Source organism: Lepeophtheirus salmonis, chromosome 8 (genome assembly GCF_016086655.4).
Source record: "Lepeophtheirus salmonis chromosome 8, UVic_Lsal_1.4, whole genome shotgun sequence".
NCBI classification, from domain to species: domain Eukaryota; kingdom Metazoa; phylum Arthropoda; class Copepoda; order Siphonostomatoida; family Caligidae; genus Lepeophtheirus; species Lepeophtheirus salmonis.
In genome coordinates this window covers 22,011,692-22,083,780 of record NC_052138.2, presented here as the reverse complement: position 1 = coordinate 22,083,780, position 72,089 = coordinate 22,011,692, and the positions used below count along the sequence as shown (strand labels likewise).

The 72,089-nt window shown below is 28.2% G+C and overlaps 1 protein-coding gene across 1 annotated transcript; it reads left to right on the top strand.

Moving 5' to 3' along the window:
• Positions 1-39,225: 39,225 nt before the first annotated feature.
• Positions 39,226-40,467, top strand: LOC121123177 (zinc transporter ZIP3). The gene has a single exon (XM_040718300.2). The coding sequence runs from the start codon at positions 39,227-39,229 to the stop codon at positions 40,139-40,141; it is 915 nt and encodes a 304-aa protein (XP_040574234.1). The 5' UTR covers position 39,226; the 3' UTR covers positions 40,142-40,467.
• Positions 40,468-72,089: the final 31,622 nt, after the last annotated feature.

Genomic DNA, 72,089 nt, shown 5'->3' with positions numbered 1-72,089 from the left:
AAAATGATACTTTAATTTCGTATTTTCGCTACTGTAAATATAATAAAGCAGCATTTTTTTCTTCAAGTTACAAAAAAGTTATCTAAATGCATCAAAAAACACATTTAAAGAATAAAACTTATCCTTTTATAATTTTTGAGATAATTTTTACTAAAGTAATATGGTTTTTTTTGTCCATAAGTAAAAAAAGGACGTGTTTTTTCATTATATGTATATAATTAGGGTTGTTAATTTTATTGAAGTGAGTGTGTACGTTTGCAAATGTTATTTAATTTCTCTGCTGAAATCAATCAGCTACTTTTGACTGATAATAAACAACAATGATAGAACTGATTACAGGACTGTTCCCAACTTTTTTTTCTTTCCTTCAATTCAATTATTTCCCAACATTTCCTGCAATTCTACATAAAATTAAATCTTAATAAGACGTAATTAGTGTTGAAAATCTAAGCACTGCCGGAATGTTTAAAAAGAAAAACTAAAAATTGGTGTGATAACTTTGACAACTTGAATAATGTTTTGATATGGATATTTGATCCACCTATTTAAAAATATACTATTTTGAATTTTGATATGTTACCACATTTTTCCCGTGCTTTAAGATGTGAAAAAGAGAAAATAAATTTGGACAAAAAGTATAGATAAAAAGTTAAATATAACATTAAAATATAAAAGATATATCATTCTGATTTTTAAATTGGTATTAAAAAGATTAGGTTTATAATCTTTCGAAAATATTAATATATTTTCCGCAAAAAATGGTTAAATATAAGAGACAATAACATTGATAGATGGGAGTATACAATTTTAGTACTGCAGTCCGCCGCATCTTGTTGTTTCTCTTTACCTTCATTTCATTAAATAATCGCGATACTTTAATAATAAAATATAACAAAGTATTATTCAAAAATGGTTATATTTTAGTTAATGTCATTTTTGGCATTCAATGGTGCTTTTTATCTATACTTTTTGTCCAAAAACAACGCAAAATCATCAAAAAGACATTTCGGAAATAATTTAAGGTTAATGAGGACATACTTAGATCCTTAAAAAATGATATTCGAGCTTTTCACATCTTAAAGCATGGTGAAAAAATGCAAAAACATATTAAAACTCAAAAAAGTATACTTTTGAATAGGTCTAATGGTGCAGCTTAGTTCATAATTATGTTTTTATAGATTAACTATAAATATTTATGAAGGGAAAGACAAAAGCTCAGAATCTTAAACTTATTTTAAAAAATATACATAATTTATTTTCTATATCAATCCTCAATTTAACTCTGAGATTCACAAAAACTTACTTAGGTATAACTCACTTATAAATCCTCAGTGTTATTCGTTGGCATTTAAGAGCCAACACTCATGGAGTTACTTTATAATTAGATTTATCCTATCTCAAGAATTATGGGATAATAATTACAGCTTTGGAAAATAGCTAAAAATCTTATTTAGATTACCGACTACAAAAAATTTTACACGCCAGAAAAATGTATAAAAATTTACCACTCTAGTAATAATATCTCATTGCCAAAGGAAAAAAGGGATTCAAATTACCCTTAGAAAAGTTAAAGGAATCAGCAGTGATGAGGAAGTATCTGCCAATTTAATAGTGATATATAGTTGTTGTTTTTTTCAAAATTACTCCTTCTATTAAAAAAAACATTTTTTAAAAGAAAGCTACATTTTAGTTTAAACCATTAGATAATATTCATACTAACATACATACGCACATAGATAAACTCAGAAGAAATTTCAAGAATCAAGAGAGATCTTCATTTGCAATCCTAATTTAAATATATGTATAAACATACTTTTAATATATGTACTATTATTTGAAGTGCTTAAAATACATATATATATATATATAAGATGTACGAGTAAACACTAATAAATCCTTGTCACAAAAAAGGGCCTTCTGCATAGAAAACAAAGTGATGTGTTAATGTTTAGAACAAAATAATAAAAATATAAGATAGACGAACGAACCATGTAAATATGCATAGAAGTATTTCCTTTCTTATGCTAGGCATGTAATAGTTGGAAGATTAGCTGTAGTGATTACTACAACTTACATCCACAGTCATACATTAAAACAACAAACAAATAATTCACGGCCATGAAAATTAGTGAATTCTGATGAGTTTGATGTGAAGAGGACAAAGGGAAAACGCTGTAGTGACGCATATGGAGATGATATCCTCCGTCCTAGTCTTCGAGTACAGTCTTACAGTGAACACTAATGTTTACATTGAATTCATGAACCCCCTGGGGAAGCCCTTGCTGGACCAGGTAGAAGGGGAGAGCCATGCATCTTTCTGCAAGACGGTGCCCCTAACCACACCTCAAAGAAGACTTCGCAGTTGCTCTCCAAGAACTTCCCCTACTACTGCGTCAAGGATGTTTGTCCCCTCAGCTCCTCCATCGTTAATTCATCTCATCGCATCTATCTTGTGCATGACTACGAGATAGTCTATGAGTTAAATAGTTTGAATTTCGCCAATTTTTTTAATCTGCCACTATGTGTTTGTGAATTCATAACGCCGAAACTAAATAGATCTTCCTGTGAATAACATTAAAATGATTATTAAAATAATTAGAGATGTGCTCATTTACATAAAGTCAAATCGATTTTTTCCCTTCTAATGATAGCAAATACAAAAACTGTACTTAACTTTTCAAGATCCGAATATTTATTATATGTCAAGCGAAGCAGGCAAGTAAAAATTATTCTCACCTCAATATATTTATTTCTCTTTGACTTTTCTACGTATTCCAAAATCTATTTCATTCTTAGTAAATCCATTCCCTGCAATGTCCATTCCTGGATTTTTGATCCCCATTTTTAGGAAAGATATATTGCGATGTAAATTGGTTTGTATTTTTACACGAGTTGTTTGTTATTATGCTGTTGATAAGGGCTCAATATTGGGGATAACCTTGTGATGGGAAATGGATACTATTAATGGGCAAAACAGGATGCAAAATTATTTTATTATAAGTCTTTACAAGGGTATAGGAATGGAATAATGTACATTAATTGCTTGGGAAAATCTTGTCATTGTTCCTCTGCTATCGACTATCACTACTGATAATCAATCTTAATTTTGTTCAAATATCTTGTTCCAATTCAAATCAATAAGTGTATTGAGTCGCTTTTTACCTTCTTCAGGGTCCCCTAAAACATTCAAACAATGTAACGAAATAAGTATGTTAGGCTGAGGAGATACATAGTTTTTTAATATCTTTTTACCAGGAAAGATGTTACTTTTTATGACACTAAAGTTGACGTCAGAATAATCTGTTTTTACTAATTTTTCCGTATGATATATTCAATACAATATTAATTTCGTTTGCAGAATTTGCCCTGTTAGTTCAGATATAAAAGTGAGTTCATCAAAATTGTGTAGTTTACTATGAAGCAATATTCAACGTTCGTAGCAGACAAAAAATAATTTATTTATAACCACTACCTTGCACAAATGTTAATCACGTGGTTTTTGTTTCGCTTTTTAAAATCCTTCCTTTGATTGGTCAAATGGAGTTGCATTCATTCAGTATAAGTAAACAATATGGTATAATATTTACTTGATCTGACCTAGGAATCTTCTTTGAAGTCCATATACATTAATTATATTTTCTTCTCTAGGAACGACCGAGAAGCGAACCTACACACATTGAGTTCAAGAGAATAATTTCTTCTGATCGCATTACTTTCAAGCTTTAGATACCTCATCACTAGTAATTTTCTGTTTTGTAAACACAAGAACTATATGATGTAAAAATATATATTTTCTATAAGTACCGTTTTATTAGAATTTTGTTTATACATATTGCTCTAGATAAAGTTTGAGTAATTAAAAACGAATAAATATATGTTTCATTAATTGAAAGTATCCAAAGAAAATAAATTGAACCTTTCATGACAATTTTTACTCCAAAATAAATTGTTACAAAATAAGCTCACTTTTTGTAAATTGAAAATTTACAAAAAAATTAGATTAAAAGTTGAAATCTTCAAAATTATACTTCTAAAATATTTTAAGAATCTATATATGATCCTTTTAAAAATTCCTAATTCTTGAAAACTTTTTGCTAACTATTAATGTTTTTCCAAAATTCATAAGGACATCTTTTAATTAAACGTATTATGACAATGATAATACAGAAATTGATTGACATTTTCGGTAGTACAATTTGAAAGTGGATAAAGCTATAAAAAAGAGATGAAAGAGATATATGATAGGACCTTGAGTGTTCTACTGGATGTTCAATTAAAAAGACAGAAAAATATACATAAATACATTTACTCGCAACAAAAGTTATAGTTTGATCAATACGTTTTCGATAAAACTTTCACATCAGTTATATTGGCTATCAGATAATCAATAAAATATTTATTTATTTTCAAATAAGAGTATCTTATTTTTTTGAAAAAAGTAACCATTATTTTATAGATCAAATATATACACATATCTAAATACAAGTTAATATTAACATTCGATTCTTTAAAATAAATTCTATGTACGACTATATATTGAAAATTATTTTTTTAATTTTTCGGTTGACTGAAAGGATATTTTTAATGTTCGTAAGTACTGAAATAATGTGAGATCTACTTACAGGAAACTTAATGTAGAGAAAAAATTCATCAGGAATTCATAAAAACTTAATTTAATTACTACAAGGTGTGTTTATATCATTTTTTCGTGGCTCAATGGTGGTATTCCCAAATAAGTGAAGTATTGAACACAAAATCAAGGTAATGTCACATGCAGCCATCTTCAATCAAATTATACCTAAACTGGAGTATTAACAGTGGAGCCATTTAATTTCAACAGGAGAGATCGTAGGTATGCTGCAGTTATTATTTTTATGAATAATAATTTAAATATTGAAAACTTTGCATCCCTGAGTTGAGCAAAATCCTCATACAGAACATTCCATAAATCACGAACCCCTCTTATAATCAAATGTAACATATGTAAGAAAATAGTTTTTTGTCTACTTGAATCTATTGAGTCAAGTTTAACCAAAGGAAATTTTTATGAATCAACTTAATAAAATCATAATGACTCAATGATAAATTATCAAATATATAAAAAAAAATCAGTATAAAATTTGTATATTAATAATTTACTTTATAAGTTATATTGCAACTATTTTTTTATGAGCACTAATGTAATTATATTTTTTAGTAATTCTAAGATTGTGCAAGTTAGTCATATCAGAGATTAGAAGAAACCTAATTGGTAATTTTGATTGATCAGAATATCATTTTAGCGTAGCTACCGAAAACTCAAAAAAAATAAAAAATTATGGGGCTTAATGATAAAAATCAAATTAAATCAAAAAATATCGACTCAGTTTATTTTTTTTTCAAATTTGAAAATCAATTCACCATTTGAGTGGAGTCGGTAAATATAGACTCAATCGAGTCTATCTTAGTTGATAATTATACAAGCCCACAGAAGCAGTCCCTGGTTCAGTCCCAGACACTTAGGGACAATGTATATTAGTTCTTATTTATTTCTACCACGCCATGCATTATTAACTTAAGGAAGATAAATATAATTTATCTTTAATCCTACTTTGAGTGTCCTATGTTAAATAGTATATCTATCCTTTTGAATATATTGGCAATATTTAGAATTATTAAGTTCCAACATTAAGAGTGTTTTGTAATCTTTTCTTCAAAAACCTTGAGTTATAAATATACATTGTCTCTAGGTGTCCTTAGTCAAGCAACCTTTGAACTACCACTACTGTTACAAATAATCAACCATGGTGGAAAAACAAGAACTACAAACTCAACTTAAAGAATTGATGGTTTCGTAGCTCCCCTGAGCTTAACTAAATTGGACGACATTTTTATATAAACACACTGTACATTGGAAAATCGTAAAAAGTTATTTCTATATTATTTTTTTGTTAATAAACAACAATTTGTCACTTATCGATTAATAGTTTTTATATTTGTTTGCATAAAATATACATTCCTATTCATATTTTTGTACAATATTAATCATTTGGCTTCATAAAAATAAATTAGTAAAGTTATGTCAACCTCGTAACACTTTTGATATTCTCCCACAGTAAATATGAAGTGCAAAGATAGAACACAAAATATAGTTCATTTTGTATTTACTAAAACACATGGAAAGTGTATATAGGAAATACACATACAAACTACAAAATGTATACTACTTGGAGTGCTTTTTTTATAACTTGAGGTGTCCTGCTATATAATTTATAAGGTTATATTTCATTAAATAGGTGCGATAGGTTTGTGTTCTTGATAGTCTGATAACTGTCAGCTCCCATATATTCAGGTTGGAAAGGACTTATAGACGTTTTATTTAGTAGGAATAACACATAATTTAATTATTTAGTATAGTTATCCAAATATTTCAATATGCTTTTTTACAATAATCATGTTCAGTACAGTTTATTGTAGACATCGATCAGCTACGAATAGAAAATATTACAGGCTTCTCGTTTATGAAAATGTCTGGCTTTCCAAAAGACATAAATAGAAGATAATTGTGGATCCATGTCAACCAAAATGATTGCTGATCATCATAAAATTTTCCTGCAGATTGGTTAAAATGGTATTAGCAGGCAGTTTAAGACATGACAACCTCAGAGACTTGTTGAAGAAAGGACAACTTCATAGTAACAGTGATCTTGACGACTCTGTTCTCAATCACGCAAAACAAATTTTAATTAACCTTTTTATAATCTCGCATCAGAAGCTATTTCGATACCAATTGGCGACGGGCTCTCTCTTTACGAATTCCAAACACTGCCTGGAAGATGAAAGAAAATATAATTTATTTAAAGACGAAGTGGAAACGTCTTCTGACCTCATTATGGATTGTTGGGAGTTACCAGAGCTGCGAGCTATGTTCAAGGAAAGTGTTAAGGAAGGCTACGGAGTAACACTGAAGGAGAAGGATTGGCTTTTTTTTATGTCTCCAAAATCTGACGAAGACATAAAGATCAACACTCATTATGTGTTTTCTTTTGAAAATATGAATGAATTTGTAAAAATTCCCTTTATTATAATTAAATTGTTATGAGTTTACGTGTATTTTATTATTTATATGGACTTATTTACCTATTTATTAATAATAATTATGTTCTCCTGTTTTGGTTGAGAATAAATAATAGTAAATTAAAATAATGCATTATTACACTTATGATTTCCTTATAATATTAATTATGTTAATTGTAAAAATTTATGATTTTAAAGAGTGTACTTAAGTATTTAATATATAAAGAATCAATTAAGTTATCTTTCAACTTTTTTTCAACTATTAACTTGTTATGTTAATTCTACAAATTAACATAATAAAACGAAATATTAGCAACTATTTTATTTGAAATTAATATTTTGATATCATTTGAAGAACAACAACTATTAGTGCAATGAATAGATAAGAAACATATTTCTCACTCTTTTATTGATGATGTTTTTGTTGGTTTTTGTCAGTCCGCTCTATGCCATGAATTATTTTGGAACAATTAAAGATACTTTAAAGTTAAATGCGAGATGAGGGCTGAAATTTAAATGAGACAAAATACATGTAATTTAATTACGCTGACTCATTCACAACTCGACATAAAAAAATATGGGACTTTTAAACAGTGCAAGAACAATGATAATGTATTATTTATCTACAAGATTCCATCTTGAACAAGTATGACAAGTAAAAGTCATTTCAATTTCAAACCTATTATAATTAAAAACGATAATTTTTTCCCCCACTGATATGTGTAAAAATTATGCTTGATAGAATGTCATACAAAATATAGTAGCTATGAATGACGACAGATCTGCTTACAAAAATCACCATAAACTATATACGCTAGGTTTTTTTATATAGAGATGAATAATTAATTAGAAAATTCATATTTTGTTCCTACGAACATATACTTTTGATGTTTATAACCAATCCACAAAAGTGACACGGTTGTTCCAACTTGCATAATTTATATGAGAAGTTGTATAAAAAACTATTTACATTAAAATTGATGTAAAACCTAAACTACCATTAAATTTTCTATGATATTGGTACTAAATGTTGCATATTACCATATTTTGAACTTTGCAACAACAAGTACGCAACTCAATATCCTTTCTACAAGCTCAATAATATGATCAAAAGTTAACTTTGTGCCACTAGCCTCTATTTCCCCCAATGTTCACTTTTCCCTGATTTAATCATTCTAAAAAGGGATACAACCTTCTTAACCTTAGACAAAGACACTAATGTAAAAACTATTCAACTATTATATGACTTTACATGTTGATAATTAATCGTTAGTTCTATATTTGCTTTTAAGAAGGAAAACAAAGTAATTTATGATTCACAAGTAATTTTTTGAAAAAATAAGCATGTAACTCAAAATATTTTGTACTATTTTTATATATAAAACCCTTCAAAATAAAAATAAATACATCAAACATTAATACACGTTCAAATAATCTAAACATGTTTTTTTTTTTGCAAGTGTACTGAGCAGATGACAAATTACAAGCAATAATATTTTATTAGTTGGATGTTATATAGGCAATGAGGACAAATATTATTTTCTAACCTGAGAATCAAGTCAGATTACCACATTTATCGGTCGTGTTCACGTCTAAGTGTATATATATATTAATGATATCGAAAGTAGAATTGCTTTTACAAAAATATCATTTATATATATAAAGGATTATAAAAAGTTTTTTTTTTAAGCAACTCTTCTTCCGAGATTATTAATATATACACTTAGACGTGTACACGCACGATGGATGTGGTAACCCGTCTTTACGTTGATTACAAATAGATAAAGTTATATTGCCTAGAGAAAATATACTATTGTGGACACTCTTGTGTATATATGAGTTTGTTAATATTTTCGATATAAGTATATTGAAAATTTTAGTGTGAATGACATCAACACTTAGATATATTTGTAAAATAAACCAAATATTTTGTTTTGTCACTTTCAATAGGTAAAAATTATCATGGAGCTGTGAGTGAACTATTCGTAATATATAAAACTTAATAATTAATCAATAATATAATTTTTTTACAATATTATCTCTATATAGAAATGTATCATATGTAGTTGATTTGCATAAAACTACTTTCCAAATTGTTAATAGTTTTCTGTCAAATTCATTTATACCTATTTTTTATATAATTTTACATTAAAACCATTGAATTTAAGCGTAAAGAACAAAGATTTTTCATTAAAGATTTTACTATTATTTTCATATACTCACATTCTTTTCAATTATACTGAGACGTTTGAATGGTTATTTTTATTATGTCATTGCACATTTTTTTAACAAATTGGAGAAACATTTTTTATGTATTGTAATATGTTGGGCCAAAAGTAATTTTGTATTTTTCTCTTAATTTCAATGTTTTATAGAAGTGCTACAATAATCTGATTTAGCCAATCATGCCTTGTTCTGTTGGATAACTTGTTTCTAAAAAGAATCCAACTTCATAATGCCCTTCTCAAAGAAGCCGTTGTCCCTATTTGCAAAAAAACTCAGTCAACCTATTTTTACAAGCATTTATTAAGGCCAAATTTATACTGCAGGATGGATACATAAGAACTTTTTAGCCGAGCTCCCAGAGCTTCTGGGAAATCATCAAAGATGTCTGCAGCCAAGCGTTGTCGTGATGATCTCTTGTTGTCTCATATTTACAATTTCCGGCTGCTTTTATTTAATTACTAACTTCAAACGTTCGAGTTGCTCACAGTAGAGGGCATAATTGAGCGGGGAAAAAATCCTCCAACCACTGTTGTGCAACACGAACCGAAAGAATATCGGCCCCGTATACATGACAAATTTTTTTAGTCATTTTCGACGCGTTTTTCCCTTTCTGGTTGGGAAAATTTAAAATATGACCAATCTCTTCCTTTGAGGGCTTGATACTAGACGCACGATAATTCAAGACTGAACTGGCCAGGGACAACACTGTCCATAAGGCGTTTTTAGCATACAATCACAACTTAATAACGCCTTATTGTATGATCCCATGTGACAATAATGAACAAGATATCCCTAGTTTAAAAAATACATTAGTTTCTTTTATCAAATAAAGGTTCTTAACTATACCAAAAAATCGTGCGTACCTTCGCTCATCCCACAATTGGAGTAAAGAGCCTTAAGTTGACTCAAATATTTTGATAAAGTATTGGGCTTGAAATGTATAAAATATAGGATGTAAATACATATGAAGCCATAAAAAAATTGGGATTTTCTGTGTTCTGATTTTTTAATTAAAATACATCAAATTAACAGGTCAACCTAAAAATTGGACCCCCTAGTACAAACGCTAAAATAAATTTTTTGAAGAAGCTGACCTTTTTGTTACCTATGAACTTTTATATGATCCTAAAATGTACTTTATAAACTTAAAATGTCATATTTCTATTGCCTTTAGCCTTAAAAAGGCTTCAATGAGCACGATATCGCCTATTTATCTTATTACTTTGATAATAGATTTTAAAAAATACGTATTCATGGGTGAAAAAGTAATTTTTGGAGTGAGGAGAGGATTTGGCTGGATTTTTTTATAGAGTGCTTAAAAAATCATCTTTGCATCCGAAAAGTTGGGCTAAAATTGAATTTGATGTTACCCCTCCCCCTCCAATTATACCTTGATACAAAATAGAAGAAGTGTACAAAATTGTAAAAGTTTAAGATTATTCATACATGCATTAATAAATTATATGTTTGTGAATTTATAGTGTATATTTGCAAATACAGAACATTACGAATTTAGAATTATAAATTGTTTCTTTCACATGCATACTGCTAATGTCATTAGATTTATACTTACAAAATATATGTTAGGTAATTTTAAAACAAAGTGGTTATATGCACTTTTTTTCAAGACATAAAAAACCCATTGGAAACAGCTGTCATATCCGAAACATTTATTCAAGTATTTTGTACTATAATTATATGTATAATTTATAATCAAGAATCGTTCTTCAACAGATACTGAAACAAAATATTTTACTCATTTAATTAGTAAGCAATTAGGTATATATATACATTGCATAGAGATGGGTATATTCTTAAATTAATTAAATATATTAAGAACTTGACTTGAATTTAAAAAAGAATAAAGAGTTATCTATACATTTGTATTGGGTCGACTCGAATTTGGTTTAAAGCCTGAACAGAATATTAGGGGGATTTTTTCCTATCCAAAAATCTAACTTCAATCATTTTATGCCCCCTTTCTCTCTTTAATTTTCATGAATGAATCTTTAAGAACAATATTATAAAATAAAGATTTATCTGTATATATTTTTTTTGTAAATACCTTTACTCAGCTCATCACCTCTTTAACGTCCTCACCAAGATATAACCATAGGAAAAAAAAATTATTTGCAGTTTTTATTTCACTTGGGCAATAACAACAATAAGCAATGTGTTTTTTTTTTTGGTTTTTTTTACAGACCCTACAGTTTTTTTACCAAATGTTGAGATATCGTTTCACTGTAAAAGTACATATGTAGAACAAACATAGAATTGTATGCATAAAACTAAAAAAAGACAAACATATTTCAGTACATATATAACTCTCCGTGAACATGACTGAATGTACAAAAATTTAAAATATACTGGTCAAAATTGTAAAAAAATATAATAGCCTATTTATGAAAGTACATTTGTATATCCAAAAAAAAAGTAAAAAATCAAATTAATTGCAAACTATTGCATAAATTAACTTGCTAGACTTGTTCAACTGTCAGATGGTCTACCTCACAATTTTTATGGGCCACTAAATCCACTTCACTTCTAGTGGTATGATACAATGCATTACATTTCCACCCTTTGGATATAGGTTGCATTGTCCCCGCTTGTCACAGTGAAGTAGCAAATGCCCATAGTCATCATACCCCACATCTGATTGACTGTGATGGCTTTGGGGGATATTGTTTCTTCTAAGGTACATTTGATGGGGAGGAGGTTGACGGTCGTCCAACTTTGGAGACTGGTTTGTTGGCTTACTTTAAGCTGTGGGTGACTGCAAGTTTATGCAAATTTGCAGGTGTGTACAGGAAACGTATTTGAATGTATCCATTTTGAAATTACCACATTTATAGTGAACAATTTATTTGAATTGTATGTTGATTTTACCTTTACCTTAAAATGACAAATCGACCGTTAGGTAGAAACATGTTATCCAAAAATTATAAGACATAGCAAATCTTTGAAAATTTTACCAGAAAGTAATCGGAGGAGTGATCTCTATTTTGATGACTTCTTGTAAATAATATAACTTCAATACATGCTAATTAATAAATGACTGAGAACAAATAGATCTTTTTTGCATTACATAAATACATCAACCAAATGTTTGAGATTATTGAAACACGTGGAATTTAATAAAACTACATTTTTCAATAGATTTAGTTACTCAAAATGTGCTCCAACAAACGGTTGAGCAGGGATTAAATGAAGTTATTTTGCATCAGTAAAAAACTAAAACGACATTTTGAGAATGGAACATTCAACATACCGCGTGGGGATCCAAAAATTGCAATTGCATAAAACTACAATCATAACAGCAATATTTCAATAACAAGGTTTCATTAAGCTACCTAACGAAAGCTCTAAAAATAATTGATTACATAACTTTCCTCTTACTACGAAAATGTCGGAGTAACGGCAAAAAAGGCAATGCTTGTTCGATAGTGCCGAGAAGGCTGAAGAGACCGTTGGTATCTCCATATGGACTACCTAAACCATCAATAACTCAATTACACCCCTATCCAGCGAAGAAGAACCAAAATTTATTGAGCAAAAATATTGCTGACTTCTGGCCTTCCTTCAGTCCTGATATCAACTCCCTTGACATTGCAGCTTGAGAATTATTGGAGAAAAATGTCTGATGCCTCTCTCTTCCAAATTTTGATTCGCCTTGAGCTGTTATCACAGCATTGTGGCCGAAGACAAAGTTTTCATTGTCAAGAGCTGCCAATATGTTTGCTACCATGTCGATGGGAGGCATATTATATTAAAAACATTACCTAAATATAGTATTTAAACATATTATAAATTGATTTTGAGTAGTATTTTCTTGATTCAATACAAATCGTATTTTTTAATTTAGTCTTGCACCTCAAGTTTTAGGTCCTCAATCTGTATTTTAAAACATTATAATATACATGTTTGCTTTCTAATTTATCAACTTGACTAGGTTCGACTTAAATCGACACAATACTATTACAATATGCAACTATACATTTAGTATTTTGGGGTCTTCCACTATCTCTAACTGTTATTACCTACATATATTCTGTATGCTATATATTTAGTTACATACCCACCCATGGGAGGTAACTAAATTTATTTTACTCCTTGCCTTTTACACATAATTCCTCTCTAAATAATAATTTACGTGTAGATAAAAGAAACATTTTGTATTTTTCTGCAGGATTTCCTCACTAGAAACAGTGTAACACTGACAGTTTTGGGAATTAGTTAAATGTATATCCAAATTAAGATACTTAATGTATGATGACTTCTTACACTTTACCAGATCATAGGAATTCGAGGAATTGTTTTAAGATTTATAGTTATATTAGGAAAATTAATTTGAATATAAATAAATATAAACTATATATATGTTATTTAAAATCAATAAACAAAATTGTTAAAAGAGCGGATATTTTTTTATTCATTCATCTTTTGATTTGCCATGTGCAAAATAAATCTTATTAAACATCTTATTTCATTTCAAATTGTATCCCATAATGAATATCAAATTATTATACATATTATGTTTAGAGACAAATTAATTAGTGAAATTTTGTGATTAAAGAATGGTTGGATAAATTAACTGGTTCAGGACAACAGTAGTTCATTTTTTTAAACTCATAATTAGATAATTGGAGTTTAAATTATTTCTTGTATATCTCAAAAAATTAATTTCATATTATAAGTGCTAAAAACTTATTATTAGGTTTTAAAAAATGATTATAGTTAATTGTTAAATGATGAATTACCTCTTTTTGGTATACTACTTAACTTATAAATGTGAAATGAAGAACTGATCTCAAGTTTAGTCACGTTCAAAACAATATACAACTTTCAAAAGATAATTAATTGTACTTAAGCTCTTATGTCAATTCTAATATTGGTAATTTTTTTAATCAACTTGTCCCATTTATGATGCAAGTTCGTACAGTTGGGATTAATTTTCTGTTAATTATTATTGAATTTACTGATATTACTGAACCAGAAATATAATAGGTGTAGCAAAAAGAAATCCATTATTTTTCCACTAGATGGCTTTAGTAATGTGTATCTCGCTTTGTATAAGTGCAATCGGTTGACAACATAATTTTTAACAGATTTGTGATTGTTTAATTTAGTATTGTTTTGAACACGTGTCAAATAAAAATAAAAAATATTTTTTTTTTTCTTGAATAAATGCCAAATCTTAAGCCAAGTGGCTAAAAATATGCCTAGTGTTTATGGTCTTGATACTGTAACTGTCATCATATATGCTCAATTTCGGTTAGTCGATTACGTTCCATTAATTTTGATATTAAAGATGTATATCATAATTCAGATATTTATTAGACCAATGAAAAATTATATTAACGTTTCCTATAAATACAAGGTACAAATTTTTTCCTGATGTAAGGAATACTCCACATGGAGCACACACTTTTGTTATTATTTCCATTTTTCGACCAAATAAGGGCTTTAGTGGTTATACAATGAAAGAAGAAATTGAATTAAAACAATTTTTTAGTGACTGTTTTAAAGAATCAAATATTTTTTTTGGTTTGGTCTATTTATACTATGTCCCTTGAATTGAAATTAATAAAAATTATTATAATAATTATCAATAAAACGATTTTTTAAATTCAATAACGCAATTAGAAAACAGTAGATGGTCAAAAAAAGGAAGTGAAAAATAGAGCTCACGTTCTATATAGAGAGTATTTATTTACTTATCTAAAACGAACATGGAATCTTCTTTTACTTGTTGGAAGATCAAACAAGAGAGGGACACATAATATCTGAATATGGATTAGGATGATATTCGTGGAAGTTCAATAAAAGTATATATACATTTATAAGCATATACCTACTTTTATTATGCTTATAAAATTCCCCTGAGTCATGCATATAGCTTACCGAAACTAATTAATGATAAAGGTAAACCACTACGTGCATAGTGCCTAATCTCTGGGATAAAAAAAAACATAAATATATAGTCATTCTGTAGAAACAATTAGAATCCAAATGAATCAAAGAATGGATAAAGGGGATTAGATACGATGTACTCCGTTTTTATTTATTTGCTCGTATGAAAAAGAGGGAAAAAACATTTTCATTTCCTTTATTGATCCCACTATATAAAAATCTCTGAATATTTATTTATGTACATTGGAAAATCTCTTAATCAATAATGCTGTCACGGTCCTTTGATTTGTAGCCCATATACGATGCGCATATTAGACTGTCCAATTTTTAGCTAAGTATTTTTTTTATTTTCACAAAGACCTTTCTCCTGGAGAAAATCAAAAAACTAACTTTGGTGAGTTTGAGGCATCACAGGCTATTTGTGTTATGAAAGTTTTTTTATATATATATATATAATTTAATATTTTCAGTTTGGAGTTGGCCATGTTCGACCTCATTTACTGTACCAAAAATTGTACAATTTATAAATTTAAAAAAAATAAAGATTTTATTTTTTGTAATTTAAGGGTCTAAGATGCAATTTCCCTTTCTATCAATGATAATGTTACTTTTTTTCAACAACGACCAAATCAACTAGTGTTAAATTTTTGTATATTAGTTTTCTTCGATTTTAATAAAACAAAGAAAACATACATCATTGAGCAAATTTTAGGAGCCTTAAATTATTAGAAAGAAGGTATTTAATGTTTGTTATTTATACAACAAAAAAAATAAAAAACACAATTTTTGACTTTTAACATTATATTTGTGATAGTAGAGGAAGCTTAAAAATAACTAATTGTAATACAAATAATCCCACTTTTACAGATAAAAATGGATGTACCTCAAATAAATGCACCGAGTGGCCTAAAACATTGACAAAGTTAGTCTTTATTGTCTCTAGAAAAAAAGGTCTTTGTGAAGTGTGAAAAAATAGAATAATTTAATGTTCCTATATAATAAATTTATAGAAATGAATAGTCTTCATTTGCAAAAAAAAAGAAAGCTCTAAAATTATTATTTCCTCTTAAATAGATTATACAGCAACCACTAAGGTATTGCTTCCTTCAAACATTTTGCAAATTGAAATGCATATAAATATTAAAGGTTCATTATTTTTCATTAATCATTGATTAGTTTACCTATATTTGCTCATTAGTAAATTATTTTGTTCCTCCTTTACTTCAGCTATTGTACATTTGTTTTGATTAATCCGAAAAATTAACAATTCATTAGTTTGATAGCCTCATCTTTTTTCTTCTAATAAATAGTTTTTTTTGTATCGCTAATTAATTTTAAAGAGATCAAATTAAAAGTTTGTTTTAAATCTTTAGATCTGCTTATTTTAAAGTGTCTCATCTGAACTGAATAGCAACAATTTGTATTGTTTAGTAACCATAAAAATATTTCCTTGCAATTACTTGTATGTATATAGAAACTTTTTTTTTTGCAATTTTTTTACCACACCAATAAATATTTTTTCTTTATTCTTTTGTTTTGTATAATATACGAGGGTAAGGTTTAATGTTCTCTGCCTGACTATGAATGACTGCAAATTTTAGTTAAAAATTGATTTTATTATCTATATAATCTCTCTTGACTTCCTAACATTTGATCCAGTGCCTCTCCAACATCAGTATTCCTATCTGGAAGTGAAAGTCTGGAAGATTTTTAAAAGATTAATCTACTACCCTCTTAACATCCCGAAAACTAATTTATTTAAATGAGTGAAAAGATGGCAGTCTGAGAGTGAAAAATCAGAACGTGGAATGTGAGGAAAAATATCCTTGTAAACTTTTGTTAATTTCAAATGAATTTCATTATGGGGTTATCCACCCAAAACGAAGAATATTATAACGGCACGATATTCAATTTTATTATTTTTAACAAAACAATCGAAAGTTGTTAAACTATCCAAAAAAAGGTACTACCATTGTTAACGAGTTAAATTGATACTTATTATTGAATGCAGCTAAATCTCTATGTCAGATTAAGAAATTTACACCTTTCCCTTCTATACCCATATTACAATCTAAAGAGATTTTTATGGAAGAGACAAAACACATATCTATGGACTAAAAATATATCAACATGAATTTTGATAGGTTTAAAATTGTCTAAATGCGCTATTTTAAGCATTTGACTCATTTCATGGTTAGGAATAGGATATTTCTAGAGAAACATTTTCTACGAATTCGTCAATTTTTTTTAGTTCCTTTATTCATAAATTTTTCACTTACTTAAAAAAACTATAGATTTTTTGTTAACAATTTTTATGAGGACATTGATGTTAAAAATTAAAAATTATTAATTGCAGAATTTTATATCAGTAATAATACCACAAGTCAACATTTTGTGTATGCTACATCCTTTTTGATGTTGATTCCAAATCTTTCTTTATTTCTTCTAGTATGAAGTCTTTTTAAGGTAAAGTTAATTTAGTTTTTTATAAGTTTGCTTATTTATATGTAGTAAGTCAATAAATTTGATAAAGCCTCCTTATATTAAAAGCTATTTTTTAATTAAAAAATAGATTTATGAGTCTAAAAACCTGGATAATTATGCTCAAGTCTGTCAACGTGCAACGCCATTTTAAAAGTCATCCCGACAAGTCTTGTTCCGTTTGCAGCCCGTTCACAACGAAAATTCGGGGATGGAGTATAACATCCAATATAAAGAAAATATAGTTCATATATGTTCAAGTTGTTTAAATGGATTAGCTTAACAAAAATAAATCTTCCATGCAATTGGCTGTACCTATGATATAGAAATGAAAAAAACAAAAAAACAATGACTATTATTTCTGAAGTATGAACTTAATTAGATTTTCTACCCAGAAAAAACACCTTATTGAATATCTAAACATGGAGTCAGCACGTTCACCATTAAAACCATTAAAGGACTTATGGGACGTCTGACTGAATCGATACCAAGAATTTTTGGAATGAAAACATGATGGTGGACAATTGTTGGATATTGTATCGTGACAATCCTGGCAAAATATACTAAGGGAAGACATATTCACAATACTTGTAATATATAATCTATATGAATATTGTTGTTTTGTGTTCCCAATATTGGACTTTTTGCATAAAGTTTGATCTATGTCATATAACAATCTAAAAAAAAGGATAAAATTTCAAAACTCTGTATTTTGAATAATCTACGTGCTCCAAAATAAAATAAATCAGAGTTGAAATCAAAGCAAACAAATGCGTTAAGAAAAATATTATGAAATTCGTGATGTGAAAAAATGTTTAACTTTGTTGACTTATGTAATTAGTGTTTTTGTTTTTCAAAATAGGTCTATTGGACCAATATTGTGTCGTAAGATACTTGAATGAAAAAGCGTTAAATAGGTAAAAATTATCTTATAAAAAAAATAATAATATGCATAGGAAAAATTTGAAAAAAACTTATGGTTTCTAGTATTCTGTATTTTCCTTGTTGCCAACTGTTAATTATTATTTCGAGAATAGTTATTATTTATTATATTATCAACATTGGATTGATAATTTTAACAATATAATTTTAAATGATATGAATTCTATACGAAAACTATGAATTGATATTAATTAAAATAAAATCTAAACTTCTTGAGTTCATAATAGTATAGTCAGCTACTTTAAATAATATAAGAGTAAACTTATGAAAACAGCTGAAACTAAAATACACTACATCATTGTTTACTTCAAGAAATGAGTGTTGATATAAAGTGTTACCACTGACGTCCAAAACTGAATTGTCATTTAAAGACATGCAATCTTTAAGGTCTAAGTAGATATGTTTATAACAAAAAAATTAGCCAATGGCAAAATTATTGAACAAACTAAATTTATTAGCTTGTAACTTCAAAAGATTGAACAACTGTAAAAATACTACTCCTTGCAAAGGAAAAATATCGATTTTTGAATTAAATCAATTATCTGAGTAATAAAATCTCGGTAAAATTTCATATTTTTTACAATTAATTTCTTTTAGATCGATTTGCAAATAAAAAAGTAATATAATCGGAAAAAAATATATGATCCTTGTTAATGTAATATCTAGTTTATTCTCTACATTTTGTAAATAAGAATATTTTATGATTTAATAACATATTTATAAAACATTTTACTGACAGATATACAGGTTTACGAATTAATAACTTGGCTTTTATTATGTGTGGCAATCAAGGTGTAGAATTAGTAGCGGGATGGGAGTTGTTTCATTCTATAGGCGAGATTCATCAGTTTTCTAAGAAATATATATAGTTGTTTGTTATAATGTGTTGGAGTAGTGAGGAATGTGTGTTGAAACCAGATTTATACTAGAGAACCAAAATTTTCAATAACTTTACAGAATCCCTAATTACTAATTACTTAATCATCCACAATTTAACAAAAAAATGTTGCTCAAATCATGTTGCATCTTTTCGTATAAAAAATTATCCCTTTAATACTTCTAAAAGAAAGGTTATTAAAAAAGAGATACAGAATTGAAGAAAAGTAGAAAGTATTAAAATACCAAAGTTCCGTTTATTCAGTGTATGTGCCACAGGGCACGTCATTTATCAGATATGATTTACAAAACTTTAGCTTGAATGTGTACTTTCACTATAAAATAAAAACGAAATAATGGTGGAAGGAAATTCAGTTGGTTCCATTAAATAAGAGAATCGAGTCTCTCTAGCTTTAGGAACAGATTCCGTAGAATTTTTGGAATGAAAATTAATTTAGTGAAACTGTCTATTTTATTACAGTGAGGACTGTGGTCTCCTTTGATTCCTTCAAGTTAAATAAACAGAACTATCGTCGTAGAGAGGATAAATATATTGGACATTGAGTGGTAGAGTAATGGAGCTTCATATACAAATTGGAATATTTTGTTCCGGCAAACACAAAAAATTGTGTAAAACGAGGTAAACGCTTGTGGCTTCAGAAAAAGGTAGACCCATACAATACTAAACTAATATCTAAAATGATATAAGTCACAGGTGGACCCCTATCGATCGGGGAGAGAGCTATCGAGGAACTAGAAAACTGACTTAACACTTTATTTACTCATAAATATCTTATAGCGCTGAAAGTACCTCATTGGTGGTTAGGTGGAGGCTTGTCCTTTTTGGAAAATATTATACCTAGAATTTAGAGAAAAGTTTTTATTAATATAACTACTAGTCCTAGTGTGGAAATAGAGGATTTTTATTTATGAATCGTATGTTTGTAAGTTTCTTATGTTTCATACAGATCTCTCGAATGAGGTGGTAGGGGGGTCCAGAGGATCGAAACGAATAATATCGTCGATATAGTGCATAAGAACTCAAAAAAGAGACCCTTTTTTAAAAATCTTATATTGCCAAAATTTTTGTAAAAGGCAGGCATCGAAAATCATAATATTTATGACACTCATCAAGATTCTATTTTTAATACTGAAAAACTTATTTTCCCTCTGAAGTGATCAGCTCTAAAACACATGCCTCTCACTCCATTGTATATAAAATTAAAATCAAGGAGTAAATAATACCACAAGGTTAAATAATCAATGAAGATCTTATAAAAATGTTATACCTACCTACATTTTGGGGTAAGGCGATTGCGCATTCTCTATTGGGGATTAATTATAGCTGAAAATTCATGAAACAATTTCTAATATGTAATAATCTAATCCCATTTTATCGTCCCAGCATGGATTGTCGGATAACTTTAAATAGTATAATTCATGCTTTTAGCGATTGTCCTGTTTTAAATATTGTCAAGTATTTTATGATTATTTAACGAAAATTTCATCGGAATTTTAGCCTAAATTTGGTAAAGAAATACATATTAATGTCATAACATTTATAATATTTTATTATACAGAAGTAAAAGTGATCATTGCTTGTATTTCAAATGGCAAAGCCTATATTGGCCAACGTTACATAAAGTCCTTTTTTAATAATATAATGATAATTAAAAAAAAAAAGTAGTTGGAGGTGCATTGAGATTGCAAATATAGGCTATATCAACGTACTTTTATTAAAGAAATGTGCACGAAATGCAAGGTCTTCCAAGACCGTACGTGTAGTGGTCCGAGCACATTACTATATGCTGCCTTTCTGGCATTTACTTTTTGGCTTGGCACACTTGTTGGCACTCTATTAAGAAGAAGATGATAGGAAAGAAAAATAAATGAAAATAAAAAAAGGAAAAAAATATGATGAAGAAAGAGATGCGAGACTGACAGAAAGAGATAGAGAGATAAACAGTTACTTGCTATTTGAGAGACACTCAATTAACAACTGACAGGGAACCACAGTAAATGAAATGGCTTAGTTCATTTTGGTGACAAGATAGAGAGAATGAGAAAAGACCTCCTGTCCTGATAACTCGGCTATCCAGCAACTGATAAATGATTACAAAGATCAAGCTCAAATTTTGCCTTTAATTTTGATCATATTTTCATACTTTTAACCATTCATCCTTTTTATTTCCAAGCATAAAAAGAACAAGAGTTCGCTATGATGCATACAGCTAATTGAACCACATAGTCATGCCGGATTGAGCTGAAAAACAGCCGGTAAAAGCCCATCCCAGATTGGATGCTTGGTTGAAATCAAACTAAGTACCGGAATTTATTAACCTAATACAAACTAGTGTGTAGAGGGAACATTATAAAATTAAAAAACTTGCGTAAATACTCTCTATTTGGCCTCTTTTGATATTTAAGTTACAATGTATGTAACAGAAATAGTTAGAAACTTTGCAGTCAAAGAAAATTATATATATAAATGTAGATCTACTGAGCCGATAACAAAATTCATTTTTAAATAAGCTGTCAGAAATATCAATACATATACATACATACATATATTGTAAATATAAGATAAATAATTCTTCACAAGCATTACATTAATTAAAATAGGTACTTTTATCTATTGTGTATATAGTTCAACAACCATCTTAATTAATTAAAAATACAACTATGAAATGAAAAGTTAATACAAAGATAAAATATGTGCATTGGAATTATTCTTCTATGCAATGTCTATATTATCTAAAAGCACATCAAATTAATATATTTATAAATTAGAGTATTACAGTAATACATTCTATTACAAGTGCCCATTTTCAATTTGAACAACTTAAAATATAGCCCTCATTCTAATATGAGCCACACAAAGTCATTCACTTAAAACTACTGATGAAATATAATCGTATATATATTTTTTAGTTGCTATCTAAATAAATATTGTTTTTTTCAAGCTGTTAATTGTCTTACATTTTTGAAGAAAGTCACATTTGTTGATAAATATACAGTTTTTGATAGTTTTGATTTATAATCACTCCCCTTATACGTAGGTTGCTCATAATCTAAATTATTACTGCTTTCCTAATGAGTAAAAATATATACATTTACGAAGCAATTATCCAACTTTATAAATACTTTTTAAAACTGCATTTTTAGCTTTTTTATATGTAATTTTGGTACAAACAATAAACCATGTATGTGCAAACATAAAGGAAGTGTAGTATGAAAAGTTATCGACCTCAACGTGAAGATGGCAGCACTAGTAAATAAAAGCTAGTCACATCTATTTATAAATTTTTGACCGTTATTCACCAAAGTTTCAGGCATTTTGGACACACAGTTGTTATGGAACAGTCGTTTAAGTGAGTTGATATGTGTGCTTTTTGTGAAAATAGACAAAAACGTTTTTTTGGGTATAGTCACTGTGTTATTTTAATTGGTTATCTTTAAAAAGGAAAAATTATTATTACGGCATACTTTTCTTGCATCATTACTTTGTAAACTATAGGCAGATTCATCCCAAATGATGCCCTTGTGAACAATTGTGGGGCAGAGAAAAAAGTCAAGTATTATTTTGAAAGGTTACAGAGATGCAATCATTGCTGGGAGAGGCTTAATTAAAATATGCAATCGCATATATCAAAATATATTAAATATTATTTTTTAACTAAATGTTCCAGATGATCATTTTGCCAAATATTCTTGGGCAATTTTTTCACTATATCAACATAATGAAAAAAGTTGAGAATTAAATTTGGAATGAGAAAATAACGGTTAATTTTTGATCAGACCTCGTATAAACATAAATAGATATTTGGTTATGTACATACATTCACGGCTAAGCACGTAGTTATAAAAATAGAATTGACATGTTTATGAGGTGTTAAATACACATATAGATGCTTACATATTCCATCTGTATAGATGTATATAACATTATTATTCGAATCAAAGAACATTTCTTAATATATATGTATGTACATGAACATTGGAAACTGTTGGTTCATTGGTTGTGTGTGTATCTTATCCATACTTACATACATAACAGTCAAAATAAGTAAATCCTTTATATATCTGTCTAAATGTGAGGAGGGAGAAAAGAGGGAGAGGTGTGTGTGTGGGGGGGGGTAATAGAATTTTTTGAGGATATCATAGGGTATTTCTAAATAAAAGTCGTTTCTTTTTGTTTTTTTATTTTGGTGTAAATGGTTATCTCAACAGTGAAGATGCTAAACATTAAGAAAATTATATTTTACAACTATAACTTCTACTTTTGTCGTTTGAAACTAAAACTTTATTATTCGTACAAATGTGGTGCGTCCACATAAAGATAGCTTTGAACAAAAATAGTGAACAAGAGAAACCTTCCATTTATACCTTAAATTCATATATACATACACCCCAATATTTCAATAACATATTTTAGTCAATTGTAGGGCCTTTTTATTCATATTGGTGGGATGAGTTAAGATACGCATAGCTGTAATCTAAGTTTAGAATCTTTATTTTATTTGAGAGACTTATATTGGCCTGGGCAGGGTCTTTCAAATAAAATATATCAATTTCTTATTCTTTTTATTGTAATTATCAATTTTGTCTACTTTAATATTAATTAAAAAATATATAAGAAAATCATGCTTATATTAATGGAGAATAATGATGAAAAAATACTCTATTTTGAGAAAAATAACTACATCTTACTAACCTATAGCATATATACTTTACATAATATATGTTATCTTCTAAAGTGTTTATTTTTTGTCTAATAAATACTTAAACAATAGTATGATTTGGTTACAGTTTGATCTATTTTCTTCTATTAAACGACTTACAATCTCCCTAAAATTTCAAATAAGATATTAAAAAGATATGTCAACCTCTGGGATGGATGAACACCCCGCAAAAAAAGGCGGAATAAATCCTATATACACCTGATAAAGCATAGAAACACTTTCAGTTTTTAAAAATCCCCCAGGATCATAGTTATAAGCCCAATACTATCACAATGTATGTGTTCATTGCCTTCTATAACTATCTTTAATTTAAGTATGTTCCTAAGACATAATTGTATTATATAATTACGTTGCAAAAGCGCATAATATTTTTATTTTTTTCATCTTAATCCTTAATTAACATTCACTATGTAGAAAAAATACAACTGAACTTTACCTTATAAATATTTAATTCAAATAAAGTTAATTTAACATTTAGTTAAAATTTTGCACTTTCCTATTATATTGAGTTAGATATTTATTTATCATTAACTAGATCCTGTTGCTATAGGCCAAAACTTAAAATATATTTCACATGTTCTTGATCAATATTTTGTCAACTAATAAAACTTCGAATCAATTATAGTCCAAACTGTAACCTCCATTTTTTTATTTAAATAATTGTGTATTTATTATAAGCTAAACTAGATATAAAGAGGTATTTTATTCAAAAATTATGTCAATCGTAGCAATACGTCTCTTTACACCTTTCCTTAGCTGTCACAACAACTCATTAGATTAGTTCCAAGTAGCAATGAGAGGAAGTAAATAAACGAAAATACCACTCCATATCAAGCAAAGAGATAGGCAGGGTTCATTCTGTTTTCAATCTTCTGAGTCCAACTGGGACTTACACTTATAACTTCCCAACAAATGCTCTGTGTTACTCTTCAATTGTCAGGCACTAGTGGAAACTTTGTACTCAGATGTTCTCTCTTTAAGAATAAAAAGGTATAATGATAACAGATTAGTAAAATAAAAAAGACTGGTCAAATTGCCAACCAAATAAAATTGTACAAGTGAAGGTTTCCTACAAATCTAATAACACTTTTTTTTTGTTATAATTGAAGCCACATCATCATCTTGCATAAATCTAAAATATGTAAACTTTGTTGTACATATATTTATGGATATTGTTATTTACCTATATTCTACATACAAGAGTATATCCATTCATATTGTACATAGTAATGCACCAACTCCTCCTTATTTCTAATAAATCTCTTTTAAACATGATCGTGTACCATGGTTATAATACTCCTAGAACGTATAACATACATAACCATGTTTGATAATATGATACATAGTTATTGTTCGATCATATTATGTACATACTATGAAAGAAGGGGGTCTTAGAATTCCTTTCTTATTGTGTTGTTAACAAACACAAAACTACATAGGTAGATAGGTATGACTTTAAGAATGAATTAGAAATGACTACGTATATAAATGTTCATTTAATCCTTTTTTTATGTTATAAGATATCACCAGAGCTCTTTGAACACATGGATTTGAATGACATTGAGATTTTTCTCTTGTTTAGTGGGGGAGAGAGAGAAGGATTTCTGTACTAGGATGATAAAGTAAGGTTTAACCACATTATACATGGTATTTTAAGTAAAGTAATGACCCATGTTCTATGTACATATGTATAAATTTATTAAAATACGTATTACTACATTCAGTAATACCTTGGTTTGAGAGGAACTTGTTTACCAACAAGTGTACTATGTGCTGTCTATATTTCTGATACTGATGTACCAAAATCCACAAAAGTAGTTAAAAGAACCTAATTAAATAAATCTATACGAATAAAGCCATATTTGTCTGTCTGTCTTTTCCTTTATTCATTTTTCGGTGGAGGACTCATATGTAACAACCAGCCATTATAAAAAAGAAAAGAAAAAAGGAATTACATACATTGATAAAGCATAAAATGTGACTTTGGAGGAGGTTTAGCAATAAAAGTGTGTGTGGTTTGCGTCAAATATTAAATAAGAAAATAAATAGAGAATACATATATATTTGGTTGTAAATGTGAAGCAACTTTTGGCGTGCGAATTTTGTTGTCTTTTACAGACTGAACAATGTAATAACAAGCTGTTGTTATTAATATTTCATTCATGAGGACAACACATTTAAGTATAAAGTGAAAATGTGAGTGTTGCCATGAAAAAAAGTCAAAAATTAAAGCATTGTGAATCAAGTTATATTCTAAAAGAAATATATATTATTAAACCAAAGTTTGTCTGTTGTAGGCACCAAAAGTATGTACGCTCAGCGTCTCACATTAAATAAGAAAATAAAAAGGAGAGTAAATATATATTTGGTTGAAAATCCTAAGCATTTTTTATCCTGCGAGTTTATTTGTTATTTTTTATTTTCTGAAGCTGTTGTCATTATTATTTCATTTTTGATTTTGAGCATCTAAGTATAAAGTGAATACGTGCGAGTGTGCTCATGAAAAATGGAGATTAAAACTGATTATTTGTGGGTAAGTTATAGTTTATTTGATTAAAGCAAGTTTTTTCTGTTGGGATGCACCTGATAACTCTTGGGACTGCCGCTAACTAGTAATCAAAAATAAAGTTTTAGTTCTTTCTTGTCTAGAATGCAGCTCATTCTCGTTTTTATATTACTCCGTAGAGAACCAATGTTCATTCGTGTATTTATTATCAATCTGAGATCGATTTTTACCTCCGGTTTATTCTTATGTTATTTTTTCAACACAGATTTGGAACTATATTTCGATAGAGACCACTGTATCAAACTATGAACAATTATTTAATGTATTTCAAATAATGGAACAACCCTTATGGAATAAATCTAAGAAGGATTTGTTTTTCGATCATATACAGTAGCCCATTTTTTTTTTTTTTTTATATAGATGCGCCGTTGTTGAAATTTACCCTAAATAGTACTCCTACAAATAGTAGAATTGAGTAATGTGGCGCAAATTAATTGTATAAGTCAAATGTGACCTTATCAGTAATCCATATATAAAATCGGTCTGGACCGAGTTTTAAACCAGACACATTACATTTTTTTCTTGACCGATAAAGAACCGAATAAGTTCGATCCAACAAAAAGTATAACGGTCTCAGAAACTCAACAAAAGAAAGAACATACTCCATTCAAAGGTTTCGTTCTGGAAATATACATATAAATACTGGCTTTCAATTTGAACAATAAGGTATGGATTAAATTGCTTTTGTTTAAATTTGCTAAAGTCAGTCAATAAAATATAGGCCACAAAGCTACAAGAAAAATGGTGCAGACTATATTTGGCTTTTTCAAAAGACAGTGATACAAATTATCATTGTAGTTTACATCAGAAAATTTTCAATCTTTTTATCTTTTTTTGGAAAAATAAGTATTTTGGGATAGTGAACATAAATATGGCTTGCAAAACAAAAAGTTATTGTTCTATATAGACATAATTCGTTGCTTTATATGTATTATGTTGCCCTCTATAAACAAATGGCTAAGTTGCGTTATATATATTCTGCAGTAGTTGGATACGAATTCAATTCACTATAAAAATCTTCATTTTAAAAGTTGTGATACTATATTTTTTCTGATATGATTAAGTATGGGGGGAAAATAATGCATAAAAACGTATTTCACCATTTAATAATATATGTAACTGATAGATAAAATATATGTTTTTTTATTCTAGCTTTTCTAATTATCAACTGTGCTTACCCTAAGCGCACAAAGTATAATTGACAATAAGTTATAATAACAATAAACTTGTCAGGTAAAGTCTGCCCCAATTATTAGATCTTCGCTAAATTGAAAATGACACCAGATTTTTTTTTTACTCTGAGAAAATAGTATATTTCATATCTATATATAAAAATATACAAAACTGCATTGATTTTTATGTTTTATGTGTATTTATTAGGGTTCTTTAACTCTAGAACGACAACACTATAGCACTTCCATTCGTAAACTGCATGTATTTCAAAATGATTCAACCTGTTTTTTACGAAATGCAAATTAGTAAACAAGTCTAACAAATTAATTCAAAAAGGTTTAATGAACATTCTTAATTTATTTTGAACAAATAATAGTAAATACACACTAGACGACCGGTGGTAGCGCACTTAGTCCCTGAGCTCACTGTTCATGTAATAAATGGTACCGCCAATGTTTCAAAAGATTCTTGGATTATTGGCCGAAGGAAAATTTGCCGATTGAATATTTCACAGAAAGACAATATGCCAAACTGACATTTCACCGAAGAACCAATTGGGATATTTGGCCAAAAATAATATTTATTATACTGATATATGTTATGAATACCTTGATACAGTTTATAACGATAATAGGATAAATAGGTATTGGCTATGGATGTCATACAGGTAAATTAATTGGAGTTATTTTGAAAAAAAAAATTATTTTTTTTATACCTTCTTTAATGTTATTATACAGACACAACACATTAGTATTTGGTTCGAATGTAGTTTGAATACATAACTGCTTTAGTACTTTAACAAAATTAAATAATGCACAAGCACGACAGCAACTCGAATGGAAGAAGCAATTTTGTTTTTTTCGTCCGTCCATGTGTTTTTTCTAATATAAGTAATCTATCATGTCGAATGATAATTAATTGATAAAAAAAAGTGACTCATTATTTATTATTTAAAATTTACTTAAAGTACTACAAAACTAAAGATTAGAACAGCATACTTCTGCGTTTTGTTTATATAATGATCATTAAAGTATATAATCATTTCTTTTTAAATTGAAATAAAATATAGAATCGTATTCATACATTAATATATTATATATTATTTTGGGTTAAATGTCCTAAATGACCCTGTAGCGAAATGTCCGTTAGGAATATTGTCCTTCAGCAAAATGTACGTTCGGAAAATTGACTTCGCTAAAAAATCCATTTGGCAAATTTTCTTTCGAGAAAAATGTTTTCAGCCTATAATCCCCTCACGGTTTAAAAACTATACTGGACAATTTTTTTATTTTTTTTTGAGTTTGTTCTGATTAATTTAGTTACAAAATTACTATTAAGTTACTACAATGTATTAACAAAATTAATTTTGATACATCTGAGCACATATTTGAACAACTAAAAGTCGATACTTGAAAAATGATTGTCTCTGAGGTAGCAGAAACTGTGTAAGGATCTTTAAAAAGACTTTGGCTCCAAACCTTCGTCCAGACGTAAGTTTATATGCTGAATAAAATATTCATACTATTTTGGAAAGCTAGGGCTTGAAGATTATGTAGAAAATATTTTAAGGCATAGGCAACATGATATCAAAAATGATTTCATCGTCGTTCTAGTTTTAAATGGAATTACGTGCATAAGAATTTTTGATACAAAAAAAAAAAAAAAAAAGAATGTAGATGAGTGTATTTTTGAAGAAAACAAAAGTTGAAACAAATTCATAATATTATGTTATTTTGTACCCGAACATCAATTATCCCTCGGCTAGATAAAAAAATGTTGATTATAACTTTTAACAAGAGATACTTTAAATTCCACAAAAAAAAGAATTGATTAATTTGTTGATTTTTTCCCTTCACAAAAGAAATAAAGCATTGTTTTATGACTAAAAGGCCTTAAAGGCATTTTTTTCTCCTAGCATGTGATGCAATTAATTAATTGTTTTTTAAATGTGTTGAGACAGTTAGCTAATGATTGATTAATAGTTAATATCTTTCACTCTTTATTATATTTCTACTGCTTTTAAATATATTATATAGTTAGTTTACAAAACTAGTAACTCATTCACAAAAAAAAAAAAAAAATGTTTTATCTATTGCTTAAAAAAAAAAACATCTGTTGACTTTTCTTCATTTGTCAGTAAAACTATGTGCAAGCTTATTTAATAATATATTAGTAAACGTTAGGCTCGACTCAAACAAACTTTATATTGCAATAAATATATGAATTAAAATGAAATGAATAATAGGACTATAAAAAATCTTTATTTAAAATGTTTCATTCATAAGTGTTCTTCGTATTTTTTATAGCTGGATTAAAAGCTTACACTGCCATAAATATAAGTATATATGTTGTATATAAGAAGTTACTTTATAACGTGAGAATGTGAATTATATATTTATATGATTTATCTGTGAAAATTGAGGGGTGAATCGTATAAAATTAATATCAGGGATAAAAATTGTATGTATTTTGGGCTCGTTAAAAAAAAAGAAACCTGGTCACCTTGACAATTTGAAAAAGGTTTTGTATGAGAGTAACTTAGTTTTCATGACGTTTCATTAGATTTGGTACAATCAGCTGTGACGAGGGAGGAGGGGAAGATGAAAATAAACAAGGACATTGGTAAGAGTTACTCCGATGTTGATCCTCAATTCTACTCAGAGACCAATCAGAATATACAATCATAATTTCTCAACAATTCCTCAGGTTATTCTCTGTTTTTTATGAGCAAACACTAAAGTTCAATAGGTTTTGAATATAATTGAATGTAGTAGAAAATAAAGTTCACTACACCAGACCGAAATTATAACAGCTGAGAAAAAGAAAATTAATTCATTAGATTATCAATTCCAAAAAAGCAAACTGGCTAAAAAATACTCACGATTTACATCACTATATATTACAAATGTAGGTATATAAAAAAAGGCCGTGTACATTTTCTCGATCTTTAGTAAATATTTTATTCGTGCCCGTTCATTTAGGTGCACTTTTTTTTGGGGGCGAATCTTTTTAGCATAGCATTTTTCATCGCAATATAATTTTGACGTATTTTAAATATATTTGCTTCTTGAATACTTGTTAACTTCGTTGAGATGTTTACCTCGTAACAAATCTATATTTTAGAAAGACTTTCACACTGACTCGGACATTTTATGTTTATTTTTCTATTGATGCTAGGAACACGTCGGAATTTTAAATATAAATGGATCGGATTTACTTTAATCTATAATATGAATTATTCCAAATCAAACATATTCTGGGGAACTCGTAAAACGAATATAAAATACACTTTTTTAGTCCAAAATGATAACTAGATATGATAGTATTTCTTATTAAGCATAAATAAACTCTGAAAATATATATAATAATAGTATATTTGAAACTTTGTTATCAAAAAATCAGAGTTGATTAGTAAAAATGGATAAATAAATCAAAATATATGAGCGTAATACGCGGTACCTAAAGAATAATTTTTATTTAATTGCAGCGTATTTTGGAATAAAATATTCATAGCACAAGGTCAATTAGAGTAATATTATTTTAGCATTGTTGTAATATATACCTTTAACTTATAATGCGTAACTTAATGCAAATACTTTATTTCGATTGAACTTAATAATTAAAATGGAACAACATGAAATAAATATTTTTTTTCCGATTTTTTACTGATTTTTAATTCCTCAAGCTTCCATGAAGCACCTTTTTTTTACGATTGAAGATTGTTTCTTATTTTAATGAATAATAACCATAATAAAAAATATCTTGCGCTACTAAATTCGTAACTTTTGTCATTACAGTAGAGTCTAATGTACATACATTGGTTTTTAAAATGTTTTTTTTTTGCCTTTCCATTATCTAGACCAGGGATATTTGGAACATTATCATTATTTTATCGATTTAATTTATCTTAATCTGTTTTACTTTATTTTTTATATTTTCCCGTATTATTAAGGATGTTAAAACATCCTATAATCAATTTATTTTATTTTGGGGCTGTATCTGAACAAAATGTTTAACAAAAAAATACAAATCTCAACGTATAGAAATAAAACTAATTTACTCCATATATGACTCAACAAATGAAAAACTACAATACCTACCTAAAAGTAAGATGCAGTAAATCTTTTTAACAATAGAGTAGAATGACGAGGCATATTCTGATTTTCATAGTTCACATAGTACTTGTATCTACATTGATCATTTATTTGGGATCTCATAAGAAGAACAACGTATACTCCACCTACCAATGTAAGCACACATAATTTCTATTTTTTTATATTCCTTTAGGCCCTTTTACTTAACCATAATGAAAAGTTTGATTAAATTATTCGAGATTGGATTTATTTAAAAGTTTATTTCAAATGAATTAAATGACTTTGATACAAACTATTCGTCAAAGTAATCAGATGCAATTCGAAAATTTATCATTGTGGCTGTCAATAAAAATAGACTTCTCTTTTTTAATAAAAATTTAAACAAAAAGTGTACGTGCTAATATAATTTTTTTTTTTACTTCTTGAATGTCAAACTTTTGTTTCTAATTTTAAAAATATTGGTACACAACTAATCGATTTTTGAAGATTTTAACCAATAAATGAAGTAATTACCTTTGGACTAATAAAAAAAAGTGTACTATTATACAATTTGTTTATCCATCTTAAGACATATTTTAATTTTGAAGTAATGATTACCATTTGACAATTACATTGTTTGCCAAAAATGGCAGAAGTTTAAAATTTTGAATTTAATTTGTTAAATATATCTTAATGATTTTTATCTACCCGAAAAACATTTTAATGTTCAACGCTAGCATATAGCTAGTGAAAATATGCCCAAAGATATTTTATTGAAAGTAATGCATAAAAAATGTCCAGTTGGTATGTTAAAATAAAAGAAACAGAAGATTAGCGTTGTAATTCTGACTATTGGAAGAATGCTTGGAAGGAGAGCAGCTTACCTGTCATGACGTTTAGTTGTATGGAATTGGCTCTGAGAAGAAAGATATAAACCCAAATCTCACTCCGAATTAAGCAGAAATATATTTCTGCTCGTATGTAACTAGGCTGTAATTACTCCAATGTCAATTCTCTACTCTACTCTAACTTCAAAAAAGAACTTACATTTATATTTATAACTCCCTATCCACCTCTCATTGTTACTCTCTGTTTTTCGTGAGCACAATCAATAGTTACTACTTTATACTTAGATATTCCCTTTTCAAGAATTAAATTATAATGATAAAAACCTAACAAAAAAAATAAATAAACATATTTAGATTGCCAACGAGAAAAACATGTCTACTTACTATTGTTAAAACGATGAGTAAAAATCTACTAGGTATATGACTTGAACAATTATATGCAAACCTTATACTAGTGTAATTTAATTGGTAAAAAACGCTGTAAAAATGTTGTGCAACTATGTTAGACAATTACTCTTCTTACTAATTGCAAATAGGTCGGTATTACTTATATTTGAAGAAATATAAAGTCAACTATTGAGAATATGTTCAAGTTCAGCTAAAAAAAGATGTAACTTGTGAGAATATTTTCTAACAATTCGATAAAGACCAGGCATATCGAGATATCTGGCTTCTTTTGATATTTTAATTAAAACTATTATATAATTCATTGAAAATTAGTACACCATGTGAATGACTTCATAACTATAGCAACATATTTGTTTTTAGCCTGTTATTATAAAATAATTAAATTTTATATTTGAATAAAGGAACTTTGTTACCAGAGATGATTTGTTTTCAATACTTTTATCAAAAAAAAATAATGATTTTAAACAATTAAGCAAATTTAAATAAAGGTGAGTCGAATGTGGTTTATAAATAATAGTAAAACCCTTTTGAACAAAACAAAAGAGTTTTTTCTTTTCTCTCATAAATATAAGGATGATAGAAATACTAATTTTGCATTGCAATTATTACACACTATCATCTTTTATTATAAAAAATAAACCGTGTTAATAAGAGTTAATATTTTAAATGAGCAAATAATTTTGATGAATTAACATTTAAGTTATTTTAAGTATCATAACTTATACGTTTATATTTAATAAAAGAGTTATAACTATATATTTAGAATATAAAAGTGAGTTTTTTTTCACATATTCATGGCTCAATTAATCTTTAATAACAATATGAAAATACTAATTATAAATTGATATAATGTAGTCAAATAAAAAAATGATACTAGTTGGATAATATTTTTACAAATTGCAATTTGTTTGTCTTCTAACTTTTATTTAATTACCAACTTTTAATTGATGCTAACATTTGATTTTGATTTGTAAAAATTACTACTAATTATATAGTTGCATTTTTGTCAAAATTGATTTGAATTACACTTGTATTGATTTATATATAATTAATTGTCTAGATATAAGCAAATGATTTCAAATAATCTGAATGACATTTGTAATAATTCATAATCAATTATTTATTTATATAAACTAATTATTTCAATTAATCTTTTCAATCAATTAAATATTTATATATATATTGGACATTTTTTATTTTTGTTCAATACTGTTTTTGTGTTTATCCAGCACACTTAAACTATCTAATGTGGCACAAAATTTTTGGTTATTTTGTTTTTTATTATAACTGTTATATTTTGATACATCATGGACTATCCAGACTTTCACATGTTCACACTTTTCCATTCATGTGGGTTGTTTTTTTCTTTGATTTTTTTTTTTTTCGCCATCTAGGGTAACTTTATTCCCCACAAATAAAATAATATTACAACATAATCTGAAGCAAAAAGCTTCTTAACTCAAATTACAAAGATGTTCAATACAAAGGAAACATGAAAAAATAAATGTAACTGAGTAATTATTCAATTCCTTCAGCAAGTTTGATGTAGAAATATATAATGTGGATGATGACTTTCATTATCCTTTTTTGTCGACTTTTAGTAATAACTTTCCGTTCTTCCATTTATTTCTGAAAAATATCAGTTCAGGCTTTCATATATTCCCGTTTTTTCGTTCATATTTTTAAACACAACCAAGGCATTAACTTTAATTCAAATTTAGTATCTTACAAAAAGCTATTTCCCTCGGGAGATGTACATTTTGTAGTACAACAGAGGGAACACATTTTTTCCCTCTTGCAGTATTCTCTTTGTGATGTTGCATAGTTTGTTGCAGATTAATTCATGATGCCCTCAAAGCTCCTAACGGGCCAAAAATTATTCCTGTAGCCAATAAAATGAGGAGAAAAAATTATCATATGATCATCGTTTCGCTGCTTGACTTTAGCTTTGGTCCTAGGATCAAATATATCTTTGGAAAACAATAGAGACGAAAGTTAATAAACGTACGAAAAGCATAAACGGCGCTCATTTTCTGCTCATTATTTAACCTTGAGATTATTTAAGGAAAAATAAATTAATGGAATATTATAATCACAGAATCTAATGTATAATCTTCATCCTATTTTAACTTATACAATTTGTATACAAAATATTCATAAAATTGGATTTTATCAAATCCTTAGTGTGAATCCTTGAGGTAAAATTTACTTATAGCTTTTTTCTGGAAAGGATGTTTTTTTGAATATCATGTAACCATCTATGTATGTAACACAGAGGTTCGTTTAATTTTTTATATACATATAATTTCGTAATTAGCATTTATTGTTCTTCCTATTTTTTATAAACTTCGTTCAAACATATATTTATTATTTGAATATGAAGAGATCTATCTCCTAGACATCATTCAATGTCAGATTTGAAAGTAGTGAGAATATTATATTTATGTTTGAGTGTATGTTTTGCTGCGTTATATTACATTATATTTAAACTTTAATAACATAGGAATCATGACTATGAGTACATCTTCTATACTCTCATTATATTTTGGGGTAAAATGCGTTCATGCAAGTTAGACAACTAGAAGCTATTTCAACAATAACGCTACTCAAAAAAAAAAAATTATAAAAAATGATCCATAAGTCACAAAAATTCTGACTATTTGGATTATTGTAGGTAATATAAAAATATACGACCTGTCATTATAAAAGCAAGCTTGAATAATTTTTCTCCAAATTAAGTGTGGATTATATTTTGTGCTCAATGACAAATTATCGACAATTTCTAACAATATTTTATTTTTAACCCTTTAGAGTCACTGCAACTTGAACTTAAAATAGCCAAAATTGATAGTCACAATAAAAGAATGATAAATTGATGGATTTTGTTTGAAAGTCCAAATCAGATTTTTATTAAGAAAATAAAAAAATGAAGATGAGGTTTAGGAATAATCGTGTATAGGTAAAGCACAACCTTGAGCGCTCAAGATTCTAATGTAATCCAGGCCTCATGATATCAAATTGAAAAAAAAATCAAACCACTATTTTTAGTCTTCTTCCTTTAGGAGAAAATATCCAAGTGTTGAGTTACTACGTGTGAGTGTGCTCATGAAAATGGGGGAGTCACATCCATGATTTCTTGTAGAGTTATCACTTATATCATTAAAACAAGGTTTATCTGTTTTTCGACGCCTAATAACACTGGAAAATCTATATACTACCACTAATATAAAATATAATAATATAAAAACAAATTAAAACAAACTGAAAAAGTACCTTTATGTATTTATACGACATTTTTTGAAGTAATTCACATAATTGAAAGCTACAAATATCAATTTCAAAAATTAATTATATAACTCAATTTTAAAGATATAAAAAAATCAAAATTTAACCTTCAATGTTACTAATTTCCAATATTGACCCTCTCCTCACTAAAACCGGCACTCATAGTGCACATGTCATTTTTTGGAAATCAAATTATGGACATTTTCAATTTAAGATAACATTAAATTATTTGAATAGTGGGGTGGCTATGCCTCATATTGCACACCAGCTGAATAAGGAAGCCATATTCTGTATTCCCATGATAGTTGCAAGTGCAATGCGTTTGCGCAAGTCAAAGTTCAAAGCGTAACTTCTGCTTGAATAATAATTAAAAGTGTTAAAAATTAATACATTACTTATTATATTTATAATAAGTTCAAATTCAATCTGTTTGAGTTTTGCTAAAGTACAATCTTTTGTATAACTGTGATAAAAAAATAAGGTTGTTGCACTTAGTCTCCTTTTTTATTTCGAATAGTACGGATTCTAAACATCCACAAAAATAATTATCTAAATTGTTTCAGGTATTACTGTTGTTCCCAATGCTATATATTTATATTTTATTCTTCCTGTTTATCAGAGATCACAACTTAGTTGTTCAAGACCGAGATGAGGGTAATGCCTTCAAAAAACTGTGGAGAAACTGTTCTAGAGACATAAGCTAAACACAAAAACTACATCAATACGACATATTATTGTTATTTTTTTTCAAACTTGAACAAAAAACTAGCTTTCAGAACTTGTGTTTGAAACAATTTTAAATCAAGTAATTTTTACATTATGTCTGGAGTTTAACAACTATATTCTTTTTATTAGTTATATCTAGCTAACATACAAATATCTTGTATTTTTTTGTCACATGTGAATTGTTAAAATTATGTTTTCTTCATCAGGGATGAGGATGTTGATTGGTAAAGTTTGAAATAGATTTGGTTAAGTTCTGAATCATTTTGAAGAATTGTAAAATAATAGTTTTATAGGGTTTTCACTATATTTTCACTTTGGTAAAACATGCATTCACAGGGTTGTCTGCATATTTTTTTGTTTTGGGTTACGGGGTTGTTTGTTTAGAAATTTGAAGACTTTATCTATAAAATACCATTTTTATTATTATTATTTATTTAAAAAAATCTTTTTTTTAGAGAGGGGGGGGTATAGTTCAGAAATTTGGGGATTTAGCTATTGGTGGTTCAAAATTATTATTATATAATGATACTAACAGTACTATTTATTTTATGCTCAATTATGCCTTCTACCTTGAAAAACTCAAACGTTTGAAGCTGGGGATCAAAGAAAACCAGCGTGAATTGGCGAATAAGGGACAACAAGACATCATCAAGACAAATCCAGGCCCTAAACATATTTTCTGTCGAGCCATGAGCTCCAGGAGCTTGAATGGGAAGTTCTTATGTTTCACCTTACAGTCAAAAACCTGGAACTAAATAGCTACCACCTGTCCTTGTTTATAGACAAAGTGATTGGGGGTAAAATTTTTGCATTAATAGAGGCCTATGAAAATTGGTTGTCCAAATTTATGCCAATGGGACAAGGGCTTCTACAAAAATGGCATAATGAAGTTGGATTTTCCCTAGCAAAAAGTTATCAAACAGAACAAAGCATACTTGGCTTAAATTGGATGATTGTGACGCTTCTATAAAGCATGGAAGTATAAAGAGAAATAAGAAATTACTTTTTCCCCAACCTATTATAAACTTTTTGTTATACATAATAGTCGATATTAAATGCGATTAATGCAGACAATGACTTCTGACTACATAATTAAGGAGTACTTAGATAAGATATTGTATTTCAATTTTTATCCAATATCCCCATATCATATTCATTCATTTTTGCTATAAAGAGTATGAGGTATTGATTTTTGCATAGATATGTAGGATTATGTAGGTCTGCATATTCATTCATACGTATTTAAAAAAAGTAATTAATGATATTTAACTCTAAAAATAATAGTGAACATATTCAATGAAGACATTACTTTATAGACGAATGAATGATCACATTATGACTATAGAAAATGTATATGTATGTAGGGTTAAAGAAAAGATACTTTGAATAAAGACATCTGTTAGTAAAACATTTATTTGAGTTACTATTCTTAAGCAAATTATGGAAGTAAATGAGGCTGCAATATATGTATGTATGTGGAACACTCTGTTCAATTAGATGAACACGGAAAAAAATTGAGGGGAACACATTCTAACGGACCATTTAATGCTTTATCGAGGAATGATTAAAGTTAAAATGTCACTGAAGCGAACCGTGTCACAAGGAAAAGAAAATGATGTTATTTAAAATTTATAGCCAAATTAAATAATAAAATGACAGTTATTTTTGGAAAAAAATTGTTTGCTTATGTACAATACAAGAATTTTTTTTAATGCTCTATGCGTCTATATTTGGTAAATTATTCCTATCATGTCATGAATTTAAAATTAGAAGTAATCAACAAACTGGAATATTATTTCACATATTTGTATACATATATAAGTAAGCTTCACTGATAAAGTTTATCTTTTAGTAAAAATAAAATAAACCATAGACGACGAGACTCATTTTATTTAAAAAAATATCTAAGAAGCAATGGAGCTGCTCAGTTTAAAAGTATCTATATTAATCATAACTTTTTTAACAACTTTAGTTTTTGCTTTTCTTCCATGGAAAATTGTTAAAAATGTAACTCCTTTCCGGGAGACGAGAACGAATGATTTTATCAGCCTTGGAAATTGTTTCTGTGGAGGAGTTTTTCTCAGTGTCACCTTTCTTTATTTATTACCTCACATACGGCAAGAATTTACGGATGTATTTCATCTAATCGCAGAGCCTGACTTTTTGAAAGATTATCCCGTAGCTGAACTTGTTTTTGTTTTCGGTTTCTTGGGAGTGTTCTTTATGGAGCAGATGATGTTATTTTACAAGGAACATCGAGGTAATCGTTCAATATCTAGGGCAGATTATGTAAGAACCAGTCCGAGGTTAGAGGATGAAACATTGCAAAGTGATAATTTGGAAGAAGATAATCATGAAGAAACTGTTTCCGTTCTTCGATCTTTCACACTTATGCTAGCCCTTTCTCTTCATTCCATTTTTGAGGGTCTAGCTATTGGTTTACAACAATCTGAGAAGGAACTATGGCATATATTTACTGCTATTGTGAGTCATAAGTTAATTATGTCCTTTAGCTTTGGTATGAATGTGTGCCAATCGAAAATCCGACTACGTACTTACATCGCATACATCATTATCTTTTCAATATCAAGTCCCCTCGGAATAGGAATTGGATCTGGACTTAATGAACTTCCACCTTCTCCCACGTTGGATTTGATCAAAGTTTTTTTAACTGGCTTCACTGGGGGTACATTTTTATTCCTGACATTTTTCGAAATTATATCCACAGAGTTTACAAAAACTAAAGTTAATCGAGCTCTAAAATTCTTCTTTTTAATAGTTGGGTTCATTGGAATGAGCAGACTCTTAGTGCTACATTCACATGAATGAAATGACCCGTTTACATTCTTCTTGTAAAATATATTCAGCTTTAAATACAAACATATGTACTTCAAAAAATTATTTTACTTCTTAAGTTCTTTCTGTCAGGTTAGACAATATCAAATGAGAAGATTTTATATTCATAAAAGAAACAAATAGAAAGTGTAACTTGATACTCAAATGGTTATAAGTATCTCCAAGTTACATGTAATCAAATTGAAATAATAATCAGAGTACCATTTTTCTTTCCTCTTTTCATACGAAATATATACATATGATTTAATTGCCTATTAATATCTTGAATAAAAATCTTTGACATCTTTACATAATTGTTACCTACCTTTTTTGTTTAAAAACCTTTTAAGAATCATTAAATATATGCATAATCTTAAATTGTCTATGAATACTTAATGATAGCTGTAATTTAATATTAGCGCTGATTTTTGGAGGACTTTGGAACCACTTACCATGGGCACCGAAATTTAATGTTAGAAATATGGGTACTTGTTGTAAATAAAAATGACCAGACACGTGCATACGGAGGTAAGGAGCAGACCTGTGACAACGAATGTATGTGTCGAAGGGGTATTATAAACCTCCTTGACTAAAACTGTGTTACAAATTTGTTAAAAGAAAACGGTTCTTGTCAATTATTTTGTTTCTTACAAATTTGTCTGAAAAAATGGTTTTTTGTCAATTTTTTTGTCTGTTACAATTTTGAAATTATAAAGTATATTGCAGTATTTTTATTTGTAATACAATCAAAAAGATTTCATTGATTTTTTTTTAATCTAAAAGAAGGAAATATTTATATTGCAAACAATTATGTCAAATTTTCTTTTAAACCAAGAAAAAGTCAGTTAATTGATTCGAATGTTGCTAAGATTTTATGAGGACTGTTAGAGTCTTTTGAAAGAAAAAACGCGGCCAAATAAATATGTTTTCCTCTGAATATTTATTTAGAAGGATTTTTTATGCACATTATCTACCTGATAATAATAAATTTCAAATAAAAATATTTTGGTTTGTAATCAGGAACTCTATGCTAAATATAATCAGCTATAATAAATAAAATACTTAGTCATTTATATATTAGATGAAATTATTTTCATTTCTTCTGTTGAAAAGAGGTTGAGACTTCTTCTTATATATTTTATTATAGTCACAAAGTTATTCTGGTAATAGAAATGGTAGAGAGTTTAATAATAAGATAATACGGAAAAACTCTTTCTTGCTCCGATTAAATCATCACTACATCCTTAAGATATGAGGAGTAAGGCAATATTGAGGCCCTCATAATCGAATTGCTGGAGATGTTTTGTTTTATATTGTAGCATATACTTATTTACTTTAGGTCCAGTTTTACAAAAACAACTTATTACGGACTGGTAAATAACTTGGTGATCATGGATCATAGGGGTTTTGTGTGTTTTAATGAAAAGAGGAGAGGGCCGGACATGAGAGTGTGAGTGATGCACTGTTCGCCTTTGTATGAGAGTTTTACTCGTTTGGATAAAATTGTATTAATAAAAATGATTACATTTAAATTATAATGTACTTTTCTAAAAAAAAATGTTTTAGAACTTTATCGAAAACTGTTACTAATAATGTGTTGCTTGTTCCTCAATAAATAATAAAACAATTTTAGACAAAAATTAAAAAACTGTCTTAATAGTCCATTATATTTTTTTATATCTTCAAATATTGATTTAGTTGTAATAAACATATTATTAAAAAATAATAACTAGAATTGACACTCCGTAGAGCGCAAAACCTCCTCCTCAAATCAAATTCAGTTAAGTATCTCACTTTGTTAAGGTTGATTATGCATTTTTAACGTTTTGTGCTTCCTTGACATTGGCTTTTGATGTTGACCACACAAAAATTTATGGGTTCTTAATGTCACTATGTATGATCTTCTTACCGAGTTTGATAAAAATCGATCTGTTACTCTTGGCGTTATTCTGGGGAATCATTAACAGACAAACAGAGGCAAAACGACAAACTTTAAGTTTGTTGCAGATGTAAAAATGTCATATAGATAAAAAAAAATTATGAGCTAGTTAACCCCTTTCCCCTCCCCCCTCAAAGAAAATGATAGTTACCGATGATAATTTATTTTGTCCTACAATACCCAACACATAGTGAAACTGACCTTTATAATATACGTATGTAAAGTTTGCATAAGACAATAATGATCTAACATATAAGAGAGGGAAAATGTTACATCCCCATATTGATAAGAGCAGATGGAAATTGAATTCTAGCAAGAAACAAACGCGTGTCAGAAATACGATATGAACTTGATTGCTATTCTTCTTCTTCTTTTTTATGAAAAATTCGATGGGAGCATCAAGGAATGGACGGTTTTTTTCCTTCATACATATAATTATAGACTATCCCTCGAAAAAGAAGAAAATTAGACTGATCCCAGTGTAACTTGAGATATCCCTTAAATGTTATTTGTAAAGAAAATAATTGAAATCCTCTTGAGAGAGAAGTGAAGGCGTTATCTATCCCCTTGAATATTCTATTGTGAAAATAAAATGTACATATAAAACATTTAAGAGGATTTGTGTCATTTTGGACAATTTATGGAATATGTAAAAAAAAAAATAATCAAGATTATCTTTCAATGGACGACAATTTTAAAATATTTTATTTTTAGAACTGTTACCAATGCGAATAAATTGATGAGCAGAAAAAATACATCTCATGTTATTGCATTTCTAGTCCCCTAGTTAGTTTTTCTGACTCTTTTTGTAACCCACACATGCATTTTAACTTTATAGTACGTAGAGTAGAACCCCATTACTCTACCAGTACTCAGTACATAACACATTTGAGTTCGATGCTAAATTACAAGAAATCTTTGCCTCAGAGAATGAACAAAAATTTAGAATTCTAACTTTAATTTTGTAAATAAAATACAGTTCATGCCTCGCTCACACTGTCAATAGTTTGGTTTTTACTTAAGGGGATTTAAAAAATTTTGCTAGGCATTGCTTCAAACTTTTAATGCATGTTGATTGTTTTATTGTGGCTTTAAGTATTGTTTTAGATATGGGTACTGACCATAATATACATGTCAAATATTTTAACTTAATGAAGTGGTTATTATTTAATTCCCCGATTGATTGTCGAAATTTTTGGATTAAAAGGCAAAGAAAGAAACTCTCTCTTTTACGTTTAAAAATTTACAAAATTTTACATTGTTTAAATAAGTATAACTTTTTATTTTAATAAAGTTTAATTAATGGTTTCGTCATATATGTAGTCTATTTACGTATGTAAATAATGATTTTATCATTGTAAAACTGGTAATTTCATATCAGTGTCTCCCTATGCCTAATTGTATGATTTTCATGACCTGACTTTAAAACTTAAAAATAAGTATTGTTTTGTTTATTTTAATTTCAACTCCTATTTTCGTGTTATAAACGTTGATTAATTGGATTTAAATTAAATCTTATTAAGCTGTGAGCAATTCACAACAAATATTGAATGTTAATTTCATAGTTGAAACGTATTGGCTAATACTCTTAACCACTTTCATTCCAGGCTTTGTTTCTGTTTCTTATTGGATGAAAGGTTGTGAGCTATAATAAATATAAAGACGTGTAAACTTTCAAATAATAAAAAAATCTGTTTCCATGAATTTATTATATGATCCATTTGAGAGTGGCGATAAAATGTACATGATAGGTTAAAGAACAAGTGTTAAAAAAAAGAGTGAGAATTGACATTTCCGATGGTTTTTTCTCTTTGTATATATATTTTTACTCTTTTCCTGACCCCTCCCCCCTACTTTTCTACCTACATAAATAATCGAATGAATTTCGTATGATAAGGAAAGATTTAATATGTGCCTAGGGTCATTTTTTTTACTCATACTTTTTTGTTTCTCAAGGGGTTTTGTACAGATTAAATATTATAGAAAACGATTTATATCTTATTTTGTTATATTTAGTTATAAGATAAAGGGTGATCTTTCAATGTTAACACTCCAACGTACAAAGAAGAATATTCGTCATCAACTCCTTGTCTTGAGCGATAAATAATAAATAGCTTCATTGCACGCATTGAATATGTAATCAATGTGCAGGTATACATATAATGTTTGATTATCAAGAAATGAACAGGTATGATAAGTGTTGGAAAATCAGGTCGGTTAAACCGTTGATAGTATTGGGGAGAAACATGTAGTTGATTATTTAATATTTTATCTAAAACATCTCAAGATGTTTTCAAAAAGTAGAAAAAACAGGGACATATTCAACACGGGACGGATGTAACAGACACATTTTTCAAATATAAAAAAGATGTAGCCACATAAAATTACTTCACAATTGGAATATACACTGCATAATTATTATAAATAATAGTAATTTGTCAACTTGTATACAAAATAAAAATGACTTTTAAGAGTAAAAGTAAATTTTGTATGATAATTATTTCTTAAATAGTAAAGTATGTTTTTAATTGTTTTGCTGTAAATTATATCTTTTAAAGTGGACCTTTAAGATAATATGCAATTTTTTTCCTAATATTTATTATACTTTATTATTAAAACCTAAATCTTAGCAGATCAGGCTCCTGAAGAGGTTTGCCAGAGTAAATTTGTTCTAATCTATATTAAAAAATTAACATATATTATTCTCTTAAAAAAGGCCGATTCTTAGGATTTATAAATTGCTAAAAATCGGCCTTTTTTTAAGTTTCTGAATCGGCTACGAACGATTCCACCGATACCTATACATAATTATATATATGAATAACATGAACTATTTGAGCTCATTTTAGAAGACCAAATTAAGGTTACAAATCAATAAATAGCTAGTCTAGACAACGTTGTTCAGAAAAATTCAAAAAATAAAAAAGGGGGTGGGAAGTATATATTGAAAGATTATACAAAGTTGTAGGTTTGTATAGGAAATTTACTTGAGAGTAACCATTTATAAGTATCCACATTTTTAGTATCCCATATATTTTAATTGTATCATGAGTCGTTCAAGAAGTCCGTAACGGTAGAAGTTGAGTTGAGTAGTTTAGTCTGAAAACATGAAGTAATTTTTTCATAAAATATTTATTTTTTGTATGTTTTTTAAACAATCCTGTTTATAATAGAAATGAAGTCGAGTACATATTTTCTGAGTGGAGTTCAAGTCATCAATAAAAAAGTCCCGAGTTCATTAAACACTGGTTTATACATATTTCAATTCCTAGGACAAGCATATAAAACTCAGATAGAAACCAGTGAGGCAGTTGAAATTAGATCAGAGACCGAGGTGAAACGGCTTACTTTTAATATATAGCAAGGAAGGGGGGGGGGGCGTCTAACTGCTTTCCATAAGGGAACCATAAATTAAGACTCCTGAGCACGGCGATTAACTAACTTTTTAAAATTTAAATTTATTAACACTAATTATGATTGATACATTTAGGTTTTTTTTCCTATCCATAATGAATTAAAAGTTGAACATCAAAAAAATTAAACAATTTTGTTATTTGTATATGAAATTCCTTTGAACATAATAAGGAATCGGTATTGAAATCGTCCATAAAGATGGTATCAGAATCAGCTGAAAATCAGGTATTGGTACATCCTTATTTTAAGTACATACAACGTTAGTTCATAATTGAATACCTTAAAAGTATAGCTGTTATTTTTTTTTTTTTCTAATTTTCTTAATTTATAAGTTATTTTGGAGGGACAGTTGCAATATTTATCAAGTCGTATTCAAATTCATTTTGTAGAAAAAGTTGCAAAATCTTTCAAACAGTTTTAGATTAGGATCATTTTGAGAAGTTTTAGTTAAAGTGTATTTATAGTATGTATGGAATTAAGTAATATTTAGCAATAACACTATATATAGTCCTTTATTTGTGTTGACTCATCTTCTTGAAACATATAAGTGCTTTAGACAGTTTTACAATGCCTTCAAAAAGGAATTTTAAAAGAAAAACAGTCTTTTTTCTGTATAGGTTAGTTTAATGTAATATGAATAAATATTATTTCCTATTCAGTTTTTGTTATAAAATAACAGTTGTTCAATTTTAGTTAATGTTTTGAATTGATTTGATCTTTATTAATCTGTTAGCAATTAGATAAAGTATAAATTGTTCAGAAACACTTTTATCTTTTCTTCATATTTTACAATCCTGAAATCTTTCAGCACAATGTCTAAATCTAGACATTATGTCTTTATCTAAACTATTTTAAATGCTGTCTTTCATATAAAATGAAATTGTTACTTCATTGTAAAACAGTATAATATATATAAAATATTTTGATAAATTATAGAATATCTGTAAAATTTGTAAATTGTTAAGTACATTTTATTTTTCATTGACTGATAGAGAAAGGTACAAACTTTCCCAATTAGAATGGCTATTGATTAGGGCCTACTTTAGATACAATAAAAAGATGAATTCATTGATTAACACTACAACGACTAAATATGTCAAAAGGACATCCTTTGTTTTCTTTAATCTATATAAATGAAGCAAATTTATCTTGGTTTACTGTCTGTCAGTGTTCCAAACAGTCACGGGTTAATTGTATATAGTGCCCCCTTGACTTATATTATATTAAATATTTTAGTCGAAGAAATAACAATGTAATCGTATCAATGAACTATTGTAGGCGTGTGTATATAACATCGAGCGTGTATGTAGGGTGCACTGTATATAGTGATCCCAAATGTATCTCATTTACATATTTTTGAACCAAGAAATAACAATATAGTAGTATTAATGAAATATTGCATTGTATTTTTTTGTCATAGCTCTCTTACGTAGTTCATCAGTTATATGCATTAACAGTAGTATATGTTCAGATTGGAATAAAATATAAACGCTTCTATGTTAAAAATGAATTAACACTCGTTGGCGTTTTGTAGTTGGAATACGGAGAACATTGGTTTGCTGGTATTTGTTAGTGAGTGCTCAAAAAACTACGTAGTTAAAATCAGTCATCCCATTATATCACATAACACAAATGAATTGATATAAGTATTGATTAGTTATATGTGATTGTGCTCATGAAAAACAGAGAATAACACTGAGGATTTCTTGTGGAGTTATCTTCTATATCATTAAAGTGCGACCCCTAATGGCTTTAGGCAATATCAGATACAACCACTAGTAATAGTTTTAAAAAAACTATATTTTCGATTTAGTTATAATTTTATGACTTTTCATATTTTAGCATTTACTATAATTTTACCAAATATAAAAATAACGTAGGGTTACAAATAATGACAGAATACACGTTACTACATACAACAACCAAGGATGTCTTGTTAAACATCCTTTATATTATCGATTTTTTGACAGATTATATGAACAGCATAGGTGATTTACCGTGGCCGTTCTAGTATTAAACGTCATGTAAAACAACTTTTAAATAGATATTGCTTGAAGATCATTTACGTATATATCTATGAAAATCAGTTTTCAAAGATTTAATATTCCTTGAATCGACATACCAGCCTTATCTACATAATATGTAAAAAGTAAATAAAAATCAATTGGGTAGACTTTTGGTTATACAAAAGAAGTTTTGGTGAATATCATACTATTATTATAAATAAAAAGCTCAGATTTTTTGAATTGTTCCTATATTGTAATAACATTATTATGAATAAATAAAGGATATATTTCGGCAAACCTTGACTAACGAAGAATAAACACATCTATATTAAAAAAGTGCTACAATAAGAATTTATTGTTAAATCTTATATATGTTGAGTGTATGTAGTATTCAGAGACCAATCTCCTCCCTCCCCACCAACGCCTCGAATAAATGATTTATTTTCTTACTCATATAAATATATATTTTTTATAGTTATTTATACCCTGAAGAAACTCTATTGATGACATTTTTTTAGTGATCCTCTGGCTCAACTTCTATTTACTGAGCTCATCTCATAAATATGTGTATATAGGGTATCGTCAGATAAGCTATCACTACAAAACCTATTTTTAAATATTAATATAGATATTTATGTCTTGCTCTAGGGGAAATTAATACTCATATCTTCTAAATTCTATGAGGTGTATTCATATACAGGGAAAATACATAGAATTGGTTGCTCCCGGTTGGTTCAATTGTTTATCAGGAACCTCATATATGCAAAATAAAACTCACTTATAAAATTTATAAAGTTATAAACTATAAACTCGTACCCGTGGACATCAATGTAAGAAAATACTCACATATTACCTGCAAAAACAAATACTCTATGGGGTTTCAAATTAATAAAAGTATTCGGATATTTATTTATTGCCAAATATCTCTTTATAAGGTTTTTTTTGACGTCATCACCAGTCTTGAACATTTCACAAGTAATAAATAGTTTTTGTAAGGTGGTGTCACCATTAGTATTTCGACTATTCCCCAATGGACAATTTGGAACATTTGGCTGGAATATGATGATTAATATATTGTTGCTTGCGATTGTGTATTTAAATTCAATCTAAAATTATATTATGATAAATAGGTATTTTACATATGTCATATATATATTAAAAAAGCAAAGTTTGTATGTCTGAATTTATGAAAATGAGTCACCGGGTGCACTGTATAGTGTATATAATTAATATATTTTGATCTAATAAATAACAATGTAGTCGTATAAATTAAATTTTGCAGGTGCGTTTATATAGCATTGAATGTTTATACAGGGTGCACCTTGATCTTAATCATTTAAATATTTTTGATAAAAAAAATTATAATGTACATATTCCTATTAATGAAATATTACAGGCGTGTGCATCAATAAAAAGAGCACCGTTTCAGTTCGTTTTGTTATGGATCTTGGATGTTTACCATTATGATTCATAATTCATATTCATTTACAGTACATGTTAATATTTGAATAAAATATGAACTCTAGTTTCTTAAAATGTTTTTTTTGTCTATAAGCACCCTAAAGACTAAAATACTCATGAGTCATCCCAAGATACTCTTTTTTTTTTTCTCAAACCCTTACCATTATTCTTTCCTTCTTGAGGACAAAACACAAATGAAGTGCTATTAGTATTGAGTGAGTAACTACGTGTGATTGTGCTCATGAAAAACAGAGAGTAACATTGATAATTTATTGAGGATCTTTTATATTAATGAAGCAAAAATTGTATTTTTGCCTACGTCTAATTACTCCGGGCACTACAGGGTACTACGGCTAGTAAATCATATATATAAATTAATTTGCCAGATTTTTTTCCAAGAGTGCTTTCAAGATTTTCTTCCTTACGAAAAGTAAAATTGTCTCATTTTCATGAATTAGCAGCCCTCCTCCTAATATAAAATAACCGACCCTCATTGCATAACTACTAAAATATGTTAATATCTCATTATAAATTCCAATTTTTCATAGCTTTGACAATAAATTAAGAATAAAATTTACAAGGATCACATATTTTTCTCATATTATCTTACTTTTATCGTCCTTAATCGACCCAAAACAAAGTTATTGTACAAAAATAACCGTTTCATGGGATTTTTCGTATTACTTTGTTTTACTTTTCATATCACTGTTCATCATTTTTCATTTGGTCGTAATCAATACAGATCCTTATTTTGTATTTATTTTTAAAGACATTAGACGAAGTTAAAAAAAAATATTTATTAGAAATTTGTGCACTTTATGTTGTAAAATTATCAACTATATGCCTCTGCTATGAAGTCGATTTCAAATATGATTCTGTTTCTGATGTATAAATTGTATGGTTCACTCATTACTCATCGCCAGCGCCACTGGACCCACTTCAAAGAGGGGAGGGGGAAGTTTTTTGTCTGATTTATTCACATTTATTTTTTCAGTAGGAATGTAAAAATGTATTTTAAGTTTTTCAAGCTAATTATTGTACAAGTTAAGACTGGAGTTGAATTACTTCTAAAAGAAAATTATAAAATTGTTTCCGTGCACTTTTAAAATTTGCTCATTTTAACACCTCTAATCAATAGTGAATTGGGCGCTTATTATTATTTTTTATATAATTGTAGTTAAGGTAATTCTTGACAAACTACCTATTTATATACTAGACCAAGTTTCAATAACTCCGGTCTAAATGGTTTCAAAAAAATTAATACCCATCTTTAATTTTTTTAAATAATACATTTTAATATGTACCAACATAGGCATGTCGCCATTTTGAGGTAATTTGCCACACAGTAGGTGTTTAGTAAGTAAAAAAACTGATAATTAAATTATGTTTCTTGGAATTTTTAATTAGTTATAGACAAACTTTCATGTAAGAATATGATTAAATAGAGGTATTAATTATATAATTTATGTATAATACAACTTTTTTTTTTAAAAACAAAGAAAGTCTATATTGTGTTAGTAGGCATAAGAAAATGAAAAAAAACAACACAGGTGTTTATTATATGGACATTTATCCCTATCTTTAGTAATTAATCTGTTTTGTACAAATAGCATTACACTTGCCGGATATATATCAATTTTTTGGGCTTAGGTTGAGATGCTGTGTTATTGTATGCTTACATGTATTCGAGAAACATGAAAATGAACTTTATACCCTAAAATTAATGGTTTTGTGGCCTACAATGTGTTATATTTTTTAGAAAAATACATTTTTACAAAATTTACATGATTGAGTAATATTTTTTGTCTTGAAAAATCTAAATAAAAGAAAAAAAAAAAAAATGAAGTTTTTAGGTACAGGTTTCAAATTAAAATAATAATTTAATGATTATTTTAATTTTCCTTTCATTGATGAGACAGAGTTGGATTGATTAAGTATACGCAAACATTATAGTATTATTATTACTCCATCTGACCTAAGAATCTTCTTTGAAATCTATATACATAATGTATATTTCCTTCCCTAGCAATGATCGAGTATCGAATCTATTGGCATAATGATCTAGAGAATAATTTCTCACGAGTGCGTTGTCCATAGAGCTATATGGTTCCATAAATATTTATATATCTATTAATAAATCGGAGAAAATGCATTGTATATATTTTTGTATCACACCTTATTTAAGACTGAAGACTGCAATTCCATCCAGTTCAGTCGCGACTCAGTCAGTTCAGTCTCAGTCTTTTATATCAGTCCTAAAACTTATAATTTTCGATTTTTGATGACAAAACTCAGCTTTATTTTTTTCTCTTTTTAATCATTTTTTTAAGAAAGTCCCAAGGACAAATAGTCTTAAGGACTGATTGGACAGGTCCTAAGACTGGACCTTACCGAATAAATAAGGACTGACACAACACTAACATATTTGTAAATACAAAATATGGACCATTGTTTTGAAATCTAATAAATCCCTCGTTTTTGATCTCATTGGTGAAAATAATATTTTGTCGTAAGGTGAAGACATACAACTTTATAATTATTAAAAAGTAAATATGTTAAACATCATTCAAGATTTGTTGCTAGAAAAATTTTAAAATATCTGGAATACACTATTTCCATCGAGGAGCAAAAGTTTATTGACTAAGGTTTAGTTTACAGCTTTTAAAGACATGTACCAGTTACAAAGTGTCAGTATCTTGTTATGCGTCATAAATGGTCCTATATGTACATAATTATGGCTCAGTCTAAATTTAAATGTAATAAAATGAATTACATCATAAGCCGTTTAGTAAAAAATCCTCTTCTGGACAAGCTCCCTGGGGGGTAGGAGACTTAGAGGGAGAAAGATTTACCCTCCGAACATTAATGTACGTAGCAAATTGGATATATGAAATCGATTATACAAAACATAATTGTTTCGACAAATAAATTAGAGGGGTTAAAATATCTTTTGTATATGATGCTGTTACATCAATAGCTGAATGTTATTTCAATGTTTTAATTAGCCATTTAATTTTCACTTTAATACTCTGTCTAATGCAAATATTTATCTCTTTTACAAAAACTCATTTTACTTATTTAGATTAGCTCAAACTCAAAATTACTTGTAAGTAGCTCTTAACTATAATAAGAATGTTTAATGTTTGAGTAAAGTCTTAAAAGAACTTTTATGTAATGGGGAAATTATTGTTATGAAAATTTCTTTTGATCTGACGTAAACCGAAAGTAACACCATGTTAGAAATATAGTCATTTATACATATATAATTATAAAACAAATTGGACAAATTTCACAAAACTCTAAAAAAACTTTATGCAATTATTTGAAAATGAAAAAAAAACATCCTAGTTGTGGATATTTTTTTATTAAAAATTGCTTGTTTATATTCTTAAAGAGTTTGACGTTACGTAAAACAGATAAAAAGAAAAATCGCTTAAAAAACAGTTTTGGATATCTAGTTGTCTATTTAAATAATGACTTATATACAATTTCTAATATTTTGAAACTAAATTAACGTACCTTTTACACCTTTTTTAGCCATCATATCTCAAGACAGATCAAGATCAGGATCGACCTTAGCCCTATGCTTCCAGTGGCCATTGAATAACGTAACAAAGACGTTTTTGAGTATACCTTAAGGGATTTTATATATTAATATTTGGCTGTGCTAGGGAAAAACTCCATAAACCTGTCGGGGAGAGGAAGGAAAGGGTTTTTACGATATTAACCGGTATTATTCATTTAATTATCAACTAAGACTAATATTTTGTACTGGGACGAATAATATTTCGTTAAAATATAATATAAATATAAAATCGCACATTTTATGTTTTTTTTCTCTCCATAATCTTTGAAAATGAATTATCAGTACTGGATCGAAAGAAGGGGATCATGGAAACCCTCTTTCAGTATAACGATCTCCTTCAGGATAGTTATTTCTATTACAGCAATGTTTTGATTGAATTGCTGTTGCTACAGGAATGACTTAAATTTTACATGTTCTGGTTTATTTTATTGCTATTACCAAGATTCGGCATATTATTGCAAAACAAATAATAGAATAAACAAGATACATAATATATATTGTATAAATTCGCCATACCTCTTTACTATAATAGGAGTTCCATTTTCCATAATAATAGGAGCTCGACCTCTGCAACGATCTCGCTCGCATTTCCAATAAGTCTTGGGAGATGTTTTATCAGGTACTCTATAGATGTGGTTGCAGTCACCCACAAGCTTTAGACCGCCTCTTCTCGTTTTTATAAGGTATACCATATCTCTTACTCCACTTGTAAACATGAACTAACCAGATTGTTCGGTTATCATTAATAATGTATTTGAAATGTACTCCACTTTAGGGTGGTTCCTGTACAACATAAGTCTAACTTATAGTCAATAACAATACATAGCAAATATTGAATTTGTTACCTCTGAAGCAATTAATTGACTACCTTAAATTGAAGTACTTAACACAGTTATAATTTTACCATAACAATTAAATAATTGGCTAGATATTGGAAGAGGATCCCCAAATAGCTGAATCCATTAATACTGATAATATAAAAGTAAAGAAAAACCATGTTTTGATTGCAGATTTCAAAAATATTTTAATACCATCAGACGTAAACGTCAGTTATACAATAAGCAAGTCAAAACGCTCCAAAAATTCATGAATGAAGATGATGATGAAAATGAAGAAACTTTAATAATAGTTGATGTATGAAAAGATAATAACTATACCTGCATACGTATTACTTTTGCAATTGTAGAGCAATGAAAATGAAAGCAAGGTTTATTACGATTTCAACAAAAGAATCCATCTTATTCATTAAGACTCTTAGAGCAACAATTTTAAACTCCGTGTCTCCAGCTATTGATAATTGAATCACTCCGACTTGGCGAAGTTAAACATCTTTGATCAGAAATATTCGAATCCAACTCCACACCTCTGACTAAGTCATCCAGCTTTTTTGACTTTTTTTTCATAACCCCAGTCCTATTTAAACGATTTTATAACTGGATTGTACAAACTAATAAAAACAACCATTTAAAAACAAATCATTTTATTAATAAACAAAACTGTATTCGAGTAGAAAGAGTAAATAAAAATAAATACATTTTCTTAATAGGAGTCCAATGGAAACGATGCAATTACATTTCCAGACCTAACGATGCAATGACAAGATATGTTTGGATTTAAAGCCTACATGGCACATTTTATGAAAATTGTTTGTTCTGGGCCAATTTTTAAACTATAATGATTCTCCAAAATAGGTGAAGAAAGAGGAGAGGAAGATTGATTGGGTTGTCTCAGGGAACCATGTTGAGGTGAGCACTCTTGTTGGGACCTTTTATTCAATCCACAGATGTAGGAGTTGAGAGGCTCTACAATCCTCCTGGATGAAGACGAACAGGACGTGCACAATGTATATCAAGTGTATCAGGATCAAAAGGGCATTAATTAATTATTTATTAGTTAAAATCTACACATAACATATATTTGTCCTCAATTAAGTTAAAATCTATCTATTTTCATTAAAATCAGTTACCTTTTTAACTCTTGACACTTCTTGTCATAAATATGTCAGTTAATTAAATTTAGATGATATATATTTATGCAAATGACACTTCAATTCATTTCTTTAGTTTCATAGGGAAACTACTCGAGTCAAGAGAAATAGGGAGTGACTCCCTACAAATCTAGTCTATTTATACATGAATAAAAAAAGTGAACGTTAATTATTATATCAATATACAAGGGGATCAAGTTTCATGATTCTATTAAAAATATATAAATATAACACAAAGTGTACAATAGCTGATTCATCCCTTTATGTAGATGTTGATAAGTAATATTCCAAAAATTAATTAAGGAAAAACAAAGAGTTTATTATTTTATAAAATTAAGTTCCCTAAAGTTATTTTACTTTAATTATATAATTCAAAAAAATGTACTTATATTAATTTTTATTTCCTTAAAATAATAATCTTAGAAATATTTTTTTTTCTTCCCTTAGTCATATATATTAGTCATATATTATATATAGGATGTATGGAATATGCGACCATACAAGGATTATAATTTAAATTTCAGACTCACGCATTCGATTTGATAATAACAAAATTCATTTTATTTCATTTCCAATTATTTACGCTCTCATTCATGAATACATAAACTTATATGGTTACCAGGGTTGTACTAAACTAATCAACAACTACAGTATGTCTGAATATTGCTCAAAAACTTTTTAAAGCAGCAATAACTTCCATATTCTTTCATTTATTTACAATAAAACATTTAATGATGTCTTGTTGACTCAAGAGCTTTATTAATTTGCATTACTTGTTATTTTTGTCAATAAACGTTAAAGTTATTTTAAAATGTTTGAGTTATGATAAAAAGTGTAAGCAGCGATTATTTACTGTTTGTAGATGTGTTAGATATATGGTAAGATGAAATTATTCGCAATTAGCAATAATGTTAGTAGTATTGCTAATTATTAATGATTAAAAATAGTCTAATGTCAATAACAAAATGGACAAAAGTATTTAACCCAGAAGGTTTTTCTTATTCTCTACATATACTATGGGGTTTAGAATTGGCTATGGACCCAAGATACGCTCCATACCATTAATTCATTTAATCCTACTTTATCCAAAAGTTAGGATGAAAATAATTATGGTCAACGCAACACTGGCCTCTATTACCTCAATCTTTTATTCATCCTGACTTCCACAGAGTAAGGACCCAAAAATTGAAATTGCATTACTAAATAACGAATGAAGTAATTCCTATAGATTTAAGAAAAGATAACTCAAACCCAATTTGTAATGTATTCGAATACAAAAGCAATAAAGCCTCGATACACTGGCGAAGAGATTGTCAGTTCTTGACGATGAAGGCTCGTTTCCATGACATACCATGTTGACATGATGGCTGCTCGGTATAAACCCAAATCTGGATGAGAGGTGTGGCAGATATTCTACTGCAATACACTCCATTATCTTAAGTCCAGAAGGTAGAGTTCAGGGCAAGGATAGAGCCCTGTAAAGGCTGTCCAGAAGTAAACCCTATTATTGCTAAAGAAGTTATGGTTTTCTTGGCTGTAAGAGAGGGGACCCCATCTTATTGGACTTCTTGATGTTTTAAAGAGCCTCGATAGAGATAATAACGGTCTCTGCACCCTTTTCGGCATTGACAATGGCGCGCAAGAAATCTCAGACGCGTTGCCCTTTTTGATGTTGCCCCGACATTTTTACAATTGAGACATGAAACTTAAACTAAACTTGTTTAATTTGTTTTTAGCTATCTCTTAATTGCGCAATGAATCCACGTAATAAAAAATAACACGGATAGAATTGTAATTAAATAGTAGTAACATTGAGAAAAAGACCAAATGCTACCTACCACAAAATATTAGCAGCCTGAAGACCTGTCTATGTGTGGAAGAAATATAGATCTAAAAGTCAGCGTAAGTTGTAAAGTTAGTGTGTTAAGGGTTTAGGTGGAAATATGTGTTGCTACACAGTGGGAAATTTTTGAAAAAGTAATACTCCAACTTTTATACATTAAGTTTAACTTATATGTATAAAAAAAGTGTAAAATTAGTACTTCAAAAGCTATTAGATTATGTAAATGTCCGAGGAATAATGAAAAATATTGTAAAGTATTACATTTAAAAAATTCTGATTTTTATGTGATTAACCTACTTTTCTCTTTTCCAATCGATCCCAAAACAAAGTTACCGGAATAAATTTAACCTTTTTGAAAGATATTTTCAGTAGCTACTATTTTAATTTTTCACTCCAACTCAAAACTAGACAATATTTGTGTATAATATATTAAATAGAGAAGTTAAGATTCCCATTTCATCAGTAAAAGGATTGAATTGAACTATTTCCTTGTTTCTGAATCTCTCTATAAAGCGTTTTCATATTACATCATCATTGTGGAAGTTGGCCATCTTGAAATGAGTATAAAAAACCGAATTTTATCTAGCTAAATAAAAATGTTCATTTACAATTGTTATTTTAATTTTTGTAAGCTTTTGGAAGATAATTATATAAAAAAAATTTTAATGTCTGTTATGTAAAACGTTTAATGGAAATACATAATTCAAAATGATAAAATTTGATTTTGATTTTATTCAATTAAAATCCAAATTATTTAAACCTTATGAGTATTTTTGTAATTGCATTGTTCAATTATAATTCAGTACAACTCTTTAGTACAAGGGATCTCTTAAGCCAGGTCTACTATTTAGGAAAAGTTCTAAAGCTGAGAATAGTGGATAAAATAAAATAATTTTGTATGGGTAGTAAGGAGATAACATTCATTCTCTAATAGAGAGGGAGAGAAAGACGTGAAATATTGGGAAAATATTGATTCATATCCATGCATTCATGTTACTTATCAAATCGTCAAGAGAGGAACTTGTATTGTACTCAAAAGTCTAAGAAAGTTTTAAAATGTAACTATAAAAATCAAGTTCATCTATTAATCTATGTAGTAGCAAAAAAATAATTTTTATGACCACTAGCCAGGGATTATACAGACATACTTAATACAGGCTTTTCTGTTATGAATTTTCTGCGTTTGAAAATGATTTGGCCGCTTAATGCAGTGACACACTTAAATCAGCTGACTGTTAGACCAGGTTTGACTATACAGGATGAGGAACCAAAAATTAGAATTGTCTTCAAGCCTGTCTAGCCTCAGTTATAAAACTCTGACAATTTTGTGCTTGGTATTATTCGAAAGAACTGACCAAAAGCTACAATTAAATGTCTGTTTTGTTTTTCTACAATCAAAAATGTCTGAACATTAAGCAAAACAGCAGAAGGAACTATTCTGAACAGAAGAAATGATCACTTCTTGGCTGAATCAAGAGCTCAGATCGAGGGAACAATCAGGACCAAACATCCTGCCCAGGTTATGGTTATCGGCATCGTGGCTTCTAACGGTAGCACGAAACTTCTCTACTTCTGTAAGTCCAAATAAAAAGTCAACACGGACGTCTAATACATTGTCCTCTGGTACCATATATATTTGCCATGGTTGAATAAAACCTTCCCCAAAAGGAACTATGTGTTTACCTAAGACGGCACACCGGCTCACATGTCAAAGAAGGTGCAGCATTTATACAAGGAGTAGATGGCTGTCTTTTTGAAGTCAGACTTCTGTACTTTGTTTTCACCTTACTATAAACCCTGCACTTTGTTATTTTGTGCGTCTTGGAGGAAAAGACGAAATTTTTTTTTAGTCGAATTTGGATAGCCTGAAGGTTGTGATCAAGGAGGAGTGGAACAACTTGTTCTCGTACTTCATCAAGGCCAGCTGTGCTGCTATTTGTCCCTGTATTGAAGCCATCATTCAGAATAGAGGGGGACATATTGAATAAAAAGTGTAGAAAATTGTTGAATAATCAACTTTTGCTTCAAAAGCTTGCTATAAAAATGGCACAAAATAATAATACCTAGAAGTGAAAACAGCTTTTAAAATTTTCTAATTTTTGAGTCCGCACCCTGTATATCTATTATTTATTGTATTTAATTTTATTGTAATGATATATACAGAATGTTTTTTATGAACAAAGATATGTAATTATTGTTGCATCATTCTGTATAAAAAAGAAAATTGAAGTAATAAAAAATCAAAAAACCGCTAATAAAGCACGGAGCTATTTTCCATTTTTAGTCCTAATATAGAAATATTAGGGAATATTTTAAGTGTTTTTTTTTTTATGTTAAAACGAAGCAATATTTCTTTTTATAAATTTAAAATGTTTGTATATTTTTATAATTTTTCCTTTCTCAAATTAAAAGCTTTTAGTTGTAAAGCTTAAATATTATTTTTTTAAATCGATCTAATTGGAAGCGAGTAGAAAATTATGAAATGTCTTGTAATTACATAAAACCTTTTTTATTTGCAGCTAATACAGATCAGTGGATGCCACAAATGGGTGACACCATTTAGAGTAAAAATAAATAAATAAGCTTTAATGTTTGTTAGAAAACAATAAAATAATGAGAAATTGATGGATTTTATTTGAAAGACCAATAAGTTATTTGAATCAAATAAAGTTGCTAACCTGTTGTTATAATTCTGGGGTATCTTAATTCATTCCACAAATTTGATCACAAAGTATATTATTGTCTGAAGTTTGTCTTTGAAATACTTGATTTTATGTATATATGAAATAAAATAATATATTTGGATTTTCTCCTTTTCTGGATTTTGATTCTTGACTTTATTTTATATTGAAGCAACACATATATATGCAAAGAAAACTATCGCAAATGAGTTAATCTTCCACGAATAATGAGCGTTTTTCCCCCTAAAATAAAACCGCAAATAATTGAATGTGTGAGGTCTCTCTGTACTGTTATATATTCTGTTTGACTTTGGCATACTGTTAAAAATAAGGGAAAAACCTACCTAATGATTATTATAAAGCTATATTTAATTAAGATATTTTTGTAAAATGTAGCATTTAATTGTTGCTCTAATCCGTCAACCTGTCTTTTTTTTAAAGCAAAAAACTCTGCAATTAACGATTCTACAAAAATAAAGTCATTATAAATTAATGCACTACTTAGTCATTTTTTTTAGTCCTTTCACCATACTGAATGTATAAAAAGCATTTTTTAATATATTTATATAAATAAGTACTTAAGTGAATAAATTGGTGGTGAAATTTGAATTTAAAATATTATTTTGCAATGATTGAAGTGATCATACAATGTAAATGTTTTTCCAATGTTTGTATGTTAAAAAAACATCATCAGTATTAATTGTTAAACGTTTTCGTGTAAAGCAATATTTGATTTCTTTTGTCGTCACATATACGAGATTGTAATATAAATAAATATCATAATATTTTATAGGTCCAAAGTTAATTTTCTGCCTCAAATCGTTCCTTAAAAAAGTCTCAAATTTTGCAATACCTACAAATAGCATCTCTTTCACTAATATTATAATAAAATTCCTCAGTTTACCAATTCAACTAGTTTAGTAAAGCTGTAATTACAGGGTTATGAAGTAAATATAAAATATTAAGAACGACATATATATAGGTAAAATGATGAGATTTGTAAATGTTCGCAGTTATATATAAATCAGTTACAAGTTACTAATGATTTTATAACATGATTAAATTCTTCTATAAGAACAAAATTGAAATTGAGTATGAGTGTTAATTTTGATTGCAACCGACTTAAAATCGATTCAAAAATTGAGGAACAATAATTTATTATTTGAAGTTTCAACAATTAGTTGTGTTTAATACAGAAAATCTTTAGGAAGAAGTTCTTTAGCCTATAATGTAAAATTTACATTTTTCATTATTTTTTTTTAAACTCAGTGATTATTTAGTAATAAAGAAGAAATACATTTTTAATTTACACAAACATTTCTCAAACTTTCAGTATTTGTCGACTTATTGCAGCCCAAACTATTTTTTGAGTCTATTAAAAAATGGAAAGTTATTGTAACATATAATGTTGATTTTCTCAAACAAGGCCAAGTATTTTTTTTAGATTACAAAATAGATAAATATTGACATCATACCATTTTAAACAATTTACAAAAGTATTGGAAACGATTTTGACAAAAAAAAATTTGTTTTCACAACCATGTAAAATTATATAAAGTACAAATGAAGAAGATGAGAGTTTATAAGAATAAGTGTCCCAATCCATTAGAACTAATCAAGTCTGAGCCAATAGGAGTATGCCAAGTCCATATGTTTTTAAGCTCCAGTAAATTCATCCTCATCGTGTACCGAGTCCAAGTCAATTCCGATTCGAAATTATTTCAAATTCGAGTTAAAAAATAACGCCTTAATTATGAACTCGAATATGTTGTGGATTGTAGACTTTTGTATATTCAAAACAGTCATAAGAAATGGCAATGATTGAATATTAAACGCTATGTACCTACATTGTACACATAATTGATTCCCCCATCTCTTATTTTAAAAAAAAGCTTCTGTACACCCCTGCAAAACCAGCAATTTAAATATATAATCCATAATTTCTATATTTCTAAACCATTATTCTATTGAGATATAAAATGGCGTACATTGAATGGAGTTAAGTTGAATAGAGAAACACCATCTAAATAGAACTAGTGATGCTTCAACATGACACACTCCTAGCCAACAAATTACTTTTGTATTATTTGATTTAGTAGGCAAATTATTTACGGGTATTTAATTTTGACAGGAATTGTTCATAGTTAGTTTAGCTATTATTATCATTATTATTATAAGAGACTTTTTTTCATAAAAAAAGTTTTAGCAGCTGCTGAATTCAGTTATTATACTCGTACATAAAGAAATAAATTATTATTATTATTATTTATTGAATTTTCATGAGAGGAGTCTTTTGTTGCTGTTATTCGCTAGGAGGAGGAAAGGCCCCCTAATGTGCTGAAGAGGGGAAAATTATTCCATGAGGGAAAATTAGTTTGGAAATTAGATATTATATATGTATTTTCCCCTCTCTTTTGAACGGTTAATGAGCAATGCAATTATGTTAAATTTATCATTGTTCTACAAACATTTAATGATATTTATTTAGGGGGTTTCCATATATAAATGCTTAGGGTGAATTTTACAGAGCAACTCAAGCTGCTTTTATCCCTGTTTTATCTACTTTTTTAATAAACAAAAACAAAATTATACATAATGTATACAGAGAAAATAATTGAAAGCAATTAATCATGGATGTATTATATATTATACTTAATTTATATCTAAGCTCTTTTTAGTGGAATAAACTACTTAATACATAACTAATATCAGCGATTATAAATTGTACATACGTATATTGTGTATATATATATACTGAATACTCTCCCGGGATTCCGGGATTTTTTGGGCGTTTTTTACCCACGATAAATCCTACATTTTACAATTTTTATATATAAGTTTCATTTAATTATATAGTTCCTTTAATTAAACTTTAAGTATGTATTAACAGAATCATTACTGGGTGTAAAGCTTGCTGGACTTATACTTTCGTGACCGTGGATTCTAATTATAATTTTAATGCATTTCTAGCCCACAGCTATGTAATTCATAAGTATATAATCTCCAGCTTGACCAAAAATTAGCTTCGTATTAACCTTCTATTAATGCTTTTATGGTTCGGATCGAATCAGTTTTTGGAATTCAAAAAAGCGGGACAAAAAACAGCCAAGCATTATTAGTAGTGTTGTGTGAGTTCTTGTTTATAACTAACGACTGAAATCCCGTCCAGTTCCGTCTCGGTTGGATACAGTTCAGTCCTGCATATCAGTTTTCAAACTGATAAAGTTTGGTCCTTGATGACGCCAATAAATTCTATTTATTCCTTTTGTTTACTCAGTTCTAGTACTGACTGAAAGAAGTACCGGTCCCAAGGACTGGCCGGACTAGTCCTTAGACTAAACTGAACCGAACCAAATAAATAAGTACTGTCACAACAATAACTATTACGGGATAAAATATATTATGGGTTAAATTTATTTTTTTCTACATTAAAATATATATAAATAAATATTTTATTCACTTTTCTTTCCCGGGATCTTCCTCAAATACTATTTCCCGGTAAATGAGAAACTATTATGAATACTCGTATCTCATTTCATATTCTCTCATATGTTTATCTTTATTCACTTGGGAGTTGAGGTTATTTATTTTTAGACGATAATACTTGTTGAAACTATAAACTGTCTAGAGGGTAAAATAAACTTAGGTGAACGCCGTCCCAATATGTCCATTAGTTGTAGAGGAAGGGTAATTACAAACGAAAGAGGGCTTTTTCATATGCAGATAATTGTTAAAAAGAATCACTTATCTTAACTTTTTTCTACAGGATATTTTACCTCAAATTGATTTTGTGGGGTATAAGTTCTTTTAAAGATAAGCATATTTTTATAATTATTAATTTTTCATTATTTTGTTTGTGTAAGATATTTTAACACTCAGTACTAAAAAATCATGCACCGGAAGAGACTATAAAAATGAAATCATCCTATCAAGAATATCGATTAATAATAAATATAATCTTAGTCTTCTATAATCAATTGAAAGTTAATAATTCAACACCCTCAAAAATATCATATAATCTAATTTTCCCCTTTTATAAATTTAATTCTACTATTCTAAGCTATTTCAAACGTTCCCAGTTACAGTGACAGTTGCACCCTTTAATGTGGTGCATTCAAAAATATAATTTTTGGGAAATACACAAAGGATTCGTATAATCTCTAAATAGATTTAAAAGTAAAGTAATTTTTTATTTGAACAATATTTATATAATAATGTAGTCATTTTTTTATATTGTTTTTCTGTAACTTGTATTATATGTATTATGTAATATTTTACTATCAGCTGATATAATTACATTTCAGTTCAAAACTAAGCCATTGCTAATACATTTGAGATATACTAATGCTCACTAAAAAAAAATCAGCTGGACAAAGTAGTACAATTTTCCTTATAATATTTATTCTTTGTTTGAATATTGCAGCTTCACAGCATAAATATATGTTAGACAGTGGAGGACTATGAAGAGCATTTAGAGAGTAAATTTATTGGATCTTTATTACTGATCAGTAGTGTTGTATCAGTCCTTATTTATTCGGTTTAGTCCAGTCTAGTCAGAGGAATTGGTCCTTAAAACCATCAGTCCGTTGGAATGTCACTACTAGAACTGATGAAATATAAATAATGTTTAGTGACGTCATGAAGGGCCTTACTTTATAAGTTGTAGGACTTATATGCAGGACTAAACTGGAATGGACCGAGACTGACCTAGACAGACCTGCAGTATTCAATCCTATATAAGAACCAACACAACCCTATTGATCAAAGATCTATAATAGATAAATTATTTGCTATTAATCTGCTATAAGAGATTGAAAATTCGACACTTTCAAAAGTATAGTAGCTTATTACTTTTAAATATTCTTTTTACTAAGTTTACCAAATTACTTACTCTAACTCATTTTTTTGAAGTGTTACAACAGTACAGGAACGCTTGAAACACTAAACAGGGTAGTATTCATATGTAATTTGTGGGGAAAACTACTGATTGGTAGTTTTAATATGTACTTACAACAAAAGAGGTATGTTGTGTTGTGTGACTGAGTCGATCCATCTCCAAATAATTGAGCCAAAAAGAAACTACTCTTGGTGAACTCTACATTCAAAGAATCAAAATTATATTTAATCAGGATTTGACCCCCTAGCCCATGGTTAGTAAAAAAAACCTGTCGGGCTACTGCAAGGTGTCATGTTTGGCTACGTAATTCAATGCCGTACCTTAACAGTTAATGAGGATAAGGTGTTGAATCATCTCATTTTCAAACTAGTTTAATCATTAAATATGTTTATGAATATTTATTTATTTTTCTTGCTAACGACGCTCAAAGTAATCTAGATTCTAGATAATATTGTATTTTTATTCTTCTTAAGATATGAATTTGTAGCTTTATTCATAGGATTTAATTTAGAAATGACACGCCTAAAAGTTGAAGGATTTTCTTTTCTTTTTACATTTTATATAAGAGTAATCACGAAACTTGTTCACAAAATTTTTTTTTAAAAAATATCATTTCAATGGAATGAAGTGCTGAAATATGTTATATCTTTTAAAGCCTCAACAGTAACAGGGTATATATTGCAAATATACAGGCAATTTAAAGTTCAAATCATTAGTATAACTTGGGGTGAAAATGGTATGTATTTTGGGCATGTTAAAAGCAAGATATGAAATGACGTAGATCAATGCAAAATGCACATGTGAGCAATTATTCTCTTGAACTAATTACTCTAAAAAAAAGGAACTATACATTATGTTTATGGACAATTCCTTTGTCAGATGGAGTAATTATAACACTATAATGTTTACACTTATACTTAATCTGTGCAACTCCATCTGACTATTTTTAAGGAAACATTAAAAAACTGATAATCAAAATAATAGCCCTGATAATCGGATGAATTTTTTGGAGGAGAGAAGCTTAACTATCATACCATTTCATTAGATCAGCTACAATCATCAATGACAAGGTAATTAGTGGAGAACAGAATAAACAAGGGCATTGGCAAGAATTACTCCAATGTCGATCTTCAATTCTATTTTGAGTCCAACAAGGACTTAGAATTATAACTCACCAAAGAAATCCTCAATGATGCTCTCTATCTCTTATGTAGACACACAAATGTTCAATCAGGTTTCCCATATAGTAAAATAAGAATTTCACTACTCAGGAGTTAAATAAAATAGACAACGGATGAGTAATAAACAAATCATTCTTGGGATTATCAATTCCGAAAAAAAGGCCGAGCCAAAAAATTAACGTGGTTTTCATCACTAATTATTACCTTGAGTCAACGTCTCATATGACAAATAGACTTTAAAAACCAATATTATAAGTGATTTTTAAGTGAAACCCATTTTTAAACGACAAATTTTGCAATATTTCATTTCCTGTGTAGTTATTGGCTAGTAAATATTTCACAAGACTAGTAAAAAAATGAACTAAGGTTGTAGGCTATTGGCTAACTTGAACGACCGTTGAACTTTGCATATAATCAGTAATATCTCATTTATTTGGTCATGGTATGTAAAATATATATTTAGACGAAAGTATCCATTAGTTTTAAAAAAAATGCACATACCTTGTACTTACCAAAAGGCCTTAATTTTAATTTGCACAATATGCTTTTATTTAGTAGTTTCTTGTCTGATAAAATCTTTACACTGCAATTAGTAAGTGTTGGTCTGATATTAGTATAAAAATCATTAATGAATCCGGTTATTATTATTTTGTTTTCCTTTAATAAAAACACTTCCAATTAATTGTGCGACAAAAATACATTGTAAATTAATATTATTTTTATAATAATAATAATATTAGAATGAGGGGAAATTATCCATAAATTTGGAATATTGAGGATATTTGTAAGGCATATAACAATATAATATACACACAATAAGTACTGACATAGTCAGTTACCAACATCATTTGTCATTCCTTGTCGATTAAATGCAGACACAATATTTTTTTTAAGAGGTTCAATTTCATTTTCTCACATATTGTTAAAAAAATAAGGCATGGAACAGTTCAAATGAGAACGAATAGAAACCCCTTTGAGTTATTATTAAATGATTAATGGAAATCTGGTTTAGTAAATATATGTATGTACATACATTAGGGTGAAGCTTATTCACTTAATTTGCTCAAACAAGGCTTATTTTTTAATTATTATTTTTGGTACGGGATATAAATCTAATAAACGTATCTGTGGAACTTCGTTGAAAATATATTAATAAATGATAACATTGTGGAAAAAGTGACAAAAATTATAAAAATCTCCTTTTTGGGATTTTATTCGTAAATATATATTTATTTTTTTTGCAAAATTTATATTTTAGATTAAAATACAATAGTTCAAAAATATTAATACCTTTTTTAACAAAAAAACTACCCTGTAATATACAAAAATACTAATAGTTACTTTATTGACTGTGTGCAATATATATATTTTAATTTATAAAATAATTTTTTTATGGAGAATTTTAAATTTTAAGCATATACACACTACAAAAATAATTAAGATATGAACCTCCAAATTTAAGAATTTGTGGAAAATCCGCCTCACCCTAATCTAACTACATATATTAATTTACAATACCTAATCATGTTTGAAATTGACCAACATTCATGTGTACGCATACATATGCTCAAAATTAGTCATTATATGAGGATACATATATTTATTTTGAACAGATTTCATCTAAAAAAAACCATTGAAGCCTTAAATTATATATTATATACATTTAAATATATTATTTCTCTCTCAATTTGAAATAACATAATTATATGTTCATATATATATGTATTTTTTTTTCTTTTTGGTAGTGTGACTTTAATTGGTTTTTCCCTTCCTCTCTCCTTTACAAAACCATTTATTGGTGTTAATCCTAAATCCCTTTTTTCATGCTAAGTGATCAAGAAAATTTCTTAGAAATTTTATCAATATACTTACATAAAGGTATGAGATAAAGTCATTTCTGTTTAAAAAATTGAACTTGCGTGTTACTTTTCAATTAGTTCATAATTGGATATAACTACAAAATGACGTAAATACTGATGAAACCTCCATCTTTTTTGTTTTGTTGTACAATAATATAATATTTACCTCTTTATTTATTTTTTACCCTCACATTAAGAGGTTACATAAAAGTGTGTTTAGGATAATTATCCTTCAAACAAAAACATGGAATTATGATTCATTAAAAATGAAAAAAAAGAAAAAAATGAAGCTTTTTGAGTTTTTTGTAGTAATGCCTATGAGATGAAACAAACTGATTAAGAAGAATAAAATTAGCTAATAAACATATTTGAATAATTCATCAAGTAGTTAAAGACGTCAAAGATGCTAATTACGCATTGGAGTAATACATATTGCCAATTCTATGTATGTCATTTAGTGATTAGTGACCTACTCAACTCATTTTATAAATACATAATTTTAGCTTCTCAAACATTATTTTTCTTTTAAAAAAAGATATTTGGGGCAAGCTTTCATCACTGCAAAAACATGAATGTTAGAAAGCTGTATTAAATATAGAGTGGTAGAAAATATGATCTGCCAGTATGCTAAAAAACGAAAATTAACGTGTTAATCATGATATTTAGAAAATGTTCTCGAGGAGAGCATCTTCGAATATTATCAGGACATGACCAATATTTACCCTAGTGTCTGTCTTTACTTCTACTCTCAATCCAACAAAGACGCCGCAAAAAAAAAAAAAAAAATTCAGAGTTACTTTTCATTATTCTTGAGCACATGTACTTTATACTTATGATTCGCCCTGATCAATAATACGATAACAGCAGTGGAAAATAAAAAATACTATTTTAATTATTGTTTAGAATAATACTTGGGCTTGTCTAATGTCATATTTTTAAAACTTTCATTATTAGCAGGGTAGTACTATACGATTTTGGTATTTTTTATAACCATTAAGATAAACTTAACATAATTAGGGTGTTTAGTTAAACTAAAGGAAATATTTATTGACATTGAAGATACATAAATAAAGATTTATCATTCAAATTAGTAGCCCTATTAACCAATTGCGAATATTATTTTATATAATTTATTCACCCAAAAAATTGGTCCTTTTAAAATATCATGCCGTTACATGTTCCTTTAAGATATCCCCTGAATGATCATTCTGTTGAAATCATTATATCTAAACTTTTTACCCTCAGTATAACTCTTTAGTTTTTTAAAATAACGTTTAAGAAAGTCTACTTCTTGAATAAACTATTTATTTGAAATAAAGCGATAAACTTCCACAACCTATTGTCAATTTCATTTGATGATTTAATATATCAAATTGAAGATAGTTAATACATTCTTAAATTTTTACAAAATGTTCTCAATAAAGAACATTGGGCATATCTTTCTTCTTATTATTAAAAATGAAATGATATTTTACTCTTGATAGTTTTTTGTGAAAAGCAAGGTAGTTGTAAAAGTTGCAAGAATGAAGTGATATCGTAATAATTTAGTCTAGATACTCACTGTATGAAGAAATTTCATGATCAATAGATACATTATTGTAATTCTTTATTTAATATTTTTATACAATTTATTTTAAGAGTATATGTTATAATGCATTATGTGACTATATGGGAACATGTAATATTGCAGGAAAAATATATGGGACAAAAAATATTGGTTTATCTAAGTGGAATCATTTTGGGCTTAAGCATAAAAGCACAACTACATTTATAATGAGATAACTAGAGATGTCAAAAATAATTATCCTCTGTGAGTATCTGAACACTTCAAAATCAGCTTTTTTAGCAAGAAAAAATATTTTTTTAATATAAAGCTGATATAATTGTTATTTTTATTTTTCCTAAAGGTACTGCAATACCAGCTCATTAGTGGAAACAGCGCAAGCGCCTCACATCCACCCCTTAACAGAAATTAGTTTAAAATTGAGGAGGGCACATTGTCCTTGGATCTGATATTCAGCTGATAAGAAACGATAAACCACTTTGATCTGATACAATTATTGTTTCACTGTCAATGAGGGCTAGAGTGAGGACTTAGAGATGAGGTAAATCAGTCATCCAATATTTCAAACGCCCCAGTGAGTTCTGACAGAAAAAAAAGATTAATATTTTGATTTATAATTTTTCTGACACCTAATTGTCTATGCTTTTCAATTTATTTTTAATGAAAACAATGTCTCTGATTTACCTTTTTAAGAATCTTATTTGAGGATACATTTATTAAATATATACAGCTTCTTTATTATATTCCTTATTTAGTATTCAAAGGCATATCAGCTGACATGATGTCTCTCAGAGTTTTAATGTTTGTTATGACATTATTTCATATGTGATTACTACTCTTTTTTTTCCATCTTTAGTTGTAACCTAATGTAATTTAACAACTTTTGTTTTTGTCTTATTTTGTTTTTGTAAATTAGTAACAAAAAAATAATGGTGATGTATTATGAAGTAGTGTACAGTTTGAGAAACACTGGTATAGGAGCTTAATGGCCAATTAAGAATTTGAATGTCTCTCTTTCTTTATTTTTCGCTCTCTAAGAAGATTTATAATTTGAGAGTAATAAATTAAAAAATAAAACATATATGTAATGAAAATATATTACAGCATGAAAGAGTTTATTTTGAATAAATATAAAAGTTGTAGTAGAGTGGAGAAAATAATGAGTCTACTCACCTTATGATAATTGTTTGTGCACTTCTTATCCAAATTACTCATGCTTTTAAATGTGACATAAAGTATTTCGTACTAGAAATCGGGAATGAATATCCTTCTTCCAAAAAAAGTAATTCGCTGATCCGGCACTAAAATATACAACTTGGCAAAAAAATAGATTAACACCTTTATAAGAGTAACCATGGATAAAAATTTTTTTTTTGCCAAAACTTAATACTTTTTCATATTTCATAAGCAATTTAACTGCAAATTTCCATAAATCTATTCATTGCGAAACTATACTTTGTGGCTTTAACAAAAGTATCTGCAATGCAGTGTTGCATTCCTTCAAGAGAAGTTACGACCATTTTACACTGACTATAAGCTGTAATGGTGTGCAATCCATAATACTACTTATTGACAAATATAATTATCATAATATTTTACTTCAATAGTTACGTGTATGTGTATAAAAAAGCATTTCTAGTAAACTTTTATTTTCATAAAATAGTTTCATATCCTTGAAATATAAACTTATTTCACATTCCAAACCAGTTTGCTCCTAAATTTGGAGTAGTTTACCTGCAAAAATGTCCAAAAAGTCCACAAAATGCATGTTATAAATTAATTTAAAAAAAAAATAATAATAATAATCTAGTGCCTAGATTATGTCAATGATAACAGCAAAATTTGACTATTCTATCTTCAATATCGGTGAAAATATAGTCAATCAAATATTGGACTATAAATTTATCAAATTAAGCTTTCGTCTAGATAGTATGTTTTCGTGCTGGTGGAAGAACGTATTGTAAAGGCTCCATTACTCTAACTTGATATCCTAAGATAAGATATATATTACATTATATATATAAGGGGGTTTTCAACTCCAATAAGAAAATGATCTCTTGCAATAATACTTAATATTTTGCTAAATCTTTAAATTCAAATCAATCTTTAATTATGAATTAATATTTTTGAAACATCTTAATTTATATTAATTATTTATAGTTAATACTTAAAATTTAATAAAACTTTTGTAAAATGAAAAATATTGATTACGTCATTATGCATCTTTTTCTTTGTTCCTTTACTCTTTCTTTTAATCCTTCTCTTTATTAATATATTTCGTAATAATCATGGCCTCCTAAATAACGAAATATTCTTTTTTCCGGAAAACCTCCAATAAAAATACAACAAATATTAAAAGATATAAATGTTATTATCCTAATTTCTCGAAAAAAATTAAATAAATTATTCCGTAGGTGTTTGAATAAAAAATTATACATAACAACTTGTCAAAAAAAGAAGACTCTTTTTTTGTAATTTGTGGGGTGCAAAAAAATCTGTGTACGATTGAGGGTTAAGTTTTGTATATATAAGTATATAATAGCAAATACTATTTAATAAAGTTGATTTTAAAAAAATAAAGCAAGTAAAATCATTTTTGAGCAATGTAAAAACAACAAAATAAACGTGAAATAGTTCAATCATTGTCAAGTCCCTTCACCAGAAGCGGAGTGTTTCCTTGCATTGAAGTCCTGACATAAACAAAAAAATACAAATTAGTTTTTTATTCCAAACCTACAGACTCATTATTTGAATTATATTGGTCCTTAAGTAGGAATTTATAATTTGGTACAATTGTATGTTGCACCCCTGTTATCGGTATATTAAAGACATCATTTTCACTAATACAATAGTAAAGTTCAACAATTTAAACATTTAGTTATCTTTCATGAACGAAAGTAATTTGCCATTATTCTTAATCTAGGCTTCAATAAAGTATTGATTATTCTTATAAAAATTATGGGAGAATGATAAATGATATCTATGATTACTTACTTTAGCAATGCTTGCTCGATGGGACGACTTTTTTCTTTCGTTTGGACGAGCCAAAAAGTTTTAAGTCGAGTTGTCAAAGTTTAAGAGTACCACATCTCTTTTGAGTATCTCCACCAACGAAGTTGAACGAAGGTTACGTCTGTTAGAGTGTGTGTCTGCTGGTCACCAGGGTTAGGGGAAAAGTTACAGATTCATTTTGATCTTACTTGGTAAAAAGATGATATAGGGTCAAAGTAAGAGGCCATTTAATTTTTTTAGGCCAGGGTAGCACAAAACGTTAAAAACACATATTTGACCATAGCTTTGGAAAATATTGAGGTAAAGAGATCAAAGTCGTGTCATTATGTAGGTTGAATAAAAATGCTCCACATAGCAAAAAATCAAATTCCGGAAAATGATTATAGGTGAATGCACTCTACTGAGTGCCCATTATAGTATATATTTCATCTCTACAGACTTTCATGATTAGATTGTCCGAGGATAAAAGTCGACATATAGCATGGAAAATGTGACATTAGTGTGAGTATTTA

Bases quoted from the DNA above. Each gene is read 5' to 3' on its own strand.
- LOC121123177 (XM_040718300.2), top strand. From the start codon at position 39,227: ATGGAGCTGCTCAGTTTAAAAGTATCTATATTAATCATAACTTTTTTA.